This window comes from Ictidomys tridecemlineatus, chromosome 8, assembly GCF_052094955.1.
Source record: "Ictidomys tridecemlineatus isolate mIctTri1 chromosome 8, mIctTri1.hap1, whole genome shotgun sequence".
NCBI classification, from domain to species: Eukaryota; Metazoa; Chordata; class Mammalia; order Rodentia; family Sciuridae; genus Ictidomys; species Ictidomys tridecemlineatus.
Genome location: NC_135484.1, coordinates 99,312,986 through 99,385,074, shown reverse-complemented (window position 1 = coordinate 99,385,074; position 72,089 = coordinate 99,312,986). Strand labels below are relative to the sequence as shown.

Here is a 72,089-nt window from a genome sequence, read left to right as displayed (position 1 = left end):
CTCACTGTAGCTTGTGACCAGTTTGCCAAAGGTCTTAGCTTGTCTCTCACAATATTCCAGATGACTGCAGTTGAGAAGCTAGATACACACAACTACCAACCACAGTGACATGAATTTCTATGCTTTGTTTTTTGGCCTATTTTTTTAATGAATACTGTTTTTTTTCTCATAAATATTATATCCATGTGACTGTTGTTAGTTTACCTGAATGTTTATGTTTGCAAAAATATCTGGTAACAGATTTTTTTTTTAATTATGCAAAGTAGGCTATGGTAGTTCTGCCATGTTTTTATGTTTCTCAAATAAAAACCCCTTTAAAAATGTAAATAAATGTCTTCTAAAAGAATTTTTAAGAATTAGTTTGTCTAGACAGAATAATATATTTTTAGGATTTTTTTCTTTGGGGATTTTAGACCTTAGAAATTTTAGACCTTTTGGGATTTTGATGTTTAGGACTGTGTCTTCAGGAATTATGGCCCAAACTCATTTTACTCAGATTTTCTATACTGAATTTCCAAACAGTCTTCATGGCCTTTCTGAGGTATGTTTCCTGTTCACACTAATGATTCAGGACATAAAGGAATGGGGTGTGCTACAGAGGATTGCTAATCAGCTAAGGCACTAGAGAGGGTGTCAGAGGAGCCACCGTACAGGGTTCTTTCCTTGAGGTCCTTGCCAAATAGATGGTGCTTTTCTGCTATGTAGTGGAGAATGCATCGGGTCTGGACCAACTTCATTCCATCAATTTCAACCATGGGCACTTGTTGGAACAGCAAGTGGTTACCTGAAAACAGAAACCCAGAGTTAGAACTGACCTCTTCTTCCCATTCTCCAATCCCTAAAAAAGGGCTCTATTGAATGGAGTCACGGTCTTAGGAAATACCAGAAAGCTCTTGGATGAAAGTTAACTTCAACTTCCAACTTCATCCAGGGGAGCAGATTTTAACCATGAAAGAAGCCTGAAAACTAACACTGTTGTGAATCTTCCCTTCTTATTTCCCCATCAAAAATACCTACCACTGAGACAAGGGATTGGGGAGGCCACATACTGGAGATAATGTGTTCAGAGCTGCACCAGTCAATATTTATACCTATATTAGAATAATTAAAATACTAAAAATTACAATACAGTTCCTCAGTCACATTAGACACATTTCAAGTATTCAGTGGTCAGAGATGGCTGGGGGTGGCTGCATTGGACAGTGTAGAACAGGACCTTTCTGTCACTTCAGAGTGCACTGAACAGCACTGAGAGAATCTGATCCTGAAACCTAAGGCACTGCGGATTCTCAGATATTCCTGCCGGCTTCTCCTCTTCTACAGTCGCGGGCCACTTACTACCAAGTTTGCTATCACTGAACCCAGAACCTTCTCCAACAAACCTATATCAAACACATTCCACATACCCAACCTTGGGAAGAGATGCAGAGAAAAGATTCAGTCCTTGGGCTGGGGCACTAACTTCAGACCAGTGTCAAACACAAAAGCTGGCATTACAGCCCTGTAGACCTGGCCCTAAAGGGAGCCTTGACTTGGGCCTGGGACCTGATAGCTGGTGGGAAATTGCTCAGAGAGTTAGTAGGATTCCTTAAGGGCATGCTGATGGTTCCCATGCAGAGGATGGGCACAGAGGGAGCAGGGCTGGCCAAGGAGCTAAAGAGAAGCCTTTTATGGATTTCACTTCCATTTGGTAACTAGGTAGAGAAGATGGAGAAGGATGAGAAGGAGGGAAAGAGCAAAAGGAAGAAGGAAAAGGGAAGAAAGGTTGAAAGATTGAAAGGGGCCAGGGGAGGAGACAGGGATGGAGAAGGGTTGTTCACTTGGATGGGGAAGGAACTGTTCCTGCCTTTCAGTGAGCTTTTATTAGAACTCCTGAGCAAAAAGTGACTTCCTGCTGGGTGCAGTGGCACACGCCTGTAAACCCAGCACCTTGGGAGGCTGAGGCAGGAGGATCATAAGTTCAAAGCCAGCCTCAGCAAAAGTGAGGTGCTAAGCAACTCAGTGAGACCCCTGTCTCTAAATAAAATACAAAATAGGGCTGAGGATGTGGCTCAGTGGCCAAGTGCCTCTGAATTACCAACCCCCACCCCCACCCCCCACCCCCACCAAAAAAAGAAGTGACTTCCTGGTAATTTCAGCTGTATATTCTCTTTTAGTTTTCTGGGTTTAGGATACTGTTCTTAATGTTTTCTGCATCTTTACCCTTCCACATAAATATGTTCTTTAAAAACAGCAATACAACCAGATGCGATGGCCTATGTCTATAGTTCCAACAGCTCAGGAGACAGAGATGGGAGGATCACAAGTTCAAAGCCAGCCTCAGCAAAGTGAGGTGCTAAACACCTCAGTGAGACCCTGTCTCTAAATAAAATACAAAATAGGACTGGGGATGTGGCTCAGTGGTTGAGTGCCCTTGAATCCAATCCCTGGTGCCAAAAAACGAAACAAAAAAACTCAGCAGAGGAGGGGTAAGACAAGATAATACAAATGGAAGAAATGATTTACAGTAGAAGGGGTAGAGAGAGAAAAGGGGAGGGGAGGGGAGGAGAGGGGGGATAGCAGAGAATAGGACTGACAGCAGAATACATCAGACACTAGAAAAGCAATATGTCAATCAATGGAAGGGTAACTGATGTGATACAGCAATCTGTATACGGGGTAAAGTTGGGAGATCATAATCCACTTGAATCAAACTGTGAAAGATGATGTATTAAGAACTGTGTAATGTTTTGAACGACCAACAATTAAAAAAAAAAAAAACAACTCAGCAGTACTGTAGACAATAGTTTCATGTTCATACTCACCATCCTGCAACTTGTGCAACTGTTCTTTCGTTTCCAGAAATTCTTCATCAAACTAAATTAAAAAAAAAAAAAAAGATACCCCCGCCACAGAAGGTAAATATTATTAGAGGTACAGGAGTGAAAACATCAATTTAAATCGCTTCAAGAAGCAGAGACCAAGTGCATACTTTGCATCCATATCTTGGTTCCTAAATATCACTGCCCACCAAAATGATCCAGGGCTCTTACAAGAAAAGGTTTATACTTTTATGTCAGAGTAAGGAAGTGCTCACAGATGAATGATACATGGCACAGGAAAAGGCATGGAGGACACTATTTTAGATGGATTCCCTAACCAAACGTGAGACAAATCAAGCATCAAAAAGAATGATGTCAGGTGTGGATTATAACACACAACAAAATCTCTATGCCTATAAATGATGATACTAAAAAAATGGTGGGAGGGGGCAAAAGCTCTGTTTTGAAAAAGAAGTAATGCTAACTGATGAAGCTTTAATGCTAATGAATGATAAAATTAGAAAATTCTCACTTTGCATCCTCTAGTGTAATAACTAATTCTGAAAAGGATCATAATGGCCACTAAAATCACTGGGATAGAGAACATTCACTCACTCTCCAAGTGTCATTCCAAAGTTACTTAACTGTGATAAAAGGAAAATGTGTCCTTACAATAGAAGGGTCTGGAGATCTCACCGTCTATCTAATGATCAAACTGGGTTCAGGAAAGGGGAGACTCAGACATCCTGTGCTTTCTGTTGTGACCAATGAAGAAAGGCAGAGTATCACCTGTAAAAACATCTCCAAAAACATTTAACCTGAATTTAATCTCAAGGTAGAAATCAAGCATATCCAGGATGTGGCACATTCAGTGACATAATGACCTGAACTCTAAGAACAGCATGGGGAAAAAAAAGGAAAAGAAGAAAGAAGTAGGTATTATTCTCAATAAAATGAGGAGACAAAACACCAAATGCCTAACTCTAGATTAGATGAGGGGGTAATTGTTATAATTGCTAAGTAACATGTAACAGAGACACTGGACAATATGAAAAATCTGAATATGGACTACATATTAGATGTTAGGGTCTTAGTGCTAATTTTCTTAATTGTTCTTTATCAAAATAATTATTTATTCTTTCTTCTTTCAAATGATCCAAAAATATACAGAGAGGAAGGGAAAATGTAAACGTAGCAAAATGTGAACAACTGGTGAGTTGAGTTGAAAGACATGCTATCGCATCTTTTCTGTAGGTTTGAGTTTTCAAATTTAAAAGTTGAGGTGAGAAAAAGGAATGAAAACAAGGCCCTCTTCTGGCAACAGCATGAAACACATTCTAAATGCTCCATACCAATGCTCTTTGGGTCAAGAATCCCAGGAGGAGTCCCCAGCAGCTAGGACCCTGCACTACACACCCAGGTCATTCTAAGGAAGGTAGAGCTGCTAAACAGGGTAGCAGTGCCCGCAGGCCTCTGCTCATCCATCTGAGCTGGCTGATGTGGATGGATGAACCAGAGTGACGGGGTGTAGATGTGGCTTCTGCTACTCATCAGGGTCTTCAAAATACAAGGAGAGGAGTCCTAACTCCCCAGAGGATCCCCATCTGAGGCCCACGGGGACAGCAGCCTCAAGGCAACAATGATTAGGACATTTGTTCTAACTCCTGGAAGGTCAGAGGTGGTGCAAGTAACTTTCTCTCCATGCTACTGTTTCTCAAGCTTTATGGCCATGATCACTTAAAACATATGGGAAAGCAGGAGACAGACATATGCTTGGGAGACTCATATGCAGTACTTGGGAGGGCCCAGAATTACAGAATTTTTTAAAAAAACAAGAATGATTCTGGTATTTTACTTCTGAGAACACGTGTGCTAAATAAATGCTCTCTCTCACTAAGATTGCTTTGTATCTAGCTTTATAAACCATTGGTAAATAAGAGAAATTGGCACTGGCATGGGGACAGGGAGATAGAAGGAAGGAAAAATCCTAAGTAACAGTCTATGGCTGCAGGGATAGAGACAGTAGCTCAACTTCTATCCACCCAGTCACTTGCCTTTTCTCCCTAGTCCAGGATACAGTTCCCCATGTAGGATTCTATAGAGAACTGTCCCCTTCCACACCAAACACTCTTTCTTCTAAGTGAGTTACTTAGAAGTCCTGAATCAGGAGTTCCTGGCCTTTAAGTCTTCTCTTTTATATGTGTTACTCTTCCTCTTAATATGGGTTTTTGCTGGGTTTCTGAGGGGGTCTTCAGAAAAAAGAAGTCCAAAGCATCAAAGCATCAAAGACAAGCACAACAAAGACCAACAACCAGCTCAGAGCAATGCCAGCGAGGGCTCAAACCAAGTGGACTGAGAAGAGGATGCTGATTCCCTGAATCAGGACAGCTGATTTTCAGCAGGTTCTAGCCACTTCTAGGCACCTCATTACTTAGGTCTGTGTGCTTTCCATAAGAGGACCAAACACCCAGTCCTGGGTTACTGGAAAACACAAACTTGTCTGCTGGCTTCATGAGAGTAAATTTAGCTAAAATCATCTTTTGGTAAAGAGATAGGGAGTGACCTCCCCTAACACCATCTTTTGGAAACTGCTACTATACACCATGTGGTTGGCCCTGGCAAGGAGGACAGTTTTAGTTCTCTTCACCCTGGAGACCCCGCTAGGCTCATTATTCCACCCCATCGGCCTGTCCAATACCATTTGGTCTTTGGTAGGTGATTATATGACCCAAGTTCTTTTTGTTAACTTTTTTAAGATTTTGTTAACTTTTGTAAGGAAGATTCTTGACTCATAAGAGAGTAGGAGGGGCAGGGTAGAATGAAGGCAGAGAAAAAGAGACTTTGACAAAGGATGATATGACATACGTGTATATGACCTACATGTATCTATTCAAAACCTATGAAACAAATCAAAAGCCTGCCAGAATTAGACAAGTGACAAACAAGGGAAGTCAACCAGGTTCAGGTCCTGGGACCACAACTGCTTTCTTTCCTTTCTTCACACGATTAAAAAATAAAAGCTGAGAATACAGGGAATGGTAGGGAAGTTCTTATTTAGATCCAGCAATTGCTGCTCTGTACAAATTAGGGCCCAGTATCATCAGATCTTCCAATTTCTTTGTTTTTTTTTTGAAAAAAAAATTTTTGAGAGGGGGAGAGAGAGAATTTTTTAATATTTATTTTTTAGTATTTGGCGGACACAACATCTTTGTTTGTGGTGCTGAGGATCGAACCTGGGCCGCACACATGCCAGGCGAGCGCGCTACCGCTTGAGCCACACCCCCAGCCCTCTTCCAATTTCTTAACAGAAGTCAGAAACAGGATTTGTTTATAAAAATGATGTCAACCAGTTTGGAAAACTGTAAAATACTGTGTGGAAAGTTATAACAACATGCAAAAACATATAAATAAAACCCAAATCAATATTTGTTATCTTTAGAAGTTGCTAGGGCAACAACCATTTATTCTGAAAATGGATAAATAGAACCAAACATTAATCAAGACTTTCTATATGAGCCATATTTCAAGGAAATTAAATAAAGAGTGAAAATTATTCATTATAAGGGAATCATCATTAATAAATTAATAAATTCAGGTGAAATGATAGAAAAATTGTTATTTTGTAATCCCTAGCAATGATGACAATGATTAGTAGCTACTAAAATCACTAGTTGAAAAAGTGATGGGTAAACTACAATATCAAGCTCAGCGTCACTGGTGTGGTACATTGCAGCCCCTGACGTGGTACAATAGAAGTACTTTCCAACTTGTTCTCCTGATGTAGTCTGGCGAGGCAAATAAAATCTAAGACAAAAAGAAGCCTGGATCTAATCACACCTCTGGGGTCAATGAGCAGCTTATAGGAAATATAGAGAAGAGAGGATAGCCTCATTTCACCATGTTACCTCAAAATAACTCCCAGATGGTAAACAAGTCAAATCCAGAATGGGTGACATTCGACAAGGCAGGTTTTCTTTTTTCACAAAAAAAATGACTGAGAAACAAACGCAGATAACTAGCACCCAGATCTTGGCTTCTAATATAATTTCCTACTACAAGAGACTAGGGCTCCTTGGAGAAATACCTAATTGTAATAGAGCAGCGAAAATACAAGATGAGCATTAGAGCATCTTATAGTGTCAGAAAGTAATGAAGGGCTAAGAAAAAAAAAAAAAGGAAAGAGTACCAATGGCCAAAGCTGGAACAACCCTAAGCAATAACTAAATGATGTGTGTGTGTGTGTGTGTGTGTGTGTGTGTGTGTAGAGAAATCTTCCTTACATAAAAATTCCAAATGTAAATACTCCCTCCTCCAGGAGGTGGAGCTTTAGTTCCCATCCTTTTGCTTGTGGGCTGGACTTAATGATTTGCTTCCAAAGAATACAGGGAAAAACAATAAGACAACAATGGAGAAATGTGACAGACCTTAACCAAACGACCAAGGTTACCAGCTCCAGTGATGATTCATGTTGATATCATGTAACCCAGGATAAGATGCAAAAAGAAGAGAACATCAGTTTGGCACTTCCTGCCCTCAAACTCATAAACCCATCTAATCATGGGAGAATATCAGACATGGAGAATCCTACAAAGATACTTCAAGGAGGTGAAATAAAGAAAGGCTGAGTAACTATCACAGACTGAGGGCAAGTAAAGAAACATACAAATATAGTGTTGAACCATGGAATAGTAAAAGGACCTTAGTAGAAAAAAAAATCATGAAAGCAAATAAAGTATGCTATGTAGTTAGTCACATATTTCTTAGTTTGACATGTAAAATGTGATCATTAGGGGGGATTTAGGGTTACATGGCACAATTTTACAACTTTCTATAAATCTGGAATTATTGCTAAGTATAGTTTTTTTTTTAATGTGGAGGTAAATGTTGGAGAATTTTAAAATACTGGAAGACACAAAATTAAATGCAATATGTTGACCATGTTTAGATCAGGAGTGGAACAAACTACTAAAAAATCAGAGACAATTAGACTGAGTGTTAGATGATAACAAGAAATGTGATAAATGTTGGGTGTGATAACACTGTTGTTAAGTTTTAAATTCCCAAGCCGTTCAAGAGCAATGTGGAAGTACAGTCCTCCCAGATGAAATGATATGATGTTTGAATTTTGCTTTAAAAATGCTTCCAACAAAACAAGTGGAGGGAGGAGCTTGATCAAACAGTATTAGCATAAAGCTAATGATCTTTTGAGCTGGAAGATGGGTAATGCATAGAATTTATGGCAATGCTCGATGTGGTTTGTATCTGAAACTTTTCATAATAAAAAAATCAAAGGAACAGAAATGCTATGTGGACCATTGCTCAAGAGTATGCTGGCAAAATGCCAAGGTTTGCCATTTGGAAGCTATCAACAGGAAATTTACCCGAGATTGCATAATTAGTAAATGTTCAGGGTGAAATTGGAAATTTTCTGATTAATTCCCTTTCTCCTTATTATTCACTGGTGTTAGATCAGAGGCCAACGATTAAGTAAAAGTCAAAGGAGAAACAGAAATCCATAGATTACATTCCATTTATAAAGAAAAGTCCCTTGACAGAAAGGAATCTTCTGACCCAAAGCACAGCTGTGATTTTGGTAAAGGATGAATAGGTTCTCTGAAATTTATTGTCTCCTCAAAAGTCTCAAAGTTGTATGGCAAATCTGTGAAGAAACAGCAGAGAGATACCTCGACTCCAGCGGCTGCTAAAACCCATCTTACGGATTCCATGCGGCCTCTTCCGTTGGGGTAGTGGAGCTTGGGCCTCGCTGCCATGATGGCTTTTCAGGCTTCTGAAAAACAAATGCAGCAGGCAGCTCCTCGCACACGAACCAACAACCCACGTTTTTAATGTCGTGTCCTTTGCCAGTGCTCAGGGGCTACATGAATATTCAGGATTTTGGAACAGGAAATTGGTTTCTTTTATTGCTGCATTTTCCTTCACTCAATAAAAACATACCACCATTTTAAAACATGGAGAAAAAAAAAAAAAGAAAAAACAACAGCTTTGGCTTTCATATTGTTTCTATTTATGATTTCTTGTTCTGGATCTTGGGAACCTGGGGGCGATTTGTTGTAAAGACATTTGTGCTAGCAGTACAGGATGTCACAGATTCATCATACCGTTATGATGTTTTTTCGACCTTGAGAATCTTAGGATTTTTTCCAAATTCAGCTTGGAGGGGCAAGTCACAGAGGGCCGCGGGGGCGAAATGCACGCCCACTGGAATCTTCATGTTTTACATGCATCGTCATATGTTATCACAGCAACTGGGAGGTGGACAGGGCAAATATTGCTATTGTCCGCAAGAAGTGAATCTGCTGTGGCCCTCCCGGCCCCGCACGTGCCCACCCCCTGCTAGAAGATGATTCCCTGGCTTGAGAAATTCCCCCCAGGCCACACTTGGCTCTCGGAAAACGAGACTCCCAGCTCAACCCACCAAGGGCTGCAGCTGTTGCCTGGTCGCCTGGGGCGATCTGAGCCTACCTTCGCAAAGGAGGGTAATAAAAATGCACCCAGAGCCAAGAATGACCCAATCCCAATCTAGGGGCCCGCGTCTGCCCAGATGGGGGCAGAGGTGCAAAAGACAAGAGGGAGAAAGACAAAAAAAAAAAAAAAAAAAGGCTGAATAGTGAGGGGGTGAGGGATGGATGGGGCAGCAAGGGGCTCGGAGAATAGCCGGGAGGAGAAACAACAGGAGAGGAAAGGGCGGGCGGGGACGGCGGGAGGAAGACAGACCTGGGGTCCACTCGGAGCGCCACGAACTGCACAAAGCGCTCGGCCAGCTGTCTGCAGCGAGGCGGGCGGAGCGCCAGACGAGGAGGCGGCTCCACATGGGCGAGGCTCCGGGAGGACTTCACCAATCAAGAACACATTATTTAGCATGCCCCACCCAGCTGCAAGGGATTCTGGATAATGTGGAAAAAATCCAAAATTTAAGACACTTTCATTTCGATTTTAGCATTTTGGAGGTTTAAATTACCTTTCTAGTAATTAGAGCAAGTTTTGTTTTAATTATAAAGTTATGTTATGAGCAAAATGGAAATCGGAAACTCAGCCTATGTGTAAAGTCGTAAATCTCTTTGGGTTTATATAGCCTGTAGCCCAGCCTACTTTCTCGGATGTGAGGGCGATCTGGCTGCGACATCTGTCACCCCATTGATCGCCAGGGTTGATTCGGCTGATCTGGCTGGCTAGGCGGGTGTCCCCTTCCTCCCTCACCGCTCCATGTGCGTCCCTCCCGAAGCTGCGCGCTCGGTCGAAGAGGACGACCTTCCCCGATAGAGGAGGACCGGTCTTCGGTCAAGGGTATACGAGTAGCTGCGCTCCCCTGCTAGAACCTCCAAACAAGCTCTCAAGGTCCATTTGTAGGAGAACGTAGGGTAGTCAAGCTTCCAAGACTCCAGACACATCCAAATGAGGCGCTGCACGTGGCAGTCTGCCTTTCTTTTCCACCTTTATTCATAGATCTATTTTATTTTTTCCTAGTTTGCACAAACATATATATATATTCCCCCCCCCCTCTTTCTTCCTTTATTCCAATGGATCATCTTAAGCAATTCCTTCAATTCGTACGTTTTAGAAACAAGTCCTCTGAGCCACAGGGCCAAACATAGCACCCACTCAACAGAGGACATTAGGATATTAGTGGACATGGTGGTAAAAAAGAAATTTGGCTCATGAATAAGTTAATAAGTTAAAACTTTAAATTATATAACTTAAATTTTAATGAAAAGTTAAGCTTATGTAAACGGAAAAAAATGCAAAATTCACGTAGATTTTAAAGTTAAAAAATATATACCTGTGGCATAAAGATGTGGCTCAGCAGCAGAGCACTTGCCTGGTATGTTTGATATCCAGCAATATATATTGTTTATACATATAGAAACATTTTTTTTGCTGTTTTTTAGAAGCAGCTTCTGTGATTTCTTGGCTATAGCATGTTGTTGATTATTGTCTTCACCCATGAAGGGCTCTTGACAGTACCTTAACCTTATGAGATTTTATTTTTAGTAGATTGCTCTGACAGGAGTGTGGAGAATGATTTAGAAATGTGCCAGTATAGAAATGGAGCTCTGTTAAGTGTGTGAACTCAGGTAGTATTGTGAGTTTGAAGAAGATGGGTAAGAAAAGACAAGATATAGATAGAAGGCAGAGGATTTACTAATGAGGGAAGGAAGAAAGAGGAAATGTCTAGAATAATGCCTCCCTACCAATTTTCCCTTTTTCTCTCATTCACAAGTGATTGGGTGTATACACACACACACACACACACACACACACACACATACACACTTCCTTTTATACCCTATTTTTCATAACATTAATTGTCATCTATCATATTATTTATTTATCTATAGATTTACTAAAATGTAAATTCCAAGAGGTTAAAGATTTTTGTCTTTTATTTTTTTTGTTTGTTTCCTTTATTGTACCCTGCTTACTATGGAGTACACATTCAGAGAAAACTTGTTTCATGAATGAATGAATGAATAATGCTTTCTTTTTTACCTTAGTTAATCTCAGGGGAGGAAGACAAAGTTTTGGAGACATAACATATCTTTTGTTCCAATCAGCCATCCACCTGGAAATGTCCACTAGACAATTGAATACCCAGTTATGACTTGGAAGAAGGATTAATGATGGATCAAACTGGCAGCAGGACAGGTCAGTAAAAGATAAAGCACTTCTAGGACAATTATGTACCCCAGGAGTCTGAAGAGTCACTTTAAAATAACACTGACAGCATGTGTCCGATTTCATTTTCCAAATTCTTACCTGATACAGTGATTATTCATGTTACCATGGGTAAGAAATTGCATTTTCCACCCTACTGAAAGTGATCATTCTTTATTAATTTTTTCAACTGAATCTTTATACAGGGATTTACTTAATTGAGCTAGATGCACAGTATCATTATTCGACTTTGCTTAGTTCTATCTGTTTTAATCTTATCAAATTGCTGATATTTGACTATTGTTCTTAATCTTAAAAAATGCTAATTCCATATGTCTAATCTCATAAAATATGGGTAACATCATCCTACCAATCTTCTCACCAGTACGTAAGGCAGTACCATAAGCCCCTATAATTATACAGATGTATAGAGAAATGAAAAATCCTGTTATAATAATTCTACCATTGTCTTTTATTCATGGAAGCCCATGAATTCATACTATTTTTGGAGACCTTGGAGTTGCTCTGGATCTGAGACAATCTGAGTCTCTACCCGCTTATCTGATGTACTTTTGGCAAGTCTTCTCAGCCTTAATCCTTCACCTGCTCACTCAGTAGCATGTAAAATGGCTTGAACAAAAATTGAGAGATTTAAATTTGTTTGAGGGAAGCTTTCTAGGTAAATATACCAGGAAGAGGGAAATTATTGGCTTAAATTCAACCTTAGCTATAACTGCCTGATATCAGACCCATTCTAATAGTAGGTTTTCATCCTGAATGAAAGGATGCCTGAGATCCCGAAAGGTGCCAGACTTTTGAAGGGTCAGGATTGCCAAAAGTTTAGACGAATGCTCATTGAGGTACCGTAGGGATCAGCCACGTTCCAATGTGAGGGACACATTTAGGGCTTCATCATCATGTTTGACTGGTAGATTATGTTCCTACAAAATCTCTCAAGGATTCAAAGAATGTTTAGAAAATGAATTTCCTGTAGCATTCTGTATATGGTTCATGAATTATGAATTTCTTTTGAAGGTTTCAGTTATATATAAATTTGCAGTGAAAAGGTGAAAAAAAACAAGCATGATGAAATCAGCAACAAAAATTGCTTTGATCAGCTTTTTAAAAAATGTCCCCATTCACCTAACTAGCTAAAGCCTAAAAAAAAAAAAGAAAAGAAAATCCCTTTGCAGGTAAATGGATAGAGTTGAAGAACATAATGCTAAGTGAAGTTAGTTAATCCTCCCAAAAAAACAAATGCTGAATGTTTTCCCTGATTTAAGGATGCTGATTCATAATGGGGGGAAGGGCATGGGAGGATGAGATGAACTCTAGATAGGGCAAAGGTGTGGGAGGGGAAGGAAGGGGGAATGTTGGTAGGAAAGACTGTGGAATGAGATGGACATCATTACCCTAAGTACATGTATGTATGAAGACACGAATGGTGTGAATACAACCAGAGATATGAAAAATTGTGCTCTATGTGTAATATGAATTATAATGCATTCCACTGTTATATATAATGAATCAAAATTTTAAAAAATCCTTTAATTGCAAAATAAATATTCATATTGCTACTCTATGTGTATGCTTTCAACTTCACAGCAGTAACACTATACTAGGATTAAGAAGTTATAAATATCAAAGTTCCAAATGAACTAACTAAAATATGAAAATTAGGAACTACTACAGTTACATTTTTATTCTTATTTATTTATTTATCGTAGTCCTGAGAATAAAACCCATTGCCTTGCATATGCTAAGTAAGCACTATACCAGCCCCATCCTCAAAGTTTTTTTGATGAAGAATATAAGAACAGGAACAAAATACTCAAATCAGTTTTTTGTTAAACTGTAACTTTATTTGGAGCAGGAGAATTTTCCTTACATAAAGTTAACATTATTAAACACCTTAGGACAAACTATTCAAAAAATGACATTTTATTTCAGAATGATCTTGCTTCAGTGGTTTCTGCCCTCCAATCTTCTCATTATTATGAATGCTGGCTTTATAAATAAATATATTCTCAGTTACTCCATTGTAATCAACTCAGGTGACCAAACTGCTATCTGTATTGAGATAACAGATATATTTATTCAGATCATTTTAAATTCACATTAGCACAGTGTCTTTAAGAAATCGATAATACAGATTAATGTGATATTTGCCCCCAGTTTGTCTCCTTGATGGTTTCCATGAGAAGGTCCTCACAATAAATTATATAAATGTACAGTACATTTGGTTGGAAATTGTAAAAATAATTCTAAAAACTAAGCACATAAAGTAAACAAACAAGTTGCTACAGTATGCTTAAAATGATATAAAACAATTAGAATGTCAAACATTTTATTATAAACATATTGCTTTTGGCCATACACCGAGCTGAAGCACACAGTCTGCCTTTCTTTCCTCTCCCTCTTCTACATGGCACAACTGAATGGCTTGATGATGAAAGAAAGTGCTACTTCATACGAAAACCAGGTGCACATTAATTTCAACAGTACCTGTATTTGCACTTAAAAATGAAACAATGATTTTGTTTGACTCACATTGCCTTGATTGTATTCAATTTCATATAATTTCAGAAGATGACACAGTGTCACTTTTTTAGATCTATGTGGTCCTTTAGGCAAGCAATGTGTCCAAAAGAATTGTTTCAAGCTCAATTTTCTGCCTATGTAAATCCTACCATACTTGAGCTGGGTGAGGGCTTGGTAATGAAAGGAATTTTAATATAACATGAATAATCATGCCAAGAGTAGAGTAGCTTTTATGGAAATGCAGTTTCCCTGTTGTGCTTGCTGTGCCCCTCAGCACACCACTGTCACCAAACCTTTGGACGTGGAACGAGAGCCACCCTGTACCATATCTGACATCCCGAAAGCTTTCTGACTGTAAATGAGGTATAGTCATTGGATAGGTACATAAGAACTCATCACTCCTGTTGATGTCTTGCTTTCTTTTTATAATTTTATAGCAAATAAAAACATATGCAACAGGTAACATTTTATTTTCACTTAACAAAAAATGGTCCCTATTTCCTTTTATACTATATAGCCTGTATATACAATTTGTCCTTTACCTATTTGAGGGATAGCAAAGAATACTATATGGGATTTTGCTAGCTCTTTAAAGTTTATTTTTTCAGTAATCTAGTTTTCTCAACTGCACATCAGGTTTTTGACTTGCTAAACATGTTTAGCTTCCCAGGGGAAGGTGTTTGCTGGCAAACGAAGGAAAAGATAAAAGGAAGAAAATGAAGTATTCTCTGAAGGTGGACCTTATAAAAGTATTAGGAAAACAATTTTACAATGTGTAATAACCAGATAACTAGGTTTTTCAATTTAAAATAAAGTACTGACCTTAACACAAGCTAGAATACAAAGAATATGGCATTGACAATCCATTAGTTTTTCTAAGGGGTAGGTATTTACAATTTAAAACCAGCTTTCCAGCAAGCTGGGCAAGGTTTCAGATTAATTTACCTTTTATATATAATACAAAGAGAAAAATAAATATTAACCTCACAGTAAAGGACTCATCTCTGAAAACACATTTTCTGTTGTTTTAGATAACAAGTTAATATAATACAGAAATTAATTCAGCTTCAAGTTGTGCTTGCATATACATTTTCTGAAGCTTTGCCGCCAGCTTGTTAACAGGAAAATATTATCTGTCAAATTCACATCCATTATGTGCTTCTCTCATGGCCTTCAACATCATAGTGCTTGGTCAAGTACGTTTCTGAGTCAGATTCTCCAAAGCATAAATTACTCCCTGATTTTAGGTTAGAGCCCTTTGGAAGTCATGATAATGTGTTCAGGCTGCCACATATCACTAATACACCAAGCAGTCATTTGCCAACTTACTAGTTTGAACCATATGAAAGTATCTACATTCACTTAACCTACCAATCATTTTAACCTACCAATTAGATCACTTCATATAGTTCAGCTTGCTGTATGTATCCTAGAACCTGGAACCAAAAGAGTACTTTGAGCCCTGGGAGAATGTGAAACGATAATGCTTTTGAGGTCACTATCGCATTCACTGGTGATGACTGTCCCTCTTGCCTCCGAGGTAACTGTGAGGGGAGGCAGAAGTGCTTACACTATACAGAGATGGATGGGAGTGGATCTTCTGTCTTTTTCTGTCTCCAAACTAGCTTTGTCATTTGCAAAACTGCTGTAAACATTCCTCTCAATGGAATAGCTTCTGTCCAACAAATAGAGTTCTAACTCTTGAAAGAAACTACGAAGGTTAGGAGTGGCACACTATGGACACTAACATTATGATAACCGTGGTTTCCTAGGTCAGTGGGACCCCTGCTCTATATCTTTTCTCTTCCCCAAATTGTCCTGAGAATTTGGCTAGGATAGATTATTTATGAGCTGCTCCTAACCATGTCTAGAGAACTGAGCTGAATGCAAGATTCCATCTCAGTTATTACAATAAAAATTTTTCTGTTGCTTTGAAACTTGGTATTTTTGATCATGTATCTTGGCAAGGGCATATAAGTTTAATTGACTGTGCTGTGTGAATCCCTTTATGTTGAAAACCATTTGACCCCAAAAGCTGCCCTTTTATATATCTACAATTTGTGTATGTGTGTATACATATATACAATTTGATTTCAAAAATTGAAGAAAATAGAATGTGATGGCTTAGTATGATTCATTTGGATATCTGCAATCACATTTAAGGGTGTTGTAAAAATTTCCAAAAAAATTTATGTAGAGTTCTTTGTTCTGGGGAACAAAAATAAAACAAAATGAATTATAACGGTGGTATGAAAAAAAATCAAACCGATGACAGGATATTAAGAAAAGCAGAGGATCACTTTCCTAAGTTCAGTCCAAGAAAGCCTGAAGCACCTAACAAGCCATATTTAAATGTAATCACTTCACAATACTCGCACGCATGGAGTAGATTTAATCCTTAAGTCATAGCCTTAAAATTGCACCCCTATTGCAATACTGCATCAATAGTATTACATTTTTCAAAATCTGTATAAAATATTACCTGGAACCCCAAAGGAAAAACACTTAATCTTTAAAAAGGTCATTACAAAGTTGAACTGTATAAAATGCTAAAACATAACCCATATGTACAAAATGCTGTTGTTTAAGAAAATAATGGGACCCAGTTTTAGAATAAAATAATTTTATACAAAAAAGGTACTGCATTCAAATCAATGTTAAAAAAAACTTTAAAAAAGAATATTGAAATGTCTTAGTTCAGAAGAATAACCATAAAGTGTTGGTTTGTCTTTGTATCATCAACATGTCTCTTGTTGGGTGGAACACAGTCAGTCAAGGGAAAGTGTCCTGCTCTCCCTGACCAAGGGCCTGGTTGCTGAGACAGTCATCGCCGAGATGGGTACTTGGAAGCCCAGTCTGTCCGGCCATGCACTGGTTGGGCGGCTGGAGGCCGTGGGATCAACCCCGGATTGCTTCTAGGCTGGGTGTGGAAAAAAGGTCGCCCAGGATGAGGTCTCATAGCCTTCAGGGAAGAATAACCTGCAATGGAAGAGAAAGGCTGGTCTGATGATAAGAGACACAAACAATCAAAGCACAGATAAATGTCTCACAGTAACAAAAATGTCAGAAAATGAGAAATTCAAAAAGAGCATTTGTCTTTTTCTCTAGTCTTCCCTTTCTCAGTTAAGTAGAGTTGTCAAGCCAAAAGTACAGATGTCAATTTGACTCCTTTCTTTTTCTCAGATCCCACTTACCACTTGTACCAAACCAACTATTGATACAATGGCCTAAACTAGCATCATCCTGCCTGGATAACTAGAAAAGACTCCTGTTACCAACCCTCCTCTTACTTATTCAAATGACAACCAGAAGCCTGAGCAAGACTGTGAAGATGGTGGTCAGATGTTACTCTGCTCAAAAGCCTCAGGTGGCTCCCTTGTCCTTCAGTCAGTGAAAACATGCTTACAGAGAGTGAGTGGCTTGCCCCAGGGCCTCATACCCTTGGGCCTCTCAGTCACCCTTGTCCTTCTCTTGCTACTTTTTCACTCATGCTCCTCTTGCACTCTGACCTCCTTGCTAGTCCTTGAGTTTGCCAGGCACTTTCTGCTTCAAAGCCTGTGCACTCAAGAATTCCATGTCTGCAACAGTCTTACCCATTTTGCATGCTTGTTCATGCTTCCTTCAGATCTTTACTCAATAACTCCTTTGCAGCAAGCTGTTCTTTGGCTCCTTTGCCTAAAACTGCAATCTGCACCCCATACTCCCACCTCCACCATCCCTACACTTCCTGCCTGTTTTATTTTTTCCTTAGTACTTATGAGTATCTGACTTACTACATGTTATACTTATTCAACTCACTCATTGTCTGCAAGTTCTCCCAGGGCCAGGAGTTCTAGCACATTCTAGCTCATTTCAGGGTTACAACAGGACTAGCACAAAGCAATTGTTCAGTTAATTATTGAATCAATTTATGAATAATTCGAAGTAGAACCTACCTGGGGAAGGATCTGGAATAGATGCTAGGTGTACCCTCTGCATAGCAGAACCGATTTCTTTTTTCAGGAATGAAGGGATATAATTTCCAGTCAGTCCACTAGAACTTGTAGAACTGGAACCAACTAATTTACAAAAGCAAAAGCTTGTTACTACTAAGGCATATTCACATGACACCAATAGAATTAAAGGACAGCTGTGCAGAACAATAAAGAATTAAAATTTTACTTTTAGGGGTTAAAAAAAAAAAGCATGATGAAAACAGTGAATTTGAGTTGAGCATTCCACCATGCAACACTGTCAGGAAGGTAAGGAGGGGCAAAGACAGTGCTGCTCCCATAGCTGGCAACCAAGCTAGGGGTTGCTTGTTAAATGAAAAAGGATTATTTGAAGCCAGGCACACACCTATAATCCCAGATACTTGGGAGGCTGAGGCAGGGGGATGGAAAGTTTGAAGCCAGCATGAGTAACTTAGTGAGACTCTGTCTCAGAATAAAAAATAAAAAGGACTGGGGATGTAGTTAAGTGGTAAGTGGGTTGAATCCTCAGTATCAGAAAAAGAAAAAAGAAAGAGAAACGATATGTAACATATTCCTTTGTTTTTTCTAAAAGTAAGCTTAGCCTGGTCTGAAATTTGCTTTTTCTACTCATATAGTATCTTTCCATGTCAGTATATAAATTCAAAATTATAGCTTAACATAACTAAGTTAACCATTTGCTTCCTGAGCAACACAAAGATTATCTTAATTATTTAGGTATTATAAATAATTAAACACTAAATACTCTTATTGATAATCAGGAAATTACTCCTTAATAAAAATATGAACTACATTTGTCGTTGATGTCATTTCCATGTAAATGTGTTAAGGGCAGGGACTGTGTGCATCTCATTTTTGTGTTCCAGTAGGTTAATGATATAACTTGTATATAGCAGTAATCAATTACTATTGGGTGGGTGAATATCTATAATGTTTATTATTAGGGCTTAAAGGTACACAAAGAATGATAAAAAATGTTATTCCTGGCCATTACATAAACAGAAGTTCCATCCCTAGGGAGGAGTTAATAAGTGGTGCAGTTGCTCTGTCTGTAAAACATGGAAGGCTCTCAGCCATTGCCTAGGGCAGAGTAGAAAAATGGCCTGGAATACATGTGTGAGGAACTATGCTGTCAGCTGGAGCACATTTTGCGGTTCTGGTGAATAAGAAAGATATGAAGAAAACCAAGAAGAGAATTTGAAGAAATAACAAAAGGGGAAAAAAGTAGAATCAACACACAAAAAAGATGATGAACCCCATCATAAACAAGACATGCAAGTTTAAACCACAGTAAGATACCATTTCACATTCATCAGATTTAGCACAAATTTTAGATTTGACAGTACCAAGTAGCATCAAGGATGAAGTGCAACTCCATTACCCTGCTGGAGAGCAATTTGGCAATATCTGTAAAGCCAAAGATAAGTATACCTTTTAACCTAAAGAGTTTATTCCAGCAGAGAAACCCTTGCATACGTGCACAAAATAGGATACAATACTGTTCATTTCAGCACTCCTTCTAATAGTAAAAACCGTAAACAGCTTACATGTTTGTCAAGAAGAGAAAGAATAAATAATGATCTAGTATAATAAGTTATAGTATTATACAGTCATATAATCTACAATGATATACACATATATGTACATATATAATTGCTACACACACATTTATTAAAATGATTGAAGTGGTGATCCAGGATTGTGTTCATTTAAACTTGAAAACACGTGAAACATGAATCTCACACTTTTTTTTTTTTAATGTACAGGAATAATAAACACCTAAATCAGGCTGGTATGAGGCAGTCTGAATGGCGGAGGGAAAGACCTAGCCACTGGGCTTCATGTATATGCAAAATTTGACTTCTTTAACCAGGTGGTGGGTACATGGGTATTGATATATTATCTTCTACTTTTTTGTGTGTGCTCCTTAAAAATAAAGGAACCCTAACGGGTAAAAGTGGGGAAAGTGAACTCCAGATGTTTACTTGGCCATACTGCAGGGGAAACAGCACATGGCAGGGGAAACACAACATGGCAAACAGGTCTACTGAGAATGGGGTCAGTCAATTTGAAAGACTCATTTGACAGAAAAAAATGGGGACGGCTTTCCAAACAGTCCACCTTCCAACCAGCAGGGATGCTGATGTCCTAGGCCTAAGGCTGGGTCATAAACAAAGTACCATTGGGAACAAGGAAAATGGCCCCATGCTCAACATCTACCTCAGAAGGCCGCTGTCCATAGTACACCAGACCTTACTCCCTAGCTATCCTCGAGGGCAGACCCTCATGCGGACTGGCTGAGCCCCATGGTATGCTGCCAAGAAAGGGAGAAGAGAGAAGGGTTGGAAAAAAGGTCCACGTTCCTATACAAAAGAGGCCTTGTCCCATCTCTCTCTATACTCACTTAGCCACATACGGAGAATCTGCTTTTTATCATTTAGGGGTTAGGAACTGGTACTCACCTGAATTTATTTTGCTGATTACTGATACTGTCCCTGAAGACTTTCCAGACAAACCAGAACTGGACCACGGGTTAGATGGAATAAACTCTTTGCCTGGATTTGGGAGCATGCCATTTCTTATATTTATTCCTAATAGAGAAGAAATGGTTTTTATAAAGCAAAATACAACAGACAAATGGATAAAGTAACTATAATACATTTATACTATGGAATATTATTCATCCCTAAAAAAGAATGAGATTTTACCATTTGCCACAACATGGATGAGCCTGGAGGACATTATGCTAAATGCAATAAGCCAGAAAGAAAAATAATGCATGATCTCACTTATATGTGGGATCTACCAAAAAAAAAAAAAATATGCAGAGACCACACATAGTGGTTCCCAGGGGTGGTAGCTTCCAGAGGTGGAATAAGGAGAAAAAATAGGGAGATGATGTAGGTCATATACAGCAGATATGTAGGATGAACAAGTCTAAAGATTTAACGTGCAACACGAGGACCATAGGTAATAAAATTGTACAGCACATGGGATTTGTACTAATGAGTAGAATCTAGCTTTTCTTGCCACTAGGGGAAAAAAGCTAATGACATGAGATGCTGGGTGTTAATTTGCCACTTCTTACTAGATACATGTTATCTGTAATATCATGTCACATGCCTTATTTATACACAAGGCAGTTTATTTAAAATGCAAAATACACATTTAATCTTGTATTGGACATCACAAATGAAACTGAACCCAACTGATCAAAAACTACCTATGGTGCAAAAATCAAAGCAAAATCTGACTGATGATATCATCTAACAGAGGGCAAAGGAGGTTAGTATGTGTCTGATTTTTGGGTAGCCTGAGAAAGATCTCTTGTCCCTTGTCTTGACCTTCTGGCACTGTCCTGGCTTCAGTGGTCCTGGGAAGTCTAATCTTCCCCCTTTCCAGACAACTTCATTTTTGTCACCTGTCCAGGTTCTCTTCCTTCCTCTTCCCCACCCCCACACCCCAGCTCTACAACCTTCTGCTCTCCTCTTTCTTTGTCCTCTGAGGTTTCATCTTCTTACCTGCCCTGGACCATTCTCACTGTCACATGCTAATGATGTTGGTTTGTACCACCAACTCTCACAAACTCTGGTCCCTCACATCCAAAGCCTCCCAAAACAAGCTGACTTGACTTTGACCTTGATCAATTTGATCTCAAGACTCATTCCTCTCCCTCTAAGTTTAGAGGTGGTCCCACTTATGTCAGACACTGCAACTATTTCAAAACTGAAAGTCTAAATACCTCTTTTATCCTTCTCCTGCTTCCCCACAGCCAAAAATAAACAACTCTCCAATTCACTCCTTGATCTTGTTACCTGTGGTTACTGCGGTTCCCTCATGCCTGGACCCCTCTACACCCATCAACTGATCTCTTCTCCCAGGTCATCCTGGGAACTATCAGGCCAGTCCTCTAGAACACAATGTCAATACCTATGAAGTCTGATAGTATTTGCCCTTTTCTTAATCCAACAGTGAAAACTTGAATGTACAGGGGGACTCAATGTACCCATCCCATCTCTTCCCCGATGACTGTACCTCCAGCTCAGGCTACTACTTCCCTTGTCTAGATAACAGCTGTGGCTTGCAGGCCCTCACCCACTCAGTGCACAGATGTATAAAAACCCAATTCACTCTTCCAGTTAACACCCTTTAAGCTTTCCCATTGCTGATGAAATGAACCCAAATTTCTTCCAAGGCCCCCCAAAATGTCTCACACTCTATACTACATGGCCTCCTCTCTTGCCATGCTCTGGCACACTGGCCTCTGCTATTTCTCTCACATCAAGGCCTTGTGCTGCTATTTCTGCTGCCCCACATTTTCTTGCATTTTCTTTCTGTAATTTGGTTCTTTCTCCTTCTTTGGGGGCCCAGCTAAGAGCCACTTGCTCCGAGAGGCCTTTCCTGACCATTTTATTACTATCTGATTATTGCTTGTCTCTGCACCAAAGTCTCTCTTCTCCACTAGGATCCAAGCTGCACATGCCTGAGGGCTTTGTCTGCAGGCTGCTGTGTGAAGCCACTGTGGAGACTCTGATGAGAAGGAGCTCCATGGGGTTGTGCATCCTAGGGGCACTGCTTGGCTGTTTTGTTCATGGTAATATTCCCAGTGCTTAGCATACAGTAGATGTTCAATACATAGTTACTAATTTAATGATTTGTTAGTTTAGAACATGAAGAATCTAGAGAGAGGTTCAGGTACCCACCAAACCTAAGCCCTCTGCCAAAGGGTGTTACTAAGCTCCTCTCACGGCTTCCTGACTGGCAATTTCTCCTAAACCTGACCTGATAGAAAGCTTCAGATGTGTTTCTTAGTTCTTGGCAATTCCTCCCTCCTTTGAGGCTGGACCTAGTTTCCTATATTTCTTTCAAATATTTCCAAATTTCTTATCTCAGGTAAGATTTTTACCTATACAAGGTAAAAATGTGAGAACCAGGACTCAGCAAATATTTCTATGATTTTACTACCAATTCTGGCAGAGGTCAGTGTGCCCAGGGCATAGCAAAAAATGAGGCTATAGTTGGTACCATGAGGCATCTTTTGACCTGGTAAAAAAAAATTGGATCTCAGTTTTCATGAGCAATGGGAAGCTGTTGAAGGGTTTTAAATAGAGAAGTAACAAGATATTATTATCTATATTCGTGTACTGAGTTGGTACAAGAACCAATTTGGAAGAACTTGCCTCCCCAAACAGAATCTTTCTGAATATGTGATTCCAAGGACAAGATTTCTTGTCACTGATCAAAGTAAAGGAAAGTCACTTATGTTACCAGGCAAGTATCGAGAGTGCTTCAAGTAGTGCTGTTTGGCTGCAGATCTCAGAGTTGGTGTGTCTCGCCTCTGATAAGAAGTCTGGATGGGGGCACTATTTCCTGTACCCACAGGCTCAGAGGGCTTCAGGTCCAAAACACTCTCAAATCTGAATAAAAAAAAAAAAAACATGGTTTAAATCATAGATTGTGTGTGTGTGTGTGTGTGTGTGTGTGTGTGTGAGAGAGAGAGAGAGAGAGAGAGAGAGAGAGAGGGAGAGGGAGAGGGAGAGGGAGAAGAAGAGGGAGAGAGAGAGAGAGAGAGAGAGAGAGAGAGAGAGAGAGAGAACGAACATCATCTGACAGGTACAGAGAATCACAAATCCCAGATTCACTCTGTTCACAGGTATAAGCAGCACACTTGCCTGCAAAGAGCATCATCACTCTGTCTTTTCTTGTTTTTCAGATCAATCCTGGTGAAGGATGGACTGAAATCCAAGTCGTCCAACTCAGCCCAGTCATCAGAATCCTTTGTTGACCTGGATATGAGACCCCATCTTCTCCTACTCTTTGGCTTGATCTCACCATTTTTGTGTTCCAAGCCAGCCAGGATTTTCTGTGCATACAAGGATGGGGGAGGAAAAAAGCAATACTGGCATTAATGGAGTTCAACCAGGAATAATTCCTACCGTGAACTTCCTTTGTAATGAAAAGCAGGATCCCGAGGCACAGCATTCTTCAATATTCACTGCTTATTTGAAAGGACACTTGTGGAATATACATTCCCAGACCTCCTGTCTCTCACCTACTCTGACAGATTTCATTGGTTGCCAGCCATTGAGTGCACTACGCTATGTAACACAAGGTTTTAAAAAAGGAATCTTAGAATTCTTCTTACACACTTGGAAGATGGCTGGATTCTCATTTGGGCCTCATCCCTGAGAGTTACTATGATTTCTGCTGTTACCATAGAGACGTAAGAGATTATAGCTAAGGTGTCAGCCATCCTGCTCTTTTATAGAAAACAGTGCCAACAATGCCTGCTTTGCCTTCTCAGTAGATCTGGATACTATCTTTGACTACAAAATAGCTACCACAACAAATTTCCAAATAAGCACCACTACCAAATCATGGGCTGGGGTAAAGTGAGCAACATACCAACCCTGCCACCTCTGGCAGCATCCACATTTTGCTGGTTGGGAGCCCATACCCAGTGACTACTAGTTGACAGAAAGGTGCCTCTTTCGCATGAAAGTTTTAGACTCTTCAGAGAGTATTACAAAGCTAATGATAAGTACAATCCCTTGTCAGGTCATCATTCTACTGAATCTAACACTCATTGTTTCCTTTTGAAAACCAGCCCAAGAAAAGAAAGATCTGGGCTCAATTAATAGCTCAGCATTAACAGTATCCATTTATACCATTAATACGAATAGCAACCAGGAGGTATCTTATGGTTTTTTTTTTGTTGTTGTTGTTGTTTTTTTTTTTTTTTTTTTGGTATTGGGGATTAAACCCATGGGCACTTTGTCACTGAGCTACATCCTCAATCCTTTTTATTTTTTATTTTGAGACAGGGTCTCATTAAGTTGCTTAGGCTGGCCTTGAACTTGTGATCCTACTGCTTCAGCCTCCTGAGTTGCTGAGATTGCAGGCATGCACCACTGTGCCTCGCTGTGATTTTTGAAACATCTTCAACAAGCCTCATGACCTTTGATCCTCATGAACCACACTGCCTAGAGGACAAGATATGTGTTATGATCTTCTTTTTATAGGTGAGAAAATAGGGATTAATAATAACAATGACTACTAAAACTTACTGAGTTCTAACTATGTGCCAGGTGCTATTCTAAATTCTTCTCAAGTATTAACTTATTTAGTCCTTACAACAATTATATCAAAAGAGGCTATTATTATTTGTATTTTACAGATGAGGTGATGAAGAGTGGAAAAGCTAGGTAACTTGCTCAGGGTCACTGAGATATTAAATATCAGGGCCAAGATTTGAAACTCTAGTGATCTGGCTGCAGAATCCAGTTCTCAGCCATTACCTCAACTGATTTCAGGAATGGCACCACTATCAAGAGGCAGAGCCTGAACTTGAATTTAGACCTTGAACCAAAGGTCTCTTCAAAATTCCTATTTAGACCTTGAACCAAATTCTCTTCACAAGTGCTACTGCAAAGATAAATGAATTATATTTGGGCCTTATATAGTAAAAAAGAAAATACTTCACATAATATGTAAGTCAGAAGAGAAACAAGGAGGAAAAAGGAGACACAAAGCTCCCCAGCAAACTCTTGCTGCTTACCGACTGAGGATTCTTGCTATGGAGGGATGGGAAGAGCAGCGGGCTCGGCTTGTCCTCCTGAAGATGACTTGGGTGGTCTGTCCTGGAGGCTTCTGCTTTGTAGGGGTAGATGACATGCTGAGGGGGCTGGCCAGCTTGATGCTGTCGGGAAGAAATTCTGGTATGTGGCTTGGTTGGAGGCTGGGCTGGAGGGACTGGTTTGATGAGAGGAGGTGGGCCTTTCTTTTCCAGGACATCTTTCTGTGACTTTCCTGAATCCTGAAGGCTTTGTGTGGTGCTGCCTAGTGGATGTCCAACCTGAAAGTAAGGATATCGAAGTGCCTGGAATGACAAATGAGGTATTAGGAAAAAAGTCTAGCCAGGAGGGTAAACACCATCTTAATCACTGGGCAATACACATGTGATCAGTTTACTGCAGGTTTCCAGCTCAAACCAATTCTAAGAGCATCCTGAATTAGTAAAACCTCTTATGACTTTCTTTATCTAAGATACTATAAAATTTATGTACTATTTGCAACACTTAAAATTATTTGGAGAAAGTAGCCAATTATACTGATACATTATTTATTTATATTTATGTGGTGTTGAGGATTGAACCCAGTGCCTCATACATGCAAGGCAAGCGCTCTGCCACTGAGCCACAATCCTGGCCCTATGCTGTTATTTTTGAAGAGCATCCTGGTTCAACGTAGATCCTAATTTTATAACTTACTTGCTATGTGTGTTAAATATGGTATGTTACGCTTCTAAACCCATTTTTTTCATTCTTCAGAAAGAGAAAAAATAACTTAAAACAGAAAGAGCCAAATATAATGATCCTGGAGGACTCTGAAAAATCAAGTTCAAAATAAGCAGGTACATCTGCTTTTCTCTCAGGAGTGCCAATAGTATAACACATGACATAGTTAAACCTTCCCCAGCAAGACAAGGTTTAGTTGCCAGTTGTTCTGGATTATCAAGTTTTCAGGATAACCAAGGGATAAATCTTGAATTTCTGGGGTTTATAAATCTTTTTGAAAAATGACCTGTATTCCCTTCTTTGGTTGTCTAGATGTTGTTGAAAACAACAGTATTTCTTCATCACTCTGGGACATAGTTGTAAACATCAGGAACAATCATACATAAATGTAGACACAGAGGAAAATAATACGGGTACCCTTATAGAGGTCTTGAATTCTGGCTTTTAACTTGGAAAGTCTTCTCTGTAGTGCTAGGCATTCAAACAAGTCTGGATTGATCCGAGATATTTTTAGCTTTTCTGACACTATTCTTAAGAGCACACATTCCTCTCTTGATTCCCTGTTATAGAATCTTTTTCTTTCCATCTCTTGCATCATTTAAAATAATGGCTCAGCTGGGCATGGTGGCGCATGCCTATAAGTCCAGTGGCTCAGGAAGCTGAGACAAGAGGATCACAAGTTCAAAGCCACCCATAGCAACTTAGTGAGGCTCTAAGCAACTTCTTGAAAGCCTGTCTCAAAATTAAAAGTAAAAAGGACTAGGGATGTGGCTCAGTGATAAAGTACTCCTGGATTCAATCCCTAGGGGGTGTGTGGGGGGGTGTGTGTATGTATATATATGTGTGTGTGTGTGTATATATATATATATATATATATATATATATATATATTTAAAAAGTGGTTCATCAGCAATCTTCCTTTCTGCCCTAAAGCTGTTTGTGAATGTCACCACAAGAGGGACATTTCAGAAAGCTTTCCAACTCTCTTGAGTGAGTCAGAGTCCTGGGGCACCAGATTATAGCAATTTCTTCATTGAGTCCTTGGGAAAATGTTTTTCTACACTCCTTCATTTTTCTCACAACTATCATCTCTCCAACTACCACCAATTCTAACATCACATTATCATTTTCTTTATATATCCCCACCAAACCATCTCTGATTAGAATTGTTCACTTATGAAGCAGGAGACATCACAATACCAGACCTTAAATTGTACTACAGAGCTATAGTAACAAAAACAGCATGGTATTGGCACAAAAACAGACTTGAAGACCAATGGAACAGAACAGAAGACACAGAGACAAACCCACATAAACATAGTTATCTCTAACTAGACAGAGGCGCATTAACATAAATTGAAGAAAACATAGACTCTTCAACAAATGGTGATGGGAAAACTGGAAATTCATATGTAGCAGAATGAAATTGAACCCCTGTCTCTCACCCTGCATAAAACTCAACACAAAGTAGCTCAAGGACCTAGCATTACCAGAGACCCTGAGCCTACTAGAAGAAAATGTGGGCCCAACTCTCCATCACATCAGTTTAGGAACCAACTTTTTCAATAAGATTCCTTTATAAAGTGTAAGAGTAAAATTAAGAATCAATAAGTGGGATCATATCAAACTATAAAGCTTCTTCACAGCAAAGGAAATGATCAAGAATGTGAGAGACAGTCCACAGAATTGGAGAAAATCTTTGTTTCCTGCATCTCATGTAGAACATTAATCTCCAGGATAAAACAACACCCAAAACCCAAATAACCTAATCAATAAATGGGCAAAGAAAACTGAAAACAACACCCCAAATCCAAATAACCTAATCAATAAATGGGCAAAGAATCTGGACAGACATTTCACAGAAGAAGAAATACGAATGGTCAACAAATATAGGAAAATATGTTCAACATCTCTAGGGATTAGAGAAATGTAAATTAAAACTACACTGAAGAGTTCATCTCACTTGAGTCAGAATGGCAATTATTAAGTAACAATAAATGTTGGTGAGGAAGTGGAGACAAAGGTACACTGATTCATTGCTGGTGGGACTGCAAATTGGTGCAACCACTCTGAAAAGCAGTATGGAGATTTCTCAGAAAACCAGGAATAGAACCACCATTTGACCTAGTAGCCCACTCCGCGGTATATACCCAAAGGACTTAAAATCAGCCACATCAATGTTTGTCACAGCTCAATTCACAATACCTAAGCTATAGAACCAACCTAAGTGCCCTTCAACAGATGAATGGATAAATAAAATGTGGTACACATACGCAAAGGAGTATTACTTAGCCCTAAAGAAGAATGAAATCATGGTAAATGGATGAAATGCTGGTAAATGGATGAAACTGGAGACTATCATGTGAAGTGAAATAAGCCAGTCCCCCCAAAAACAAATGCCAAATGTTCTCTGATATGTGGATGCTAACACAGACTAAAGTCATGAGGGGAGAGGAGAACAGAAATTCAATGGAGTAGTCAAAGTAGTAGAATGAAAGGAAGGGAGGGAGCATGGGATTAGGAAAGACAGTAAAATAAATCCGACATAACTTTCCTATGTTCATATATGAATACATGACCAGTAAAATTCTATATCATGCACAACCACAAGAATGGGAAGTTGCTGGGCACAGTGGTGCATGCCTGTAATTCCTGTGGCTTGGGAGGCTGATAAAGGAGGATAGTGAGTTCAAAGCCAGACTCAGCAAAAGTGAGGCACTAAGAAACTCAGTGAGACCCTGTCTCTAAATATAATACACAATAGGGTTAGGGATGTGGTTCAGTGGTCAAATGCCCCTGAGTTCAGTCCCTGGTCCAAAACGGAAAGTTATCCTCCACGTATGCATAGTATGTAAAAATATACCTTACTGTCATGTATATTGAAAAATAACAAATAAAAAAAAAAGAATCTGTTATTCATTCGATTCTCTGAGCAGCGTTAATTGTCATGAGACCAGTTGAGAAAAAGAGTCAGGTACAACTAAGTCAACAGGAGGCTTGCAGTAGGCAGGTGAGGGGTCAGAGCTCACAGCATCACATCTCTTTTGGCTGCTCTTCATAATTTAATTCACAGTGGCTTAGGGGAGGGTGGGTGAGAAGCCAGAAGGCATGAAGTCATTCAGAGACCTGCCATCTGCACGACAGGACTGCAGCTGGCCGCATTCTCCATACTAGTTACTGGATGAGCAATCAGGACAAATCACTTAAACTTTCTGAGATTCAGTTTTCTCAGTTATGGAGGTGAAAATAAAAATGCCTATCTCATGGAGTCCTCATCAGGTTAAAATCACATAAAACACATTCAGGAGTTTGTAAACCATAAGGTGCTACAAAATAGGAATTATAGATATTCAGCCTGACCTCATCCCATCTGTCATTCTCTCAAGGTATCAGGTTACCTTTCAACACCCACTACTCTCTAATCTTAACTCATAGAGAATATGTTTAAAAACATTTTCCAAAGACAGATATGTATATCTGTTTATTTTAATTTGTACATATATGGTGATGTATCCTGTGAATATATGACATTTTTCAAAGCAACTAAATTGTTTAACCTCTTTAATTATACACTGTAAGTCTCAAGCTATTTAAAGTTCTTATGTGTTTACCACTAGTGGTATTCAATACAATTTTTCACCCATAATATTAAATATTTCCCATGTGAAATCAGAGTTAGATATGAACTTCATAAGAAATGCATCAGAAGGCAGAAAATGGAGGAAAAACCTGACTAGCTGTTGGCCGTTTCTTGGGATCCCACTGAAGCATGTCTCTCAGGAGCTGAATTGCTTCACTGCTAGCATTCGGAATCAGGGTCTTCAGGTTATTGGGTATGCACTGGGGCCAGTGAAAGTTCATAGCATTTGAAAGTTGGTAGCCTTCAGGCCAGTCCGTCTGAAAAAAGAAAAAAACAGAAAGTCTTTCTCACCTAATCGCTGTGCCTCAAGTGTGCCCATCTGGATAGGCAATCATGCCACTGCGCTACCACAGTGATTGAGGCAGCAGGGTATGTGATGAGACACACAGTCACATTGAAGAGACTCTGAAGAACATGAATTCTGGGGAATTGCAGAAGAGACACACCAAATTGTTTTATGACCTTTACGTAAGATAATCCATCTCTTGAAATTTGGGGTTTGTACCAAAGTAGTATTTCCCCAACTGTGTGCCAGGAGACAAAGGTTTTAGAAATTGCTAATGAGATATTTGTGGGGAAAAGACAAAATAAAACAAAACACCTTGTCCTGGTTAAATGTCTTTTTGTTTTGTTTTGTTCTTGTTTTTGGTACAAGGAATTGAACTCAGGGGCACTTGACCACTGAGCCACATCCCTAGCCCTATTTTGTATTTTATTTATAGACAGGGTTTCACTGAGTTGCTTAGTGCCTCGCTTTTACTGAGGCTGGCTTTGAACTTGCAAACCTCCCGCCTCAGTCTCCTAGTTAAATGTTTGAAACCCTTCATATTATTATATCTCAACCTGATGATTTGAAATACACATGCTGAGGAAACAAGTGGAAAGAGAGCTACTCCACCCCATCTCTGGCTCCCCACTTTTTTTGTGTATCAAACTTATGGGACACTGAATGCTAGAACAAATAACAGAAAGTGCTGAGGAACTGGTCTTTAAGGTTCCTTCTAGTTCTAACACTACTGTTCTGTAAGACACATCCTGATATATCATTGCCTCCCCCACTACTTTTTTTTCTAAAGCCAAGTGGCACTATGTATATCTTAAAACATCCATTCACTTAGATGGTTTCTGAGTGAACATTTAATGTTACTGAATATCAAAAAAAAAAATTCAATATAAATCCTACACTTAAGAATATCACTGTCCCTTGGTTAGGTGACCTTGAGATCAATAAAAAAAAGAAGAAGAATATCACTATCCTTAATAGAGAAAATAGGTCATTTATTTAAAAACACAATAATACAGAGTAAAAAAAGACACAAGAAAGGTATAGCTACAGATGGGCAGAGGAAGGACAAATGCTAGCAGGGGACTTTGGAAACCTTCTTGAAGAAGTGGCAATAATGATTCATGTAAATGATTAAAAAAAATTTTTGAGGGTCTAACTCATACCAGAAATGGTGCTGGGACATAAATAAACACAAGACAAATCTTTGCTCTGAATGAGCTTATGGTCCAAGAGAGATCTATAAACAGATAATTACATTAATAATGCCGAACACAGCAAAAGATGAAGATGAGACTGGAGAAACAGTGGTGGGGGGAGGGAGATGGGGAGCCTTGGAAGAAAAGCAGGAGTTGGTCGCACAGAGACAGTCACTCAGACAAAGTGCCTGTGCAAGGCACAGAAATAGAGAAATTTCAGGGAACATTGCCAGGAAGTCCAAAGTGGAGAAGATAGGAAGGGATGAGAAGTCATTGGCGTTGGCCCACAGGCCTTTGTTTCATATCATTACCTTTTTTGGTGTCCCCAACAGTTGGCAAATTTTGAATATCGTGTCAATTTCACTGGCCCCAGGGAAGAGTGGCCTGAGGGTGTACACCTCTGCCATGATGCAGCCCACAGCCCAGATGTCAATGGGGGAGCTGTAGTTGGTAGACCTCAGGAGAACTTCTGGAGCCCTGTACCTGGAGGGACAAAGTTAACTGATAGCTATCACTTCCACTGGCCAGAAATTAAATAGCAAGCAGTTCTCAGCAAAATTTATATATTTGTTTTCTTTCTAGTTCAGTATGGTACATGAACTTTTAGAGGACTTGGCTTCTGCCATGGCTGCTGTCCAAAAGTAGTGCTTCTCTATTGACATTATTTTCTATTGAGCATTTCTCTATAAGACTCTTCTCTTTAGCATCTTTGAGAGGAAGAGAGACAGGAGAGAAAGGAAAAGAGAAAATAAAGCATGTGGGGGCTACTTCTTGATCATGGCAAGCTGTGTATCAGTTCCTAGGGTCTGAAAGTTTTAGTAATAGCAATGAAATGGTCTTTCAGATAGGTCTTTGGAGAATCTTCTTTTTAAAAAAAAATTTCTTTTTTAATCTTTATTTTATTTACTTATTTATTTTTATGTGGTGCTAAGGATCGAACCCAGTGCCTCACACATGCGAGGCAAGCGCTCAACCACAGAGCTACAGCCCCAGCCCCTGGAGAATCTTTTATGACTCCTTCTTCAGGAAGGTCTATATATAGCATCTTATTCATACTATGGAGGAGCATGATGGGTTTCCTTAAAAATTATTTACATCCAAATTTTTAACTGTGTCCAATGCCAACACACCTACAAACCAGTGTTCAGACTGCACTCCTCCTCTTGTGACAAGTTACTGCTTCTGATTGACAATCAACCCTCCCTAGAATGGTATCTTTTAAAATAAGTGCTCTTAAGTAATTCTGAGGAAAAAAAAAAACAGTATTCACCATCTGGTAGATACGTAGTCTGTGTATGGAGGTCTTGATCGGATTTCTCGGGCCAATCCAAAGTCTGCGATTTTCACAAGTTCTGGTCCCATGCAGAGGAGGTTCTCAGGCTTTAAGTCCCGGTGGAAAAAGCCTGGAGGAACAAAGAAGAATCCAAATGCAAGTCTGCTGCATTACTCTTTGCAGCCGTACTGCTCTTCCTATAACAGCTACAACTTAGGGTTAGCACTCTGATAGGATACCAAAGACTATGCATCCATCCCACAATAACACACAAAGTTTTGGTCTTCTCACAGGACTTCAATCATTTACCTTTGCAAAATCACCTAAAAGTTGATCATCTTCTTGTAAAAGATTTTTCTTTTATAAGAGAAAACTTCACTTAAAATACCAAAACCCATGAACTGAGATAACTTTGTAAAACAAACTGTCACTCAAGGGAAAAATACCACTCCTACTTTGCCCAAATCAGTCAGGAAAAAAAAAAAAAATTGAGATTGAAACAATTTCAAAAGAAAACAGTCTTAATGGGTATTGAGTTTATATCACAGTTATAATTTTTTTAAAAGACAAAGGATTTATGAATATGATCTACTTATGCCTGAGATTCCAATGCATGTTGTGACACATGTTTAAATGTTAAGTGCTTATTACTTTGCCTAATGAAGTACCGAGGTGTATCTGTAGCTCACATTGTGAAAGGCAAAGGAATCTCATCAAATGAAAAGCCATGTCAGCTGCAGTGGTGCTCTGATGGCACAGGCAGGAGATATTCACCATGACAGCCTTCTAGGTTTTCTCAAACACCTAGTGTTCAGAAATTTTTACCCACTCTCTGACTGTCTTACCAACATGGACAGCATTCGGTGTGATGCTAAATCTCAACGGGATGCCCAAACTGGAAATACAGCTCAATTGATGCACTATTATATGTCACCATTGGCAATGTTGTGAGAGCTGGACTAACCAGCACATTATGAGAGAAATTAATAGCCATCACTGAAGACCTACACTACTCCTAGACCTCCTCTGTGCTGATAATTTACATCTCTAATATGCCATCTCTACTCCTCTCTAATAACATAGCAAGCTGATACCCCTTATCAGCTTGGGCAAACTGTTTTTCTCCTCTTCCAAATCATCTCTCCTTCTCAAATCTTTGATGAAATTGCTAAATACCTTGTAGTCATACTGAGTCCATCCTTCCACAGACAGTGATGGGATTGTGGTGCCTTTTCCATTGCAGTATCCCCTATCCATCCCTGTCTACCCCTTCAAGCCTCCCCAACACTTGCTCTTTTGTCTGCCTCTGTCTCACTGTGTTTTTACACACTCGCCTAGCTCCAGTTTCACTGGATCCCCACACATGCTGATTACCTAGGCACCATCTTTACCTTGCCATGCTCCTATCCACACAGACAAAAACACCTCCCACTGCATTTTTAAGACTATTTAACAAGGTTGTACTCCTTTTATCCCACCTAAACAGATAAATGTATTTTCTAACACTTTTCATCGGTTTGTATAAAATGTGTTCCGATCAAGTAAAATTCTTCATTCCCTTTAAGTTTGTTGCATTTATTCTGGTTAATATTATTGTACTCTTGTTCCTTTTTTGTCTACAACAATCCCAACTTTGCCATTCTTCAAGACTTATTTTGAATTTCCTTGCTTCCATGAAGCCCTTCTAACATGCTAGCCTTCTTCATTCCTTTATTCTAGCAAGAAATATTCAGAGGGGCTATGCCAGGCAATCCACAGATCAGCTGTGTGGATTCAGAAGCAATCCAAATGCCTGTGGTTCTTAGTTCTCTTTATGCCTCTGGGCATACAATAGGCCTTCCCTCTGAACTTCTTTAGAGCTCTGTCATTTTTAGATATGCTAACCATTATTCTTAAATTAGAAGCACATTAGAGGCCACATTTATATTTCTACTGAATGCCTAACACAAGGTCAGGACATGGTGGTCTCATAATAAATTCTTGTTGATTAAACAAAAGATTTGTGTGGGCTTGTAGGGAACATGAAGGAGCTGAATATATCTACTTGGGCCAAGAAGGCAGGGTCAATAGACAGCAGAGCAGAGCTGGGGGCAGAGTGCAAGGAAGAAGGCTCACAAGACAGGAACCGATGACTGAGAAAGAAGAGCAGTGGCTCTGAAGCAGTGAAGCAGGAGATAGTGAAGGCGCAGAGCTGAATTTGCATGCCACAGAGGGAGTTCCAGCAAGACTAAATCTGTTAGTCAAGGTCATTTTCCAAAAACTGTCTCTGCCCTAGGGAAAGGGCAATTGTGACCTGGTCACATGTGAAAATGCACTATGTGTAATGTACCATGGGAAACAACAGTGTTACAGTGAAAAGATATTCCTCTCTGTTTATCATTCTGAAGAAAACAGGGCTTAGTATTGGGTTGAGTTCCACATGGACTATATTATGGCATAGTGAGGGATCTGCAGGGCAAAAGCTAGCTTAGATGGACAGATGAATATGGTTATGGAGCCTATAATCTAGCTCACACATAAAAGGATGGAGATACAGAATTTATCAAATACATTCAAGATGGACTCAAATGAGAGGAGAAAGTTCTTTCTTTCACCACAGAACTGCTGCTTTTTCATAACCCAAGGCACTGATGAGATCAAAGGAGACAGCCCTGGGCTATACAGAGACAGGTACAAAAAGTTGGTGATTGTTATAGCATAGGTGTGTATGTGTGTGTGTACGTGTATGTATGTGTATATGTGTGTTTGTATGTATACCATAAAATTATATGTACAGGTCACTGCTTTACTCTTCATCTTGACATCTGATAATATACCTAATAGCCTTCCTTATACCAATTCCTTGAAGTATCCTAATCAAATTAATAGCAAATCAAACCTAAATTACATTAAGAACCAAATTTGAGGCTGTCAACTTGTCTAGTACAAAGAGTAATTCAATATTAGTCAGGAATGGCCTTTAAAATGAAAGAAAAGAATTTCTGATAAGGACAAATTTGAATGACTTATTATCAGCCTAATTAAATAAAGTTTATCCCCATCCCCCAGAGTGGGTGATGTCTGTTATAAGCTTTGGTATAACTGAGTCATTGTGTTTGGACCCTCTGTTCTTCAGAGCACCCTCCAGCTCCCAGAAGGCCTGGCTAGATGCTCCCATCCTAGACATGGCTGAAGAATGTGTAAAGAATAGTTATTCAAGCATGACCTTTGTGAATACACCTAGGAGGATTCCAGTGACCCTTGAAAAGATATGAACTGTGAGGCCAGGGTTTATAGAAACTCAGAGCATTAAAAACATTCCAGTGAAAAAGAAATGGCAGAAACCATTTTCTTACTGAACAGATGGGAAAACTGAGTCATGGAGGGGGTGGGGTAGATGAATTATTCACAGTCTGACCAAGAAATGTGTCATAGCTCTATCAGTGTCAAGCTCCACTCTTTCCATACAGCTAAATCATGGTCCATGGTTTTGGTACTCTCAAGACCAGATTAATGCTGTTTTTTCTTCTTTGTTTTCCTCTAATTGGGGCAATTATTATTTCCAAAATAATGTGGTATTTCTCTTATAATGACTCACTATCCTCCAGCCTCTCCCACCCCAAGGCAACTCCATCTATAACACCCACCTCAAAAAATCCATGTCTTCTCCCTGCTCAGTTCATCCTATCACATTGATTTGTACTTGGAGGAGCATCATCCTCATGCTCCTGACCAGGTACTCTGTATCCACCTGAGTGTGCTCCTGTAAATATCAGCCTCTTCCTCCCACAGACAGGCTCTATCCTCTGTCCCCACTGAGTCCTCTCATCCTCCTTCCTCAGAGAACATGTGCACCAATGAAATGAGGAGAATGAGGATCCCAAGTCCCCACACATCCTTCTAAGCAGCATCCCTTTTGCACTCCTAATTGTTTCCCTCTAAAACAATCAGAGAGAAAATGTCAAGGAAAAACATTAATAGCAAAAGACTCTTAAAAGAGACTGTTGAAAACTGTCAGTTGACATATGTTATACCTGTTATACAGTCTTCAGGTATAAGCCTTTATGATACATTCATGGATATGTCTGTAGAATATCTAACCCTCTTAATTACTGAATAAGATCACAATTAGCTTTTACTAGCCTTATGCCCCTGAGTTCTATCTCTTAGAATTAAAAGTATAAGACCCTTATGTTGGGCTGGGGATGTGGCTCAAGCAGTAGCGCGCTCGCCTGGCATGCGTGCGGCCCAGGTTCGATCCTCAGCACCACATACAAACAAAGATGTTGTGTCCACCGAAAACTAAAAAAATAAATATTAAAATTCTCTCTCTCTCTCTCTCTCTCTCTCTCTCTCTCTTTCAAAAAAAAAAAAGACCCTTATGTCATACAGAGTGATTTTTTTTTCTGTTTTAACAAAACATTACTATTTTCATGTCAAAAGCAAAACAGCTTAGGAGTTAAGTGTACAGACCTACCAGGTTACCTCATTTCAAATCCCAATGCTGTTACTAACTGACTAAAAAAAATCACTTAACTTTGTCTCAGTTTCCCTACCTGGACAGAAAATAGCACATACGTCATGGGGTTGTTTTACAGTATTAAATATATTTATAAAGCTTTTAGTGTGGTGCTTGGCACATCAGCACCTTGGAAGAACTAGTCATTATTAGTATTAGCATTAGAAAAATTCTTTCATTTTACCCGCCGAACAATCTGTCAGAATGCACAAGCATACAACCATCTTTTTTTGCAGTTAAGAATTAAGGCTTGTAAGCTCCTGATGTGCTCCAACTGTGAAGGGCTTTAGGTATTTTGTTTCCATTACTGAAGGAAAGAAATAATAAGCAGGTACATAGGCACTTAACCAAAGTCAACCAACAAAATCCATAAAAGTCTTAAAAAATCATTTATCAATGAACATGGGACAGGCCCTGCACAATTAGTATCCATTCCACTTAACATTGGTACAGTAGCAGGACAACTCTGATCTGATTCCTAGCAGGATATGTGTTCTGCTGATGAGCATAATATGGCCATAACAATGGGCCCATTTTTTCCTCTGGATTCCTAATTGACAATGGAAATCCTTATAGCTGGGTAATTCAGAGATCACACCATAGCAGAGTGATGTTATGATAAGAGCCTTCTTGTTCAAAACTGGGAACAGACCTACAATTTAAGTTCAGGAGGCTGCATGTCAGTTGAACAACAAAGGGATTTTCCCTTTCATCTTGGCAGAAATCTGTTGTGCTGACTTTTTTTGTTGATAACAAATGGGCAAGGAAAACTCAAGGCTTTTCCCTGTACCACACTGTTCTAATTCATTAATGAATCTGATATAAACATACGGAAATGACCAGAGAATATTTAAACTCTATGAATTTATGTAGCCCACCTTCCTGCTGTAGATGTTTTAATTTTAGATAAATACTGAATTTACACCAATAATTGTTTTCCCTAGAAGACCATAAGAACTGCAAGCACAGAAATGTAAAGAACTGTGTATAGGTCATGCTCAGCCAGATAGTAGTAAGACAAAGAAGCAGAGAACCACCTCTTGGGGCAAAACTTTGTCCTCCAAACCACCTAGTGCATTTCTATTACCTGCATGGGGAAGTATGACCTGGATATTTATAAGGGAAGGTCAAGGATGAAATGGCCAGTTTGCTTTAGTTATTTAATTTCTTCAAAGTATGTATGCTTTGACATTGTTCAATCAGTACCAATATAGAGCTGTGTATTCATTCCCACTGGGCGGGGGGAATACTCCGTGACATGAAATACGGCCATAGCAACTACCTACAGTGCTGTTCTTCCCTCTCAGAGGAGTCTATTCCCCAGGGACAGAATGTACCTTCCTACAGTGAGAACGAGCTACCAGGGAAGAGTCTGAGACTCACAAGACAACTCAGTGAAGTGCTTTAGATATTTTTCCCATCACTGGAGGAAAGAAATAATACAGAAATACATGCAAACTTAGATAAAGTCAAGTCAATACCATTTGAAAGCCATATGAATTTCTAAAAATCATTTATCAATGACCATAAAACAGGACCTGTACAATCAGTATCAATCCCACTTAAAATCATTATTTTCTTCATTTCATACTCTCTGTTCTCTTTGAGAACAGACAGGTTTTTCTAGTGAGGCATGGCAGATGGGCACAGATGATCTGAACTCTTAACACTCTATTGCATGGAACCTCTGGTTTTTAAGCCTCTCTGAACTTCAGTTTCCACTTCTTTGATAGGAACAGACACCATCTGTTCTCTTTACCTGAGAAGTTGGGAAGAGATAAATAAGGTAACAGATGAAGCTTTATTAAGCTCAAAGTAGAACTGTATACATGGCTGCCATGGAAAAGTGTCCAAAAGAATCTTTGATAATGGCAAAGGAACTAAGGTTATAAAAGCAGAGGTCTGATCTTCTCCATAGCTGAGCCTTCCCTTGAACCATTTCTACACAGTGCAAATGTCTAAGGCATGCAAGGACAGTGTTCCAAAGGATTGTTTTGATAAATGGTGTTAAATTTTATTTTAAATATATATATGTTTGTACATGCACGGATATTTGTATACGTGGGATGAGTATATATGTAGATACATATAACTATGTGGTCATATGGATGGGATGCATATATATATGCATACACATGTATTTGGGGGGCTATGTGTGGTGTGTATGTGTTTGTATATAGATACGGATTCTAACCGTAGTGGTGTCATATACCTATAATCCCAACAACTCAGGAGGCAGAGGCAGGAGGATTACATGTTCCAGGCTAGCTTCAATAAATTACTGAGACTCCATCTCACTAATGGGGATGTAGCTCAGTGGTAGACCACCCCTAGATTCAATCCCCAAAAAGGGGGATGGGGAATCAATCTCTCTATATAGGTATACAGACATATAGATATCCATTTGATTAGGTAAAGACCTGAATGAAAGCCTGCAAGTTCTTCCTGGCAACAAATATCTGAGTCTTGTGACAAGTAGCAAAAAGGAAAAGAAAAGAAAGCTGAAGAATATTTACTTTCTTTTAGGTCCACTTGGTTTCTAGTACTGAGCAAACAGTCTGAAGAGCTAAAACGCTGTGATCAACCCACCTGAAAGCAAGCTGGTTGACCTTTGTCTTTTGAAAAACCCCTTTGATGTCTCATCATTTCTTTTCCTTGAGCTCTTAAATTTAGTAAGTACCCTTCTATTTGTCTCTAAGACAACATGTCAGAAGTTTTTAGTGTTTTGCAAATTCATACTATCCCCTTTGATTGCTTGTGGACAAAGGCCAAAGTGAATGTGCATGAATATCAGTGGAATGAATCACAAGTGAATTGTACTAGATGCTTTTTACTAGAACCGGTTCATGATTTAACTCAGTCCTGCTTGGGTCATGCTGACCACTCTGCACTTGCCTGAGGCGGACAGGGATTTGCGTGGATAGCCTGTGTTTAGCCATTTGTGTTCCATTTAATCTCTGTGAGGGGCTACTTAGGGGGTGAAGAGAAAGCTGGTAATGATTCCAGATACACTGTGCCACCTGTGCAACACAAGACTTTTCTCCTCACTGCCAATTTACATCAAACCTAAACTGATGGTGTTGTCAAAGGGTTTCAATTCAGTCACCTTATTGAGTAACAAAACTCATTTGTTGGTGCAGTTTTTGCAACACCAACAACATGTTCAGACTAACAGTGAATGTATTCGGCCTGTGCAAAATCAGTCACTTGCCCATCTGTCTGTATGTTTAAATGACCTCAGATGACCTTCTCAGAGGACTTCTGGCTCCATCCATAGATATGTCCATCTGGCAGCTCTGTGCTCACATGGTTATTGATCTAACCCCATGTGGGTTCTGCATTCAGTTAGTAACAAAGACCAGTCAAGTCCTCAAACTCATTGCTGCTTAAAAACTTTCAAAAGTTCAGCTAAGAAGAAAAATCAAAATAGAGAATTTCCTGAAGCATACAGAGTTGTCTTTTCCTCTAGATAGTCTAAATTTCTCCCCATACTAATGGATCATCCCTGTTGTCTTTAATCAGGTGATCTAATTAGCCTACATTGAGGAATATGACACAAAGCTGCCTTACACAGCCATCACTATGTTTTTTACAAAGTCATGTAACATACTATCCGTCTAAAGGGTCAAGTTTCTCTCTGGTATTAGTATCAAGAATAGTTCTCGCCTATAATCCCAGCACCTCCTCTGAAGGCTGGGGCAGAAGGATGGCAAGTTCAAAGCCGGCCTTAGCAAGGGCAAGGCGCTAAACAACTTAGTGAGAGCCTGTCTCTAAATAAAATACAAAATATGGTTGGGGATGTGGCTCAGTGGTTGAGTGCCCCTGAGTTCAATCTCTAGCACCCAGGAGGAAAAAAAAAAGAGTAGTTCTGCTTCTCTTGTGCAACTGATCTGTTCTTACCTCAGGGAAATAATATATGTTTTAATTGGTCAAGTTTCACATTTTGCTTGATATGAAATGAAGCTCAGAACCAAATCTGTGGCCTGCTTCTACTGAAATAAAAGTTGCTAATATGCATCTTAAGGATTAAACTCACGCCTAGCTATCTATGCCCTATTTTGCTTTTGCCTCTTCCTTCATTTTGCTAATTTTTAATTTGTTTTATTTTCTTGTATCACACAAATGGTATGTTAGGCCACTTTCACTTTTAAACCCTTTCAAAACAAACTGAAATACAAATAGCTTAGAAAAATGAGAAGCGACAAGGGAGGGATGTTAGTGGGTTGAACATAACACCTGAAATGTCTCAGAATTTTAATTTGAAGTTTCTTATTAATATACCTGGTCAGGATAATTCTTAGGTCTAAACTAATAATCATAATGTTAAAACTTGAAGAACAAAAACATGACATGCATAGATGAATATGTTAAAATGAATTCCACTATCACCTATAACTAAAATACAGTAATAAATCTTTTTTTAAAAAAAGAGTAAAAACACAAGGACATGACAATTGAAGAAAACTCAGAAATAAAGTTCCAAAAGATAATATATTTCAAAATTCATTATCAGCCTCTTGACTCTTCAGCCTTTTCTGGGGGTTAGTTACAAAAGACACTAGTGCTTCCTACATCTTCTACTTGATGATATTTCACTGCTATTTTAACGCACAATGCTCCACATCCATCACCTACCGTGCTTGTGAATAAATGCAAGTCCTTGCAATATCTGATACATGATATTCCTTATAGCAGACTCAGGAAACAACTTGTTTCTGTATGGGATAGAGGAATATGAAGTTATAAATCTGGGTTTATGTATTAAAAAGAAACTCCTGCATTCATATCCTTTTGATTACATAGTAAGAAATTTTTTAAAAAATTGCTGGTATACTAATTTTTGGTCAGATTGTTTGATAATAAATACCAAAGAAAAACAATCATTTGTCCATACAAGGGAGATACCTTATAAACATCAAATATATTCAGTTATATTATGAAGAAATTTACAATACCAGAAATCCCTCCAATGTAACATATAAAAACCCCAAAGTTTCTCGTGCTATAAATTAAAACTTTAAAAAATTTTAGTGGGAACAGTTTGAGGTCTTTTAGATAAAGCCCTTATGAGCTGTAATAGACGCTAACATTTTTCTCGGGTAGGCAAACCTCACAGCCCCCATGCTGTTGTTGACAATCGAGGTGATATTTGTTCACTCAAAGCCCCCAAAGGGATGCTCTGGATGGCATTCACTTTGCCACAAGAAAGTGTGCCCAAGAGGTTCTATAAGGTCTATTTTCAAAGTTCAAAATTACCATAGCAGGTAAGTTTTTTACTAGACTCCCTTTCCCACCATGCAAGCACCTAAGCACTGTAGCAAGTCAGGAGCCAAAATAAACCTAGAACTTTTCAACAGAGGTCTCAAAATAAATGAAGCTGTGTCCACCCCAACTTGTAGCTGCTCTGCCTATACATCCTTGTGGGAAAGCAGAACTGCAGACAGTCTGTAAGCTCTGTGAGCTTCTTTGGGGGATTAAATCTTTAAAATCTGAAAACTGTTGCCCTGAGAGCAACTTCCCAGAGGCCCAGTAGCTTGACCTTTAAATGACCAGACAAATAACTGGGAGACTGAGATAATCAAAAGGAGAAAGAAAGCACATCCACTTTGCAATATTTGTTTCTAAGATCATGATGACAAAGGGTTTTACCTTTCTTTAATGAGCTGATAAAGATTTTCCTTCATGTACTCGAAGATAAAATAAAGATGATCATTTTCCCTGATAACTTCTTTTAATTTTACTACATTGGCATGATTAAGCTTCTTCAGTGACTAAAACATGAAGAAGAAAAACACAAAAACATTTAGAGAAAATCTGTTGTTGAAAAAGAAAATTAATCCTATGTGTGCTCAGGAAGAAACGCCTAATTTTAGAACCACAGACACACATGCCATAAGTTATATTTTATTCTTAATGTAATTACCAGTTTTTCTCTGAAATCAATAGTAACTTTACCTAGAAAAAATATTTAAAAATTTTTTTATAGTTGTAAATGGAGAACATGCCTTTATTTTTATTTGTTTATTTTTATGTGGTGCTGAGGATCAAACCCAGGACCTCACATGTGCTAGGCAAGTGCTCTGCCACTGAGCCACAGCCCCAACCCCAACCCCCAGAAAAACTATTTTGATGAACCGACTAGAAGATAAGTCTCCATTCCATCAGTAACTGGTATTCCTGGCTGCACCCAGCACCCGGCAATAAGCCAGGGCTATTTTAGGCTCACCCCCTCCAGACCATGGAATTCATTCAGGCTGTGGAAATAGCCAGAAGGGAACCAATAAAGAAAGCTGAGGCTTTGAATTTTCTAGCACTGGAGAATGCAGCTGCTTTGGGCTGAGATCACCAGCTAACAGTGTACAGAGACTTTAAATAGGATATTGCTCAAATAGACTGAGGCTGACAGCCTGATTCTCTTGAATTCTGTCTGACACGTGTGTCCATGAGACCTAGAAGGCTCCTTCTTACAATGTGAGTTTTAATTGCAGAGGAGGAAAGAGATACCTTATGGGAAAGGACCTGCAGTAAGATGAGAGAAATTCCTCTGCTTCCAAGAGTAAAGATAAAAAAGTCAGGTGGTAGATGAGGACTAAGAGGGGGTTACAGAAAATGGTGCATGACATGGTCACTCATGCTCACACGTGTGTCGTTTTGTGAGTTCGTGTGAGCATAGCCAGGTGTACACTTCTTTCTGTTTGCATCATCAGTTCTGTTAGTGGTGAATAAACCTGTATTGGTGAGCAGCAATCCTGTTCATACACAATATCCAGAGACACCCAACTGTCAGTTTGCTCCTGGGATGATCAGAATTTGATAGTCTGACTCCTTCAAGGAAGCTTCCAAGGTTCACTCTGGTCAGTAAAATAAATCTTTTAGTTCAAACAGCCTTTTCCTCATAGAGCAGTGAGTCCATTTATAACAAATTATAACGCCCTCTTTATCTCTGAATTTCATTTAAAAGAACATCCCTTTTATAAAATGAAAAAAAATGTTTAAAGATGGAAATGTTAAAAAATGAATATCCAAATCTGGAAGGACATTCAGTAATAAGGTACTCAAGGGATCAGAGTTTGGGAATGTGTAATATGATCAAGTTACTTCAAGCAGCTGGGAAGAGAGATGGAATATGGTCAGTGAATGAGGACACAATAAGACTATTCTGGAACTTTCTCCCCAAAGACAAGTTCATGCCAAGACATTTCTCTGGCACAGATTCTCAGCTGTCTTGGCCAGATCCTTCCAGAATGACCCAACCAGGATGATTATTTCTTTTAGTTGGGTTGGATTCCTGGTTCTCCATGAGTAACAAACATAAACATTGCTTAACTTTTAAGCATTCACTAACTCTCCTGACTGTAGCCTTCTTTTCTGACTGTTTGCTTAAAATGCATCACAAACAGTAGGGGAGATAGTCCTTGGATAAGCAGCCTCAGGGCAAATTCATCTAGAGAAAACAAAGTCAATTTTAGAGCTTTTCTTTTTTTTTAATGTTTATTTTTTAGTTCTCGGCAGATACAACATCTTTGTTTGTATGTGGTGCTGAGGATCGAACCTGGGCCTCACGCATGCCAGGCGCTTGAGCCACATCCCCAGACCCAATTTTAGAGCTTTTCTAGAAGAGATTTCTGAGTAAGTAGTGCAGTACCTTTAGCTCTCAGCCTGAAGTCTGTTTTGAGCACAAATTACTGGCCCAAGTCTAAGGGTGGCTCCTAGCTCTCTCTCTCTCTCTCTATTTTCCTTGCTTGCTTGTTTTTTTTCTTTTTCTTTCTTTCTTTTTTTTTTTTTTTTGGTGGTACTAGGATTAAATTCAGGGGTGTTTTACCATTGAGCTACACCTGCAGCCCTTATTTTTTTGTTTTGAGATACGGTCTTGCTAATTTGCTAAGGCTGGTCTAGAACTTGCAATCCTCTTGCCTCAGTTCCCTGAATAGCTGAAACTATAGATGTGTACCACTGTGTCTGGCAAGAGTTCTTGTCTCTAAGTGAGGCTTATGAACAAGTTAAAGTCTATAGTAGTCTAATATAAAAAGAATAAACTTTGTGTGGAAGACTTCACATGATTAACTTTACACAGATGTATTTCTAGAATGAAGCACCTTATTTGGCTTATGAAAGGATTTCAAAGAAGCAGTAGAGGGAAGTCACCTGTATCAGAGCAGAGAAGTGTACATAGCAAAGCAAACCTAGTAAGTGGTCCACGTGGGGACAGTCCCCATGGATGAAAATTCCAGTTGTTTATAATCAATTCTGTCCTCCTCAGGGATGGATCCACAGGGATGGATCTAAAACTATAATGTACCTCGGAGGCTAAAGCAGGAGGATTACAAGTTCAAAGCGAGCCTTAGGAAATGAGAAAAGGTCCTAAGCAACTTAATGAGACCCTGGCTCAAAATAAAAAAATAAAAAAGGAGTGGGGATGTGGTTCATTGGCTCAATCCCTGATACCAAAAATAAAATAAAATTACAACATACTGGACCCCATAATATTCTGAGGCATAAATAAGACACAGTGTCTGCTCTTAAGAGGCAACCAATGTAATTGGGAAGACAGTGCATAAATTCAAAATCCATGTAACAGAATAAGGAAAGTCATATTAATTATCATATCACAGGAATGATAGAAATATTAGAAGTATTTCAAACAGGAGTAATTAGCAAAAACTGGGTGGCCATTGACAGCATCTCCAGGATGTTACTGAAATAAGAGTTACATCCAGACAAGTGTATAGGGAGGGAAGGAGTCCTCATAAGGAAAGCTTATTCTGTGTAAGGCATGGGAATGGAGTAGACTCTATGCTGCAGACTTGAAGGATAAGATTCATCCATTTTGACTCTGAAGGAGGCTTATCTGGAATCTGGTTAGAGAAGTGAGCAAGGGTCAAACTGTTCTATAATATAATATCTGTTCCAGATATAAAAACATTGAGTTGTTCTGGTGAATCTTGAAGCTTTGGTAAAGTTGCAGAGGAAGATGACTGATTTAATTTGGTTGAAAAGTAAATGGTACATAAAGCTCACTGAAGGGAGAAGTTTAAAACGTAAGATAAAGAAAGGAAAGAGGTGGAAGACCAAGGAGGAAGAAAGTTGAGATTTGTTTGGAATGGGGAGAATGGTGGGCATACTTATACACTGGAGGGAAGAAGTCATTGGAAAAGAAGAATTTAAAGATATGGGGAGGGAACACTGGTGGATCAAGGATCTAACACATCAGATGTTAAGATGGTTAAACAAACAAACAGCACTGGAACATAGTAGGCAGGCTGCAGGCTCCCTGCTACCTCAGGATGGCAGCTGGAACACCACAGCACCTCGTAAGACAATGCTCAAAGAAAAATGTCACTGGGATATCACAGAGCCAGGATTCCTGTCCTCGTATTAGGTCATCAGCTACAGAATCTTGACAGGTACACGCGGGGATAGATGGCAGATGAAAATCCAAAAGAAAAGAGATGAAGAAACCATTGTATAATGAGTACCAAAGTGCAGAATTTTCTTCATTTCCTCTTGCTGCTGGAATTAAGCAGGACAAATGGAAACAAGGTCCTCTAGTGACTCCTTTCCAACCCCCTTCTGCATCAGCAAGCAGAAGAGAAGGACTTCAGCAAGGAGGAAGGGATGAAGAACATGAAGAAAGGTACCTCCTTTCTACTCCTTCTTCCTTCCCTTCCCTCCCCTCCATATTCCATGGCTGGCTCTAGCCCAATGCTGGTATGTTTGTGTAAGGATCAACAGGGGCAGATGGGGGGAGGAAGACTGTGCTTGCAGGAGATGTAGCATCTGTGCAGGCAAGATAAAAGTAGGGAATGATGGTGGTCACCAGATAAGGAGCAGTGCCCTCAACTATCTTGACAAGCAGTCACTTGCTTCCCAAGATGCTGTGTTTTCTAAGCTGTTTGTGTGAGTGATCTTCTTCCATGAAAACTAACACACTGTTAGTTGTACAAAAAAGGAAAGGTTTAGCATCTAAGCCAAGGATATCTCTCAGAGCTTCATGTCACTGAGAAAATGTCCTTGGATCATCCTTTTTTTCCTATCTCATGTTTTTGGATCTACCAGAGTTTATACTCTGTAGGCAAGAGGCTGGCACACTCTGAACCATGGGGAAAATCCAGCTCACCACCTGTTTTTGTATGGTCCATAAGCTAAGAATTTGACAGCAGAAAACACTAACTTTGAACCTAATTAAGTTCCATATGATGTCTCCTCACAAAAGAATATTATTCATCTCATTGGATGAAAACAAAAAATGATATCATGAGATAAGAAAATAATGTCTATTATAATTATTCTTTATATTTCATAAATGAAGATTTTGTGAAAATTTTTAATCCTGTTACATATATCCTTATATAATATCCCCTATGTGACCTTTTGGTCCATGATGTCTAAAAGATCTACTGTCTGACCCTTTATAGGAAGAGACGGCAGATCTTTGCTCTAAACCTGAAACCTCCTCAATGTACAGGAGTCCCCTGGAAGAATAGGCAGAACTGGTTCCAATGCTCTACTAGCATCTCTAATAGAGCTGAATGAGAAGATTAAGTGGATGAAACACCACTCAAGTGCACAAGAAAGAGAACTACACATGCAAAACCAAAGTGGTCAATCTACTTGGATAGAAAGAAGAGAATTAGAATAGAAATAAAAAGGAATAGGAAGAAGGAAAGGAGTGATTACCCCAGCAGGAAGGCTGAGTAAATGTGAAGAAATATGCTACGCAATGCTGACACAACTCACATCTTGATCCAAGAATTCCACCACAGACAATAGAGTACACATCATTAGAGCAAGAAACTAAAATTGGTACTGCTGTTATATCCAGGAAGAAAACTACACAAACAAGGGAAGGTCCCAGCAATGATCACCTTTAGAGGCAACAATAATTCACTAAATCAATACTCTCAACTTATTTGTATTGAAATATATTGACATAAGTATTCCAGTAAAGATAAAATTTTCTATTAACAGTACATTCACTAATACAATAACCTAGTAATCTTCTGTGTTCAGCTAATAGCTGTATATTTTGTTTTGGATATAGGGTTCCCCCCAAAACTTCTGTGTTAATGCAGGAATGTTTAGAGATGAAATGACTGGACTGTGAGAGCTGTAACCTAATCAGTCCTTCCTAGTGAATGGACTGACTGGGTGATAACTGTAGGCAGGTGGGTCATAGGGGTGTGTCTTGGAAGGGTGCATCTGTCCTGCAGCCCCTCCCCCTCCTCTCTTTCTATTTTTTGACCTCACCAGGAACTGAGCAGTTTTCTCTGCTGGGCCCTCACCTTGGGCCCAGAGCAATGGATTCAGCCATCTCTGGACCAATAACCTCTGAAATCATGAGCCCCAAATAAACTTTCCTCTTCTAAGTTGTTTTTATTGGGTATTTTGGTCACAGCAATACAAAGCTGACTAAAACACTCTGTATCATTTGCCCACATTGTTAGCATTAGTGAAAAAAATACAAACAGACTGACTATATCAACTATAAACCTAAAGATAATATAAATCTATTTTAATTGGCCAAACAAAAATTATTTCTGATATGTTAATAAATACCTTAACCTCCCGAAGGTTCATGCATTCTTCCCAGGAATAAAACTTTCTTTTCATTCTAGAAGAGAAGAAAGAAATAGCATACTTATTTCCCAAAATAAACTTTTTTTAAAAAAAGCATTTTCATTCTGAACCTAGTCAATACTGCTTGAAGTTGGTTTCAATTTCTACCAAATAATATAACATCCAAAACAACATTTTAAAAAGTGTTGTTAAATGTTGACATTACAATCAAGCCTAAGTCACAAAATTGCCCAGCAGTGGTGATATGGTACAGTGCAAAGAACCTGGACTTTCTCGACTACTAATGCGCTAACTTGTCCTGGAAGGAAATCTCTCGGGCTGTTTCTGTCTGGATCAGAGCTGTCCAGCAGAGCTTTCTGTGTTGATAAAAATGTTCTCTGCTGTCTGGTATAGTAGCCACTAGGTCTGTGACTACTGAACCCTTGGAATGTGGCTAGTGCAATGTAGGAACTGAATTTTAATTTCAATTAAATTTAAATTTAAATGTTGTATATGGTAGCTCACTAATATATTGGACAGCACAGTTCTAGACCCTCTAGTGCAGGGTGGGCAAATGATGACTCACAGGACATATCCACCCCAACATTTGTTTTATGTAGTTGATGAGCTAAGAATGGCATTTGCATTTTAAATTTAATTGGGGAAAACAACTCAAAAGATGAATAATATTTTGTAATATGTGAAAATTATATGCAATCAAAATTTAGTTTCCATAAATGAAAGTTTATGGGAACACAGTCATACTCACTCATTTGTTTTTATGCTGCCCTGTGAAACAGATGGACTAAATGAGGAGAGCAAGATACAGAGAAGGTACACAGCTTTCCCACTGCTGGTTACTAACAGACCAACCTTCATCTCTCCAGCTCACTCCAACACATTTTCCCTTGTCACAGTGTTTCCTGGTTGAGTGGTCAATTCCTTTATTCATGGTAAATATTATTGATCCCCTCTATGTGGTAGGGACTTTGTAGGCACTAGGGGTAAAGTGATGAGAAAAATGTCTCTCCTGGAACTAATGGTTGTAGTAGGAGGTAAACAAAATTTTCTGTACTAAGTGCTATGAAGAAAAAATACAGGGCAATATGTGAATGGATCTCAGAGGGTTTGAATCTAGTCTTAGGTATCACGGAACACTTCTCTAATGAAAAGATATTTCAACTCAGACCTGAAGAATGAGAAGAATTTAGTAGGAGAAATGAAGTGGACATCTGAAATAAAGGATCTGAGCAGAAAGGTATTTGAGGAGTTCAAGAAGCAGAGACCAAAGCAAAAAATAGGCAAGGGATCAGTGACAAGAGACAAGGCTGAAGCAAATAGGCAGCGGTCAAATGATGCAGCAATTTGTAGGTCACATTTAAAATGTAGTTCTTAGTCTTAAAACTGACAGGAAGACATTGAAAGCAATCTAGTTTGTATGCTCCCCCAAAAGCAGAGGCAAGGACTCGGGTACAGATAGTTTATTTGGGAGATGATTCCAGAAAGTCAGAGCAAAGAGCAGAGAATCCGTGAGGAGAGGGGAAGCTCAATAAGCAGCACATGAATGAGCTAGTACCAAGGTGGGCAGGTGGGGCTCAGGCCTATTGGGGACACTGAAAGTCAAGAGGGATCAGGGGCTGTGATGGGGCAGCAGGACTCAAAAAAGGCTTGCTGCAAATGGTTTTAGTCAATTAGATTCATGTGCTTAGGATAATCTCTTCAGTCTGGTAGGAAGAGGGGAATGAATGGAAACTTGCAGCCCTGCAGAGGACCTAATGGTCAGTTGGTGAAGGGGTTAATGAGGCCTTCAGTGGGAATATAGAGAAGTAGGAAGATCAGACAAGGGTTTGGTAGAATTGACAGGACTAGGTGACCAAAGGTGAGGCATAAGGGGAGGGAAGTCAGGAGGATTCTCAGGTTTTGAAGAGATGGTAGTATCATTTATGAACATGAGGAATACTGATAGAGAAAAAGTCTGGGGTAAGAGAGCAAGAGTAGGTTGAATATGAGTTCAATCTGATGCATTTGCAATGTCTGCAGGACATCCAAACACAGCTGGCAGGAAGGCAACTGGCCACAGATGAGCACAGCAGGCAGACTCTAATGTGGATCTCAAAGACCTCCCACTCCCTGTATTAGAGCCTCATGTGACCCCCTTCTCCTTCAATGACTTGCTTCTAACCAATATAGCAATTTCAGAGGATGTCATTTCTGTGATTAGTTTATAAAAGGAAAAGATAACACTTCTACCTTAGAAGACTCTAAAGCAAGCTATCATCCTTTGAGTTGCTCTTGAAGAGCCCCCCCAAGGTCAAGGAACTGAAGACCAGCCTCCAGCCAACAGCCAACAGGGAACTGAGGCCCTCAGTCCAACACACTATGTACTCAATGCTCCTGCAATCACATGAGTGAGTTTGGGAGTGGGTTCTTCCCCAGTCCAGCCTTCAATGAGACCCTGGTCCTGGCTAGTACCTTGACTGCACCCTCTTAAAACACTATCCCTACACTAGAGAACTCAGCTAAGATGTGCTGATCCACAGAAACCGAAGGATGATAAATGTGTTGTTTTAAACTGCTAGGTATTGGAGTAGCTTATTATACAGCAACAGATAACTACATAATATGTCTGGAAACTGGCTGCAAAGATCCGGAAGGTAGAGGGAACAAGACAGAAGTCATCAGACCACCACACATGTAAATACACAAGCACAGAAATTGTATCCTCTCCTGTAAAATGATGTTTATTCATCTGTTTACAAGATGAGAAAATACTGTGGAAAAGTACTAGTGCATATAGACAGTACTAGTACTTCACTAGTACTTTTTCCAAGTGGTAAGTAGTAACCAGTAAGTGGTAAGTAAGTCTAAATGGAGATTTTGAAGGCTTCTAATAAGAGTACTATAGCATTAATACACTCATCTAATCCATAGTATAATCCATAGTAGTCATCAGCTAAGGTTCTTCTGCACACCCTCTCCCCATTCCCCTTTAGGATTGTTCCTAAGACCAGGAATGGAGAAGGTGAAGTGGAAACTATCTTGACAACGAGTAGCTAAAGATGACATCAGAAAAGTGAAGGATACAACTTACTTCTTAATGGCAATCAGTTCCCCAGACTCGATGCTTCTTCCTAGCAGGACGGAACCATAGGTTCCATCCCCAAGCTGCTTGATCGTTGTGTATCTATTCATGGTGTGCCTGGACAGGCCGGACACTCATCTCAGGGCCGCGGCGGTTCAGTCCTGCAGTGGTAGCAGGCCTCCCCAGAGTGTAACCAGATTTTTCGATGGCAGCAACAGCACAAGGTATTCAACAGAACGTGACTATCTCCCAAATACATATTTTCAAAGATCAGTCTTCCGCCTATAGAGAAAAAAATGAGACAAGGACAAATGCTAATATACATTTTGAGTTTTTATATTTTGATAATCTAAATCAGGGGTCAGTGAACTGTAACTCCCAGTCCACCACCCAGTCTTGTGAATAAAGTTTCACTAGGACAGAGTCATACCCACACATTTGCAGACTGTCTGTGGCTACAACAGTAAAGTTGATGTTTGTGACACTGTATGGTTTCCAAAGTCGCAAGTATTTACTGTCTGTCTCTTTACAGAAAAAAAAACTGTCAACCCATAGTCTAAATAATGTTCTTTTCCAACACTTTATAAAATTAGAGATACCATGCTTAGAAAGCAATGAAATGAATCAGCTCCAATTCAATGTTTTTCTGCTGACCATTCTGAGCAAACTCTTCTCAATAACTATGGTTGGTGAAAATTGCTGACTTATGAGAATCAGTCCTACATGTACTGTTAGGTTCATCTCATCTACAATTAACATGTACACATGTAAAAAACCACAGAAGGATAACATTAAGTTGTCCAAAAAGAGAATCAGCATGTGCTCCATAAACTCTTTGTGGCTAAGCATCAACAGTATTTTTTTTACAACTAAACATTTAGAAGCTAAACAAAGAACTAACAATTCAAGATCTATAGAGTATGCCCCTTTTAATATAACTCAGTTTTGTGTTTTTTTAATAATAAATCGCTGATTTTTTTACTTATATAATTGATAGTCAATCAGTCTGCCTGTAATTAAAAAAACTGAAATAATTTCATTGGCTTTATGCAATATTAACAACATGCAAATGCTTAAATAAGAATGATAAAGGTATATTTTATTTTTTATTTATTTATTTTTTTTAAAGAGAGAGTGAGAGAGGAGAGAGAGTGAGAGAGAGAATTTTTTTAATATTTATTTTTTAGTTCTCGGCGGACACAACATCTTTGTTGGTATGTGGTGCTGAGGATCGAACCCAGGCCGCACGCATGCCAAGCGAGCGCGCTACCACTTGAGCCACATCCCCAGCCCCTAAAGGTATATTTTAAAATATATATATGACTGTCGAACTAATAATCTGAAGAATGAAAAGATAGGAAATGATTGGAAGGATGTGACATTCTGTATCATCAAATACAGTCCATGCAGCTTCTTATTTGAGACAAGCTCCCATCAATAAATGTAGAGGGAAAGAGAAGAATAAGAAATTCACTATTAGATAAATAAAATAAGATTTTTTTCAGGCAAGGAACATTGATGGGTACGAATACCAATGGATGGGATTAACAGGATATCTGCATAGTCTTGGAGAATCTCTAAAATAAATTATTAACTTCAAGGAGAAAGATGGTAATTTCACAAGAAGAAATTCAGCAGAAACCTTTACTCAAGTGATTAAGTTCAAGACCATCATTAATTTCCTGCTTTCAATCATCATTCTATGGTTATCTAAGATTTTAATATTAGAAGCTGACTGAAGGGTTTCTAGAACTTGCAGTACTATTTTTGCAAACTTTCTGTTTAAAATTAGTTCAAAATTTTTTAAAAAATTAAAAATCTAGACTATGTTCTCCTGAAGGATATGTGTGAGATTGAGAAGCCTAAAGAAAAACAAGGTCATGACTGATTTCACCATACTCTACATATAACTGAAAGGGACTCTGGAGATCTAGCGAGGACCTACTCATTCCTCTTTCCCCTGGAACCATTTTAAGACCAGTGGTTAGAGGTTTCCTCTTAAAACCCTTTAGGATCAGACTCTACAATTTCCTTAGGCAGCTCTTTACAGTGGTGTACTCTGCTGCTGATTAATACATACCTATGAAGCACCTCCTATGTGACAGATCCTATATTTAAGTTCTGGGGATACAAAGAACAAGAAAAATATGGTCCCCTCTTTCAAAGAACTTAGACCCTCAAAGCAGGAAATAAAAGTGGGAGGCCATACACTCCTTATGAATACAAATTAAGGTATTCCAAGTTTGCTTAGGGTGTCAGCTGTGGGAGGGGGAAGGAGAAAGTCCCCTTGGCTTCCAACTGGGTAAATCCCATGTGAGCTCAGGAGGCAGTAAGAAAACCATGTCAAAACCAAATTAAGTCATAAAAGAAAAAGTAGTTTTTTTGTGTGTGGCAGATAGGGGTTCTAATACTCCAAGGAATAGAAATGAAGGCATAGAGGCTTAACCTGGAACTGGGGAGAAGGTGGGGAACATGAAACTTCAAGGAAACAATCCCTGAGTTTTGTTTTGGAGGACTTCGGATGGCATTTTAAAAGTAGGTGTGGTGGCATATGCTTACAATCCCAAAGATTCTGAAAGCTGAGGGGGAAGGATCCCAAGTTCAAGGCCAACTTCAGCAACTTAGAAAGACCTTTAAACAACTTAGTAAGACTCTGTCTCAAAAGAAAAAAATAAAAAGGTCTAGGGGTGCAGCTCAGTGGTAAAGCACCCCTGATTTAATTCCTAGTACCCCCCTCCCCCCAAAAAGAGACTTCAACTGAATTCTGTACTGGAAAATAAAATTTAAAAATGCTATTGAGGACATTATTTGGTCAATGGGAACAACTGGAATATGGACAATAGATTAGAAAAGGCTAGAATCTGTTAAATTTACTGAAGATGATGCCTGTGTGCCATCATGTTTGAAGAATTTACAAACAGAGGAATTTATCTGTAAAGGAATTGACAGAGTCTCCTGACTTACCATGTGGTTATTTCTTGAAAAAGCCACTGTAAATTGAAAATGCATTTAATACACCTAACATCCCAAACATCATAGCTTGACTTAACTGTCTCCAAAGGGCTCAAAACATTTACATTAGCTTACAGCTGGGGAAAATCATCGAAACTTACAAAGCCTATTTTATGATAAATTTATGCATACCTTATGTACATAGAGAGATAGGAGTTATAGACATGATGGGATGTGAAAACACAAAATACAAGATCTAAAAAATGCTATAGATTATCAGCTCCTTCTCCTCTGATGGTACGCCTGACTGGGACCTGGGGCTCCCTGATGCTTCTCAACAATGAGAGAGAGTACGGTAATAAATATTGCTAGGTTGAGAAAAGATCAAAACCCAAAATTCAAAGTATGGTCTCCACATAATATGTTAAGGTCTGTAAACAAATCAGGATGGCGCCTGGCATTTTGCCAGAGGGAGTGGTTTGTGAAGCCAGCGCCAGGGAGCCATTAAGTGTGGAGATTCCTTATTGGTTGACTGCTGTATCTAGTTTATGTTAATTAAGATAAGCTGTGTGGAATGTATATATACCCCTCCTGTCCTACAATAAACAGCTCCCACTCCTGCTGTATCAATGTACACAAGTTGGTTATTTTGTGCAGCCAGCCGGCCTGCGGCAATAATACATGTCACTTTCACACTAACATAAAGTTGAAAAATTCTGAAGTCGAACCATTGTAAAGTCAAGGATCATTTATACTCTCAAGTGAGTGGAACAAAATTGTGTGTGTGTGTGCTCACTTGCACAAAGCTTCAGGGAACAAACAGTAAAATGTTAACAGTAGGTAAATCTTGGTAAAGGATAAATTATGTTCTGAATTGTATCTCCCTCCCTCGAATTTGTAATTTAAAGCTCAAACTCCCAATGTGACTGTATTTGGAGAATGAGCTTAAAAAGATAATTAGGTTAAATGAGGTCATAGGTCATAAAGGCAGGACCCTGATAAGATAGGGTGAGTGTTGCACAGTCCCTACCATGAGGGACTGCCATATACCTAAAAGCTAGAAGAAAGCCCTTGCCTGCAGAAGTGCAATCCTATCAGAACCTTGGTCTTAGACTTCACAGTCTCTGGAACAATGAGAAAATAAATTTCTGTTGTTTAAGACACCCAATCTATGATACCTTGTTTTGGTGGCCTGAGCCAACCAAGGATATATGAAGCTGTTTGTGCTGCTCTTGTAACTTTCCTGCAAATTTCAAATTATTAATGATTAAAAGTGTTAAAAATTCTCCTCAAAATGGTACAGGAATTAAATCTTTAAAATAATAGGTACATCTTACTAAACATTTTATTTGAGCTCAAAAAACAAAAGTGTAGGGGCTGGGGTTGTGGCAAAGCGGCGAGGCCTTGGGTTCAATCCTCAGCATCACATTAAAAAAATAAAATAAAATAAAGGTATTGTGTCCAACTAAAAAATAAATATTAAAAAAGTGTAGACTTATTTAATGTTGACTTGTTCAGAAGACAACACTGTAAGAGCGTTCCTCTGCCTATGGTCACTATACAGTGGAGTATTTTAGATTCAGGGTACACTTCAACATAACATAAAAAGGGCATCTGGGTCACAGCATCAACAACCATGGATTGTTTACTACTCTTTTTCTTATATTTATCTTCATCTATTTTTTGACATAGCACATATGTTTTCTGTAGCATATTTATTTATAATAATTTATTTCTCTAACAAATTAAAACTTCCAACCCATCATTGCATGTCATCTCCCTTTAAAAAATAAACCACTGGAAATTTGATTTGTCAAAAATCATCTAATAAACTATGTCTTTTATTTAAAAAAAAAAAAGGCAGCATTGTCCTAGAGATAACATGGTCAATTAAGGTTTTATTTTGTTGTTGTTGTTAGTTTGTTTGTCGTATTTTAACCAGGGTATAACATAATCAGGATTGCACTTTATAATCCAGTAAGACAATTTTAATTCATGTGCAAGCAAAGCTAATTTAAATTAATTTCTTCATGTTTAGTTTTTTGTGTATATAATGAAACCATATCATAATTGTATGCACGTGAAATTAGTAATCAAGTGTGTGCCTTTCAGCCTTCTTCTACCCTAATTGCACAACCTTTTCTCATAGGACCTATTTTCCACTCCTTTAATTATCTTTGGCATTCATCTCTGAATCCTCACATACTTCTCCATTTCCTTGATGAATTCTGGTGACCAAAACTTAATAATGATCTATGTTGGGCTGAGGATGTGGCTCAGTGGTACAGCGCTGGCCTACCAAGTACAAGGCCCTGAGTTCAGTCCCAGCACCACAAAAATAAATAAACACATAAAGATTTAAGAAATAATAATAATGATCTATGTTAGAGTGATAGTTCTTTTTTGCATTGGTATTACCAATTATTAATAAATAATAATCTACCAATTATTAATAAATAATTATAGAAATCTGCCTCACTTAAGATGTATAATTAGATCAAGACTTTCCTAGATTATCATGGAGAAAACTGAATGATTTGAAAACTTTACTGAAATGGAGATAGATTGGGTCCCCCAACACAATGGCAAACACCTGTAAAACACCAGCTACTCAGGAGGATGAGGCAGGAGGATCCCAAGTTTGAGGTTAGTTTGGGCAACTTAGCAAGATCTTGTCTCAAAATAAAAAAGGGCTGGGGATGTAGCTCAGTGGTAGAACACCCCTGGGTTTTATATCCAGTATTGCCAAAGAGAGAGAGAGAGAGAGAGAGAGACAGACAGACAGACAGACAGACAGACAGACACATTCATTCAACAAACAGTTACCCTAATATTCCTCCTTGCTACAGTTTTTCATATTATCAAGGAACAAAATTTAGTTATTCTGGCAAGCTCTTACTCTTATCACAGCACAGTAGTTGCTTTCTAATATGTTATTTCAGGTAATTACATAACAATTGTACAACAGATTAGTGTCTCTTTATATGCCAAGTTGACAGTATAAAATTCTAGTCAAATTTTACTGAGATGCTAAACATTATACAAGGCTTTGGGGACACATTAAGGATATAAGATAAGAGTCTTTCCTTTAAATAATTCACATCTGACACATAATAGAAAGTGATGAGAGAGAGGAACCAACTCTTGAAAGGATGGGAGAGATCAGACAATCCTTTAGAGAAAAGACAGTGCTGAGATACTGAAGAATAAGCAATGTTCATCACTAGAAGAGAGAAAGGTGGGAAAAAACTGTGCAAACGATTGGCAGGTAAAAGAGCTTCACATGCTCACAGGAGGGCAAAAGCCTAATGGTTCTTACCCTCACTGAACATTAGAATCACCTGGGGAACTTTTAACATCTACTGATGCCCACTTCTACCCAAGAGGCAGGTCAAGAGTGGGCACAGAACTTTGGTAGCTTTGAAAGCTCTCCAGGTGGGGTTAGGGCACCAAATCAATGGAAAACAGTGGAGAAATAGCAGGAACTAGCTAGAAACTCAGGGCAGGGACTAATTATGAAGGATATGTGCATCATGTAGGAGTTTGGTCTTTATTCTGCAGAGGAAAGTTCTCCAGAGTCTTTAAGCACAGAAACAGCAAGAGAAGGATCCCTATGGAGATTAATAGATGTTAGAATTCAGGCAGAGAGAGTAGTTAGAGGGCTACTGTAATAGGCCAGGTGATACATGAACAAAGGCACTAGACTGGGTGAATCTGAGATACCTAGGGACATTCACTTTGGGATAGGGAATGTGTGGGCATGTGTTTTTGGCAATGTGAAGAGATGTGGGTTCTGATTTCTGGGGTATTGAATTCGAGGTATGTATAAAAGCTCTCACCAGAAATTCTCACAAGGCGGCTGCAAACAGGTCTAAGGCTGTTCTATTTAGTTCTTACTAGGAACATAGCATTCAGACAAGGCTAATGGACTACACAACTGTGGAGTACTGCATTCATTCAGAACACAATGTAAATGTTCCCAGCAGAGTTAAACAACAGGGCAGCCCTGGGCTCAGACCTAGGGATGCAATAGTCCCATCACATCACTGAATTCCTGTTCAATTTCAGATGCCAACTGCAAGAGAGAGAGTAAAGAACATAGTGAGGGCCTAAATGAAAACACAAGAAGAGTGGATGAAGAAACTACAGGATGCTAGAGGCAAAGGAGAATTGGGGAGTCAAAATAATTATTTCAAGTATATAAAGGGAAAACAGAGAAAGATTAGCTGCATTTATGTATGAACTCATAAAATAGAACCATGATCGCTGTCACAGTTTTCTATCCTCACTGGTGAATTAGTTCTCATACAAAGAAAAAAAATGAAATGGTATTAGCCAAATTAGCTTCAGACAAGAAGCACTAATGAGCTCACAATTGGTTCTAAGCATATCCTAGCAAGAAGTGGTTATGTTTATGTGAGATCCCTATTTTTCAGTTATTCATCATTTTTGTGGTGGCCCAAATATGTTGACTCATGTCAGAATCAGAAAGGAAAGGAAAAAAAAAAAAACTCATTGTTGCTCTGGGAAAACAACAGGGAAATTGGACAATGCCCTAGGGAAAAGAAGGGAGCTCTGGCAGATGCCATTGCTTGTCTACCCAACAACCACATTACCCTTATTGCTTAGTTTATAGAACTGATTTTATTCAGAATTCAACATAGTTAGGCTCAGGAGACCCCTACTCCCGCCCCAGGGTATGAGCTAGATAAATCTAAGCCAAGCAAAGCAATTGTACTTACTACTAAAAACTGTTTAGGACGACAACTATGGCTCTCACTTATGGGGATAAAAGGAAGTGTGCTGGTGAGGGAGAGGAAGGCTTCTAAGAAGGAATCCACTCCCTGATAAAGACAGTTGACAAAGAAGCTGCCCCTCATTTCCACCATGAGCATGGTTGTGTAAAACTGTATTATATAGGGCTTAGAAAGCCTGGTGACTATAAGAAATCAACACTAAAGATAAGAATTCTGTCCACTGAGGATGAACAAAGAGGCATAGTCCTCCGTGACATCAGTGGGCTGCTGCATGATCTCTGGAAAAAAAAAAAAAAACTGCCTTTGATTTCTTGCTAGATGACCTAATTAAAGGTCTTTGTTGCCACAGTCACTATTAGTCTATCAAGTACAGCTGATTGCATTCCAGATACAGCAAGCTAAGGCTTCACTCACAAAGGAAATGCAATACAAAATTCTACACAGGGGGTGATAGACCTTGATAGTTAACATAGTTTTAAAGGTATGTAGCTGGAGACAAATTAAAAGTAATTCTCTGTTAGCCTAAGGTTCATTTTAACCCACCGTTATGTGCTTCCATTTTGGAAGAATATCTAATATAAAAATGACATAAACATACTGTGATGAAATAAAGAATGTTAAAAAAAAAAAAAAGGCCCTGGGTATCATTCAGGGTTACCTGGACAACTAGCTAGCTAGAACTGAGGCTTCTGTCTTCTACCTGGGTTGTTTCTGAACCAAACTTCCTTTGGAACTTTAAGTTCCCCACAGGATGAGCAGATGCTCTCCCAGAAAACTGCTATCCACAGCTGGCATCTAAACTCAGACTGCAAATTCTCTGATTATTCCCCCTCAGACAAGACTGTTCTCATGCCCACATGGCATGTTCATCAAAGAAGGTGGACCAGTATGGCTCTCCATGAAAATGATTAGAAACTGCAACCTCCATTTCTTTCTTGCTAATCTTGATTTGAAAGTTTCTCCAGTAGAACCTCTTCCTCAATCCATGCTGCATGAGCTTCTAGAATCCGCCCTAACCCTGTAACATGGCAGGTGGCAATCATGAATGGATCATACCTTGCATGACAAGTAGAGTCCAGTGGGGTTCACTCTGCATGTCACTGATGAAATTTACCACAGTTACCCCCAGAGCTTATGTCAAAAGCAGCAAGAGAAAGCAACTCTCAGGTTTAAGCAGGAAAAAAAGGCTTTAGCACATTAACAACTATTTTTTATTGTAATTCTTCTTTGATATTTAATGGGAGACATCTAAATCTACAGTCTGTTCTTTAAAGAAGAAAAAAATACCAAAGATGTAAAATGCATATGTGAAACAGCTATTTTTTTAAGTTGTATTCCTGGATAGATTTTATTGACCCAAAGTTTTGGAGTGCTCTTTTAAAACAATGACCACAAATATAACCTGTGTCTTCAATTATATCTAAATCAAGTTTCAATTCAGTATAGAAACAAAGCACCGCCATGCCACTCTGGTTCCACTCAAGCATATCTTGTCTACTCCTCTTTACATCTACCCATAAGTCATTCCACTTACCCCTCAGGCCAAAAGTAGAAGGCAGTTTCTACCATTGGGTTCTTTACAACTTGGTTAAAAGACTAACACATATCTTTTCTATGATTGTGAGGTCTACCCACATTTGTGTTGTATGATATAAAAATATGTAAAATATTTATTTTTATAGAATATGTATTTCAAGCCAAGCACAGTGGCACATGACTGTAATTCCAGCAACTCGGGGAAGCTAAGACAGGAGGATTGCAAGTTTGAAGCCAGCCTCAGCAGAAACCCTGTCTTAGTGGTAAAGTACCCTGGGCTAAATTCCAAGAAAATAAAAAAAGAAAAGGAAAAAAACAAATACACTTATTTATTTATTTATTTATTTCACATATACAGGAATAGCTGAAATAGGTTTAAGAAGTTATATCAATAAAGTACCGCAGAACTGAAAAATTAAGCATAAGGAACTGTGCTCAGTACTGAGATATAAGATCCAAAGAACTATGGGAGTAGATCAGACTTCTGGGAACTTCTGATAGGTAGAACACATACAAATGATTAGTAAATGTAGCACTTGGGGCGAGTTCCTGAGAAGAGCAGAGACAAGAGTGCTACAATGCACAAGTAAGGAAAAAGTCACCTTGGAGATCACTGACTAAGGAGTCTTGGAGAAGTTTCTAAATACTAGTCTCTAAATAATGGCTGATTTCTTTCTTTAAGGACATGTTGCTTGTCCATATTCTGAATCATGTATCACTGACAAAAAATAAATTTTAAAAAATATAAAAAAGTTTTTCTTACTAACTGTATTAGTTTCTCACAGCTACTGTTAACAAATTTCCATAAACTTTGTAGCTCAAAATAACAGAAATTTATTCTCTCATATTTCTAGGAGCCAGAAGTCTGAAATCAGTTATCATTGGGCTAAAATCAAGATACCAGCACTTCTTCCAAGGCCTCTAGGGGAATCCATTTAATGTCCCTTCCAGTTTCTGAGGGCTGCCAGCACTTCTTGGCTTGTAACCACATCACTCTAATCTCTGTCTCCATGATCACATTGTCTTCTCTTCTGTCTTCAAATCTCTCTTCTCCCTTCCTATCTCCCTTTTAAAGGACTTGTGTTTGCGTTAAGGTCTACCCAGGTAATCCAAAATAATTTTCACATTTCAAACTCCTTAATTTAATTATATCTATGAAGTGTACTTAACTATATAAGGTAACATTCATAGATTCCAGGGATGAGGACCTGGTGTCTTTGTGGGCTATTATTTATTATTCTTCAATACAACATCCCAAAGACTTTCACACAATTATCTAAATTATACAGCACTGATATTCATTCATTCAAAATTGAGTACATTAGAAAATTGGGAGGTTGAGGTAAGATTACAAGTTCAAAGCCAGCCTTAGCAACTTAATAAGGGCCTAAGCAACTTAGTGAGAATCTCTCTCAAAATAAAAAATAAAAAGGGTTAAGCACCCTAGTACAATCCCTGTACAAAAAAAAAAAAAGAAAGAAAGAAATCAGAAATCTATGCTTACCCAATGAACACAAGTGCTTTCGTTTTTGAAGTATAGAGGATTTCTATTTAACTTTGCACAGTGAACTGAACTTCACACCTCTAGCCTGAAATCTCCAAATACATGACATTAGCATATGGAGTTTTCACACTGTGTTACATGGGCCACAAATGGGCAGCCTGGGTGGTGAATCCAGAAGTGTGTTTTGAGTCTATGTTTAAAAATAACAAAGTTCATATATAAATCCAAATTTGGGGTTTCCCTGGAAAACCAAAAAGCTAACAACACAGGGTCTTTAGCCCTCCATAGCAATAGAAAGCTAGAGAAATGCTACTAGCTTTGTGCCTGGGTATGCTCTGCAGTTCTTTAGGACCCTATCTTCCCTGTTGTCAGGTGCCATTGTTTTTTGTCTCTTTGTTTGTTTTTCAATTGTCCTTGTGTGTGTCTTCACAGCCACTTGTTTTACTAGAAAAAATTAAATAAATAAATTCCTGTTCCTATGCCCCAATCCAAAGTGACAAAGTAAAAGTATGAAGAAAAAAAAAACTCAAAAAAAAGTTTTTGTTAAAAGAAAAATTGAAACAGAAGAAAAAAATTCTCTTTTTCAGAAAAGCAGCACTATTTCTGACCATTTGACAAGCACACATGCAGCTTCCTTGAGTCTTGAGTCTCTTCTATTTCCTCCCTACCACTGAGTGTGTTTAAGTTCAGCTCCTGGTATAGACAGCTAACATTGCCAGGAAGAAAATGGAATGTAGGGGCCCATTCATTATCTTGGGAATTAGCATGTCAGAACCAGCATACTCCTAAATACCACTGAGTCACAGAGTTAACCTGAATGAATCACTCATTATAACTAATACACACAGAGTGTCTTCATACATCAAATAAGCCAAAAATGCAATGATAATAATCAGTAAATCTGCAAGTAGCAAATTCACTAGTAGCACTAACCAGCCTCACTAGATGCAAAGTGAATGCAGATGAAGAGAGGGACTGGGTCCCAGTTTTCACTCAGCACTGGCCAACTATAACTTCTTAGGGCACTTCTTGGTCTCCAGGTTTACTTTTTCAGTGAAATCAGGCATTGGACTCAATGATGCGAGGTGATTACCTCCTTGAATGTTCTTTGATTTGGGGAAGCTAGAGTTTGTCTAAGATGGATAAACATTTCCACTTTTCTCATCCCATGCACAAAGGCTAATGAAGAAGATAGGGCTCTCTATGCTATGCAATGTCTCTCAGTCTAGAGAGGAACAGGTACCCCAGTGCCTCAGCCAGGCCCCAAAGTTAAGAATCGCTTCCTTTTCTTCCATCAGTCTAGCTAACACATAGAGTTTCCAGAGCCTCTTGCTCAACCCACACAGACAGAAATAGCTAAGGGTCCTCACCCATGACAATACCTCACCCTTCACCTCACTGAAGGTGAGTGACTCCTGCCCCTGTGGTGAGTGACTCTCAAGCTAGTTCTCTGCATGTCCACCAGAAGGCAACCTGTACTACACCTTTGGCTTTGTGTTTGCATACAGCAGGTCCTCAAAGACTGTTTGGCCCAAATTTGAAGTTTAAACTTAGCAATTTATTTTCTGTACCTCCTTATGTAAGTACTTCAAAGCTCTCAGTGCTTCTATTTCCTCATGTCCAAAGTAAAGATCAGAAAATTGTTTGACTTGAACAGAAATGTTTTGAAGTTCTAAAGTGGAAAAATAGTAAATACCATAGAATGCTGGGGGCCCTCAATCACAGAGAGGCCTCTCCATGCTACCAGATCAGGTCTTTGGCCTTTGGGTAAGGCTGTATCCCACAAACAGAGAAAGGATTCTAGCAAATTTGAAGTACACGTTATGACTTTCCTTGCTAGACGACATTGGGGAAGCCTTCCTGTCGTCCTCTGCCCCAATTCCCTCCCCTCAGCTTCAATCCTCAGTGGAGGCAAAGAACATCTGTTCATGACCACCAGTTGACTAATATCAGGGGCCCTGCTCATTCATAGCCCAGAAAACAAGCTGGGAGCCAGAACAAATGTATTTTGTTTTTTATTTTGAAATCCTAATAGTCATGGGATAAATGTCACAATTATACATTTTTTTTAAAGATCACAGACATAAAATTATGTGCAAACTTGGGATTCTCTGGGAGTTGTGATTTACCAAGCACATTTACACTCTTCAGACCCTTAGAAGAAGTTTGCCTCCCTAGTCTTAATCACTGTACACTGAAAAGATTCTGTTATGTTCATCTGTCCTAATAAGAAACCTGGGTTATGTGCAAAATTCATAAATGACCCTTCTCATGATACTTTTGAATTCATTCTACCTTTACAGGCTTATAACTACACTTCACATTCTAGATTCAAGTGTGCCATAACTTCATAAGAGTGAATAAATTATTTTAAAGGGGTACTAAAAATAGTAAGTATAGCTTGTTTATGACTGTAGGGCCTAATTCTTCTGTCCATACACATTTTGGCAAACAAGTCTTTTATGCATTTTGCCCCTTGGAGGAGTGCTTTTTTCTTCATTGAGAACAACAGCTAGCTACAAGGCCAAATGAACCTATTTCTGTGGAACTTGCTTTATCTTAACCTTGACAGAGAACTTCACTCAAGATGTTTTCAGTTATTGCCTCAACTAGATGCTAACAGAAGACAATCATTTATTCTAGTGTGCTTTCTATGCCCAAGAAACTGCTTCATACTTTTTCCCCCCACTCTTCTAACCCCAGCTTCTGAGAAAAGAATTCCTCATGCACCAGGTCCTAATCTCCTAAGAAGGGCCTATGGCTCCCCATCATTTCTCCTGTACCACCAAGGGTGCTCATGCCCCATGCCTGAAGGAAAAGTCTTCGATCACCCCAGATGATTTTCAACTATGACACATACGTGGCTTTTGTGGAATGTGAAGAACTAAAGGAAGAGCAAAATGCTCAAGGGTTAGAGAAAAATAACCTCATCCAGAGTTGTGTGAAACTGGATAAACTAGGATGAGAGCTCCCCAGCTTAACAAAGAACAGCGAGGGAGGCAATAATCTCACTCCAACTGTTTGCCTCCCCATATTTTAGAGGTGAGCAGGGTGGGTGAGATAAAGATGGGGGAAGGGACAAATAAAAACATCATATATTCATAATCTATACAGATATTACACATTTAACTAACGAGTGGACCTCATTATAAGGCACTTCACTGCCATATATAACAAATAAATCAACAAATCTATTAAGGAAGAAAAAGGGACTTAATATAAGAATAAAACAGAGCAGGGGTCAGCAAACTTATCTTTGAAGGGCCAGTGACTATTTTGGGCTTTGAAGACTACATGTCTGTCACAATTACTGAACTCTCTTGTTGTAGTGCAAAGCAGCCATAGGCCATATATCAATAAATGGCTCCACTGTGTTCCAAGACAATTTTATTTACAAAAAACAGGCAGCAGGTAGGATATAGTCCACAGGCCATAGCTTGTCAACCCGTGAAATAGGAATCCCACATATAAGCAAACACATTTTTGCTTACTTCAGCACTTTTCATATATAGCTTATTTACTTCCAGGTTACAGGGTCACCTACACAAAAGTGTGTTTATCACCAGAACATAAGCTCTGTGGGAACAGAAATTTTGTTATGTTCACAACTGTATTCCTGATATCTAGAAGAGTATCTAGCATACAGTTGGTACTTATAGGTTCTCATAAGAAAGATGTATTGAATGATTGAGTGAATGAATGAATGAGCAACTATAGACCTCTGAAGGCAATTCTGATTATTGCTGATTTTCCTGTACTATGAAATTCACCCCATTGCCATCCATAATATCCTCCTTTTTCTTTTTTCTTTTCAAAATTGAATAATGATAGTGAGACTAAGGTACCAAAATATGAGTACTTCTAAAAACGTAACATTAATTTGGAAAACATTGGCTTTTCAACAGTTAAAATAACAGAAAGACATGTATATCTTGCTTTCCTCTCATTCAACTTTGTTTTAGTTAAATCATTCTGATAAATTCACTTTTAAAACAAAGTTAATATGCAAAAAGACAAAACCATTAACTGGTATATTCTGGGAACTTCAAGTTTATGCAGATTAAGGCTGAATATCCCTATCTAAAATGCTTGCCATCGGAGGTGTTTCAGATTTGGAATTTTTTCCCTAGATTTTGGAATATGTGCATATTAAATGAGATAGCTTGGGGATGGGACCCAAGTCTGAACATGAAATTTATTTATGTTTCATATATATTGCATATACAGAGTCTGAAGGTAATTTTATACAATATTTTGAGTACACCTGTATTTTGGCTGCCATTTATCACATAAAGTCAGGTGTGGAATCTTCCACCTGTAGTATTAAGTCGGTGCTTAAAAAATTTCAGATTTTGAATTTCTGGGTTAAGAATGCTCAATCTTTAGTAACATTTATGGTCTTGTCCAATTAGTAGTTAGACATTACATTACACCATAATACTTTATCCTTGTGGTTCTGGGGCATTTATCTTTTAAAGCAGTCACAAGGGCAGTCACATATCAACAGCACTTCGTCACAGGTCATTCTGTACCCATAGAAAGGTTAAAAATCGACTTTGAGCTTTCCTCAAAAAAAAGTGTGGTTCTCCCAATTCTCAGTTATCATGTCATAGATTTTATCAAGGGCCCAGTATAGAACTCCATCATGGTGGAGAAAGTACCAAGTGAAATGTGAGGTTCTACGGTGGCCATTTCATTTCAAAAATTGAGTTAGGATGACAAACTTAAAGTCTAGGAAAATTTTTAAAGTATGATAATAAATAACTGAATGCTAATTAGGGTAGATTTGAAAGCTAAGTTCAGTATGATCTAAGTTCAAAGCATAATGTTAAGGAAACCCTCAGATCATAAAATAAGACCTCTTTTTTTTCTTCCTGTAAGGGAACTTAATGATCATCCAACATTCTCACTTTGAAAGATGAGGTTCAGAGACTCAACAAATAACAAAAGAATCTTTGTTATCTTCAGAAATAGCATATTTTTTAAACGTGTGAGTATATCATGTTTTATTCTACAAAAGAGGTACCACAATGCCTCTTCCTTTCTTTGGTAAATGTATGTGAATATTTTGCTAATCCTGAGCCTAAACTTCATAACTCAATCTACATAGGCTATGACTGTAGCCTGCACAGCGAGTCCCACCACGAGAGAGGAATTTCTTCATGAGAGGGGGACTATCTGCATTTGTCAATGAAGATTTCAATGTTCAAGGCACAGCAAGTGAGACACTTAACGTACAAGAACACTTCAATTTCCTTGCAAGGAAATCGGGAATGGAGGCAGCCTTCTGCTTGTATTAAATATTTCCCAAAAATTTGTTGAACAGTGGTAATTTCCTAACATCAGTCAGCAGATCAAGAGGAGCAGAGTCTGAGCATGAATGCACACACAACCTCAGTTATCATTTTCAGGTGACTCTGAGTGGCTTCTTTTACTTTTCTTCTCTGGCTGCAGTAAAAACATCTCTGATTTTCTCCCTGCCACAATATTTCCTTAGAATTTTAATGCTATTTGTTCTGAAAAATTACTTGATTCACCAAATTCTTTTTACAATGTAATTTTCTAGAACATATGTATTTTTATAAGAAAGTTAAGGCTATGATTCAAAGGTAAGCACAGCTACACACTAGCATACAGTTGACCTCAAGATAACATAAGTCATTCAGGACACACCTCTGTATATTCTCCTAGTCACCCACATCACCCATAAATACCAAGGGTCACAGGAAGTAGATTGCTGATATTCTAGTCATAAGGCCTTCTCAGAATGCCATGGCTAAAGAATGTTGATAAAAGAATCAACAGTGAGATACTATTCATATACTTACATATAAAGGTCACAATACACAGAAACTGCCCAAAAAACACAGGTAAGTAGTCCTGCATAAATCACATACTCATATACTCCGCAAGCAGAAAAATGCTTTTATAAGGGCAGACATTAATAGAAGGGTTAGGTACACCTTTAACTCAGTAAGATCCTATAAAAGAAAATGGAAGAGCTTGCTGCAAGAGCAGAAGTTAAAAAAAAAAAAATTTTTTTTTTCTTTTTTTTTTTTTCCAAAGGCAGAAGTGTTCCTGGCAAGGTTCAGATGGAAAAATAGCAACAGATCCCAGAAGCAGAGCTGTAGCCAGGAATAACTTAAGCTCAAGTCATATTCAGTAAGGGCAGAATAATACTTACTAAGGATTCACAGCATAGTTACCCTGATCCTCTGGGCCTCTTGGCTGACCCATGACTTATGGTCTATTACAAATCTGACCATAAACATTTACTAAATATACGCCACATATTCAGAACTAGTCATTGTCAAGGGAGGAACAGAACTTTGTCAGGTGGATGGCAGTTACTGAGTAGGCACTGTAGACCACCTTCACACCACAATTGGCTGGGGAAAACATTCCTCTATTTCACACTCGAGAATCGTAATGCTAGAAAAATTCCACATGACCACGTGACTAAAAAGAGTAGTCAAGCCCTGACCACAATTCTGCCTGACTCCAAAGCCCACAATACCACATTACCATGCATAAAATAAGGCTCCTGACCTAAAGAGGCTTAAAATAACCTAAGTGAATTAGAGATCAATACAGGCAATGTAATGAAGGGCTAACAAACAAGTATCTCAAGACTTTAAAGAAAGAGAAATGAATACTTAGAGAAAATATGATAAAAAAGTAGGACTTGGGCTCCTCCCCAAAGGATGGAGTTGTACAGAAGAGTGGAGAGGAGGAAAGGAATTTCTAGAGAAAGCAATATAAATGACCAGTAGAAACAAGACTGGGCCTCTCAGGACAGAAAGAAAACCAAAGAATCCTTTGCACAAAGAAGGGTGAGGCCCATTATGAAAAATCTTGAAAAAATCAGACATACTAGAATTGGCTTGAGATAATAGATCATGGAGAGGAACTAAAGTTTGCAAGGCCAGAAGAGACATGAGAAAAGGATCATTTAAGAAAATTAGATGGGCAACAGAAGGCTGAAGAGCCCAGAGAAGGAAGCTTCTCGTTCATTTGTTCATTCATTCATTGGGCAAACATTTATTGAAGGCTCACTAAGAGTCAGTCTTGGGAGGCTGAATAAAAGGTGGATCCAGTGCTGTAGGAGAGGAAGTTGAGAGGGCAGAAGTAGAGTACAGAGGGAATGATCTGTAGAAACCATGTTTCAAAGGTCTTGATGACTTGATAATACAAAGGATGTCAGAAATGAAGGAGAAGATCATAAAGGGAAATTCCCAAGTTTCAAGATTGACATAATTTCCACCTTTACTAGGAACCTCAAAAGGCAGTGAGGATAAAAACAAACAGCAAACAGGGAAAGTATGAAAAGGGCTTTGATAATGTTGAAAAGTCAATAAATAAAACTCCAAATGGCCTGTTCATTACCCTGGTAGTGCCTGTACACGTTGTAGGGAAGAAACTTCAGTGAGGAAAAACACTTCTTTGTGACTGCTGTAAATGTTCTTGCCTTGGCAAGGAAGACAGGTTGTGCTTACCCAGGAAGCACTATCAAGCCTCCAACCTGGCCTTTCACCATCTGAACCATGGCTGCCCCCTTCCCACCCAGCCACCATTTTGACTTGGCAGAGGGGACAAGACAAAGTGGAAAGGGAGAAACCAAAAATGTGCAGGGTCACTGTAGGGTTAGACCTTAGGGATTGGAATGGGAAATGGTACAGGATGTCATTTAAAATAAAAAATCCCAGCACTTCTCTCATTTCTACACCCACTTCCTACGGTTTTATAATTCTTGGTCCTCAAATAGATAGGAAGAGTTTTTTTTTTTTTTTGGTAAAGATTCTTTACCAAATTGTAGAGCTTTGTTCCGAAACTATTTCAAATGTGCATATTTATGCATATATTAACTCCTTGCACAGTTAGGCATATGGCTGAGGCACAAATTCTTCTTAATAATTCATATGTTGATACAAATTTAAAACTCATTTAAATTTTATATTCAGCATTGGCACCATTCACTATTGAGGCACACCCTGAAACCTTACTCACTAGGAAATGAAAACTGTAACTATCAAACTTCTATTAATAAAGAGTGCTGAAGGCCAAAAATAAATAAATAAATAACGAACATCAATACCTTAGAAAAATCCAGTCCGCTGGCAAAATTCAGGGTGGTATTCCCTCAGCCTAGCCCAGCTTTATAGCAAACGCAAAATTTTACTTAGTTATAAGTGGGAATGAATGTTCTTCTCAGCAGAATGATGCATTAAACTGCGTTCTACACAAGCTCTTACTGTTGTTGTCAAAGTTTAAAAGGCCAACGTTACAAAAGAAACAGTTATTCAGTCAAATCCTTCAGTCTCCTTCTCAAAACATCTACTCAGGTTAGTAAAACAGAAATCAGAGCAGAAAGAAATTCAGTGAAAAATGGTTGCAAATAAGTATGTGAGGGTTCTTGCTCAGACAGACCCCTTGCGGGACAGCCAAGGGCCTAGTTAAGAAAATTGCAAGACCAAGTCCTCAACATTCCCGGAGAGGCTTCAAGAGGGCCAAGATCTTCCCCCCTCTCTCAGAGGTAAAGATAAACACACCCATCAAAATCGTCCAGACTCGGGAGTTTTCATGCCAGGAGAGAGACACCCATACAACCGCGGTTTCCGAGGAACCACAGCGGCTTAGCTTCTTCCTGCCCCCCAGGCTTCGCGGGGCCATCGACCGGGGACCTCGGCTGCCCCAGCCCACCCCCCACCCCGCCTGGCAGGGCGCGGGGTGCAGCCCCTCCATCCACGAGCCCCACTTACTGGCGCCGCGGACTCAGGCGGGGGCCCGCCCCTGCGGAGAGCGCAGCTCGTCGGCGAGTGGGGCGCCGCCGCCGGCCCGGGAACTGGAAAGCGGGGCGATGCCTGCTAGGATGGGCCGCAGGCTCCGCGCAGGGACGCCCGGCAGGTCCGGCGAGTCGCCCGGGCCGCGGGGCGCATGGCAGTGCAGCTGGAACCCGGCTGCTCTCCAGCCTCCTTCAGGAAAACAAACAAAAGGCAGGGTGGCTGCTAGTGAGGACGACCGGCCGCTTTCCCTGGGAAAAGTTACCCTGCAGCTCCCCTCGCTGGCCCTGCGCGTCCCTGCAGCGCGGCCAGTTCGCCCTGCGCCCCGCCGAGGAGGCTGAGAGCTCGGGGACCGATTGCCCAGGACCCGAAGTCCACCTACAGATCGGCTGTCAAGATTTAGAAATGGAGACTGTCGCTGCATGCTCTGAGCACCACTAATTAAAGGTAATCCGGCTGAAACATGTTCCTGGTTTTAAAAAACATAAGCTGAGGTTACACGACATTGTGAGGGCAACCAGTGCCATTGAATTGTACCCTCCCAAATGTTTAAAACAGCAAATTTTATTATATATATTTTATAATAGAAAAATGTTTAAAATAAAAACTCAACCAATTCACTGTAGCATTCCCTTGAATCTTTAAAAGTGTCTACAATACTAGCACCTTTAATTTAAAAGACTGAATTCCTTATCCAGGTTGGGAGGCTTAATACACGTCCTCTACATAATATTCGTTCTTTCTGT

The 72,089-nt window shown here is 39.1% G+C and overlaps 3 protein-coding genes across 4 annotated transcripts in view; all 3 read right to left on the bottom strand.

Annotated features, from left to right (window-relative positions):
• Gsta4 (glutathione S-transferase alpha 4) overlaps nt 1–9,688 on the bottom strand; it is a 15,441-nt gene extending 5,753 nt beyond the window's left edge. Inside the window, exons 1-4 of the mRNA XM_005318559.5 lie at nt 9,537–9,688; nt 8,486–8,589; nt 2,805–2,856; nt 652–784 (exon numbers count right to left, since the gene is read on the bottom strand). Of these exons, the coding sequence (XP_005318616.1) occupies nt 652–784; nt 2,805–2,856; nt 8,486–8,572 (272 nt within the window). The 5' untranslated portion in view covers nt 8,573–8,589; nt 9,537–9,688. The remainder of the gene's footprint in view (nt 1–651; nt 785–2,804; nt 2,857–8,485; nt 8,590–9,536) is intronic.
• Nucleotides 9,689–13,314: 3,626 nt separating this feature from the next.
• Nucleotides 13,315–51,962, bottom strand: Cilk1 (ciliogenesis associated kinase 1). Of its 2 annotated transcripts, none has more exons than XM_078019880.1 (13): nt 51,824–51,962; nt 48,733–48,787; nt 42,826–42,947; nt 41,812–41,891; nt 32,676–32,808; nt 31,717–31,888; nt 30,013–30,180; nt 25,545–25,865; nt 23,659–23,849; nt 23,255–23,403; nt 20,449–20,577; nt 17,951–18,073; nt 13,315–17,013 (listed from the first exon to the last, which is right to left on the bottom strand). In XM_078019880.1, the coding sequence occupies exons 1-13, from the start codon at nt 51,922–51,924 to the stop codon at nt 16,931–16,933; spliced, it is 1,827 nt and encodes a 608-aa protein (XP_077876006.1). In that variant the 5' UTR covers nt 51,925–51,962; the 3' UTR covers nt 13,315–16,930. The 2 variants fall into 2 exon arrangements, with proteins under 2 accessions (XP_077876006.1, XP_021577503.2); XM_021721828.3 differs by having other exon boundaries at nt 13,315–16,994.
• LOC144366180 (uncharacterized) lies at nt 51,824–71,463 on the bottom strand. Its single transcript, XM_078019881.1, has 2 exons — nt 71,323–71,463; nt 51,824–52,096 (listed from the first exon to the last, which is right to left on the bottom strand). The coding sequence occupies exon 2, from the start codon at nt 52,071–52,073 to the stop codon at nt 51,954–51,956; it is 120 nt and encodes a 39-aa protein (XP_077876007.1). The 5' UTR covers nt 52,074–52,096; nt 71,323–71,463; the 3' UTR covers nt 51,824–51,953.
• Between the last annotated feature and the right edge of the window lie 626 nt (nt 71,464–72,089).

Coding starts and splice junctions, on each gene's coding strand:
- Cilk1 (XM_021721828.3), bottom strand. CDS start 51,924: ATGAATAGATACACAACGATCAAGCAGCTTGGGGATGGAACCTATGGT. Junction 48,788..51,823: donor GAACTGATTGCCATTAAGAA/GTAAGTTGTATC, acceptor CTTCTCTTCTAG/AATGAAAAGAAAGTTTTATT. Junction 23,850..25,544: donor ATAGCAAGAATCCTCAGTCG/GTAAGCAGCAAG, acceptor TTGTATGCACAG/AAAATCCTGGCTGGCTTGGA.
- LOC144366180 (XM_078019881.1), bottom strand. CDS start 52,073: ATGTATTTGGGAGATAGTCACGTTCTGTTGAATACCTTGTGCTGTTGC.